This window comes from Bombina bombina, chromosome 9 (assembly GCF_027579735.1).
Source record: "Bombina bombina isolate aBomBom1 chromosome 9, aBomBom1.pri, whole genome shotgun sequence".
Classification (NCBI taxonomy): domain Eukaryota; kingdom Metazoa; phylum Chordata; class Amphibia; order Anura; family Bombinatoridae; genus Bombina; species Bombina bombina.
The window spans coordinates 83,722,504-83,794,592 of NC_069507.1; the positions used below are offsets into that span (position 1 = coordinate 83,722,504).

The 72,089-nt window shown below is 39.7% G+C and overlaps 1 protein-coding gene across 1 annotated transcript; it reads left to right on the top strand.

Moving 5' to 3' along the window:
* Positions 1-2,597: 2,597 nt before the first annotated feature.
* Positions 2,598-57,332, top strand: UBE2D1 (ubiquitin conjugating enzyme E2 D1). Its single transcript, XM_053692233.1, has 7 exons — positions 2,598-2,806; positions 41,147-41,210; positions 41,300-41,331; positions 43,139-43,216; positions 43,362-43,467; positions 44,030-44,123; positions 56,398-57,332. Exons 1-7 carry the CDS (start codon positions 2,783-2,785, stop codon positions 56,441-56,443), a joined length of 444 nt encoding a protein of 147 aa, XP_053548208.1. The 5' UTR covers positions 2,598-2,782; the 3' UTR covers positions 56,444-57,332.
* Positions 57,333-72,089: the final 14,757 nt, after the last annotated feature.

A 72,089-nucleotide genomic window follows, 5' to 3' on the forward strand; every position in this document is an offset into this window, starting at 1 on the left:
AACTTTTCTCTCAGCCCAAGATTTTGCCAGCTATTTCAACAACAAAATCGACTCCATCAGAACTGAAATTAGCTCTCAACATACTACAGGTCTCCCACCCCCTCAAAAGCTCACAATCATCCAAAACCCACATAGCCATAAATTAAGCTCTTTTGCTCCTGTTACAGAGGATGAAGTTTCTGCCCTTATACTATCCTTTCACCTCACTACCTGTCCCCTCTACCCCATCCCCTCACAACTACTCCCCTCCCTCTCTTTTACCCTTACCCCTATATTCACACACATCTTCAACCTCTCCCTCAGCACTGGTTTAGTTCCTACATCTCTTAAACATGCATTAGTCACACCTATCCTCAAAAAACCTTCTCTCGATCCAACCTCCCCATCCAACTACCGCCCTATTTCCCTACTACCTCTTGTCTCAAAGCTTCTTGAAAAGCTAGTATATGCACGTCTATCCCATTTCTTTAAATTAAACTCCCTCCTTGACCCACTGCAATCTGGATTTCGCCCCCTTCACTCAACAGAGACAGCAATTGTTAAGGTTACCAACGACCTGCTTAAAGCAAAATCAAAAGGCCACTTCTCTCTACTTATCCTCCTTGATCTGTCTGCAGCCTTCGATACTGTCGACCACTCTCTTTTTCTCTATACCCTCCAATCATTCGGCATCTGTGACACCGCTCTCTCTTGGTTCTCTTCCTATCTGTCTAACCGTACCTTTAGTGTAGCCTTCTCTGAGGTATCCTCTGCCCCATTACTTCTTTCTGTTGGGATACCGCAAGGCTCTGTCCTTGGTCCCCTTCTCTTCTCAATCTACACGTCCTCACTAGGTTCCTTAATAAAGTCCCACGGGTTTCATTATCATTTGTATGCTGACGATACCCAAATCTACCTCAATGCACCAGAATTATCTCCTTCCTTGCTAACCCATGTTCACTCCTCACATTCAGTCCTTGGCTAAAGCCTGCCGCTTCCACCTTAAAAACATCGCTAAAATTAGACATTTACTTACACAAGACACAACAAAGATTTTAATCCACTCTCTCATCCTTTCCCGCCTCGACTACTGCAACTCTATCCTCTCTGGTCTCCCTAGCTGCCACCTAGCTCCTTTACAATCCATAATGAATGCCTTTGCCAGGCTCATCTTCCTTGCACGTCGATCTTCATCTGCCGCACCTCTCTGCCAATCCCTTCACTGGCTTCCTCTTGCCTCCAGGATTAAACACAAAATTCTCACTCTGACACACAAAGCCCTCAATTGCATTGCTCCCACTTACATCTCAGACCTTGTCTCCAGATACTTTCCCTCCCGTCCCCTTCGCTCTGCTCATGATCTCCTACTCTCCTCCTCTCTTGTTACCTCCTCACATTCCCGTCTACAAGATTTCTCAAGACTGGCTCCCATCTTATGGAACTCTCTGGCTCGCTCCACAAGAATCTCCCCTAGTTTTAAAAGCTTCAAGTGCTCCCTGAAGACCCTACTATTCAGGGACGCTTACAACCTATACTAAATCTTCCTATCTCCACTGCTATCCCCTAAAACCCAATAGAATGTATTTTATTATTCTTATTATCGGTTATTTGTAGAGCGCCAACAGATTCTGCAGCGCTGTAAGCCTATGAGCCCAGCTGTTTGTAGTTCACCTTCATAAGAGCTGACTACAACAGTGCAACTCTCGGCAGGACCCTTCATCCATTTGATCCCTGTAATCGTTTTTATATACCACCCATGTTCATAGCGCCGCGGAACCTGACGGCGCTCTACAAATACCTGATAATAATAAGTTCTAGAAATAACAGTCACCTAGAAGCTATTGTATGCTAGCATCATTTTGTTGTGTTGTTGATGTCAGGATTATTGAGTCTTGTTTCTCTGCAAGTATCTAATTATTGGGTGAATTGGGTGAATGTCATAATAGATAACATTTTACAAAATGGATGTGTTCTGGTATGGTTTTTCTGTTTTGACAGAGGTAGGAACTAGCATACATTGTCAAAATTAGTTACTCCTCTATGAAATCAAAATGTTAGTTTGTTTAATATGTATGAAATGTTTTTGTAGCCAGATATTTTATTACAATTTTTTTTCTTTTTTTTTTTTTTTTTGAAACTTCAAGATAAAGTATATTGTATTATTCAGTTAGGGCCATCATAACATTGTTCACCATTTCCACAATTAATATTTTTTTTTTTATAAAAAGTGTATTTTTACCTGAAGAAGGAACATATTATATATATTTATTTAGATATATATATATGTATATATTCAAAACGTATATAGTAAAATGCATTTGGTATATTTTGGACAAATACAGTACTGCTAATTACTCATGAATTGAAAAGTATATTTTCATTCCTTAGAAGTAGACTACTAATACTTGAAACATAACATATAGCATGTAACAATATGAATTAAAGTTAAATTGTTATACTTTTCATGTTATTATTTCACAATTATCAGTAACATAAACCATGTGCACATATAATACTACATTTCCCATAGTGCTCTACTGACATTGCTCCTCCCCTCTTTTAAAAGCGGAAACAAAAGAGAATACAAGGAACTAAAGTCCCGCCCAGTGGAGGTTGGCCACGCCCAGAGTGAGTCAGGCCAGGGGCCGGCAATTAACACAAGTGATCCGCTTCCTTCTTGCTGTTAACAGCCGCAGTGACTCGGCGAGAAGCCGCACAGGAGGCCGTCTCCGTAAACCAGTGTTTGACCGCAGCCAACTACTCACCAGTGAAGATCCTGCTTGGCTCTTCGCCTCCCTAATCTATGGCGCTTAAAAGGATACAGAAAGTAAGTCTCGCGGGGAGCCGGGAGGAACAATGGAGGCCGCCTGACACTCCGTACCCCGAGGGCCGCCATCCCTTTTATTCTAGTCTCTTTCAGATCCATCCGTCTTCCCTCTGTATCGCACAGGGGGAAGCATCTGATAATCCACCGAACCTATGGCTGGCACTTTAATGCCAACATACATAGGGCACCACTTCCAGTGCCACCATTCACTCTACTGCATATTTATCCCCCACATTTGCCATCTCACATAAAGCTCGACCTGTTAATTATTATTTCAGGTTGTAAGTTCATTTAATAACATAGCATTGACTGGATTATATGTTTATATAACATAGTAGTAAGCATAATGTGGTATTATTAGTTTATGTGGTTTCCTGGTTTATACCAATATTGTGTCATGCTGAGTAATGCTGCGTCTCACTGTTACTATATGTTCTTATATACGTCATTGTGATTCCTCTTTAGTAACCTGTAAACACTGAGCTGTGCCTTTATGTTTTGTTTCTTTTCGTTTTTGTCACTCTGTAACATGAGCCTATACAAAAGGTTATTGGGATTATATATATATATATATATATTGAGCCTATACAAAAGGTTATTGGGAAAATATATATATATATATAATATATATATATATATATAATTATATATATATATATGATTATATATATATTGAGCCTATACAAAAGGTTATTGGGAATATATATATATATATATATATATATATATATATATATATATAGCCTATACAAAAGGTTATTGGGAATATATATATATATATACTATATATATTGAGCCTATACAAAAGGTTATTGGGAATATATATATATATATATTGAGCCTATACAAAAGGTTATTGGGAATATATATATAATATATATATATATATATATATATATATATATATTGACCCTATACAAAAGGTTATTGGGGTTATATATATATATATATATATATATATATATATATATATATATATATATATATATATATATTGAGCCTATACAAAAGGTTATTGGGGTTATATATATATATATTGAGCCTATACAAAAGGTTATTGGGAATATATATATATATATATATATTGAGCCTATACAAAAGGTTATTGGGGTTATATATATATATATTGAGCCTATACAAAAGGTTATTGGGAATATATATATATATATATTGAGCCTATACAAAAGGTTATTGGGAATATATATATATATATATATATATATATATTGAGCCTATACAAAAGGTTATTGGGAATATATTGAGCCTATACAAAAGGTTATTGGGAATATATTGAGCCTATACAAAAGGTTATTGGGAATATATATATATATATATATATATATTAATAAAACACATTTTGACAGGCAGATAAGAAACAGAAGGCCCTTTGAATTTGCCCATTTTTCTTAAAGGGACACTAAACCCAAATGATTTATTTCTTTCATGATTCAGATAGAGCATTACATTTTAAGCAACTTTCTATTTTACTCCTATTAACTTTAATTCATTCTCTTGCTATTTGTATTTGAAAAAGAAGGCATCTAAGCTAAGGAGCCAGCCAATTTTTGGTTTAGCACCCTGGACAACACTTGTTTATTGGTGCTGTCCAATCAGAAAGGACAACCCAAGTTGTGAACCAAAAATGGGCCAGCTTCTAAACTTACATTCTTGCTTTTCAAATAAAGATAGCAAGAGAATGAAGAAAAATTGACAATAGGAGTAAAATAGAAAGTTGCTTAAAATTGCGAGCTCTTGCTGAATCATGAAAGATAATGTGGTTTCAGTGTCCCTTTAATGTATAAGGATAAAGGGATATTCTAGTGAAAAAATTACATGCTTTCAATTGTTAGGGCCTAATATTTTTGCATTGCTCACCCTCTCTATGTGTTTAACACTTGACTAAAGAGTTAACACAGGTAAGTCCTTCTGGGGAACTGCAGGCATTGGGGAACATGGCCAGTAAGTTCATCAGTGATAATTTAAATGTGACCTGTGCAGGAGATATATTGTTCACTGTTCTCAAGCAGGACATTATTTGTGTTTAACCTCTTTTTCAGGGATTAAGTATATAGTAAGCTATGGTAAGTAATGCAAAACTTTTCATGCTGTGATAAATTAGATCTTGTAATAATTGGCTCTAGATTGTCCTGTTATTTCTGAGGTCAGCATTATACAGATCTATATTCCAGATGTTCTAGAAGTCCGTTTCAGTTTTTATTGTTGCAACCTCTATTGGAAGTCTAGTCGTTGAATCAACCACCCCATCGGTAAATAATTACTTCTGCAAATTCATTCTAAACATGTTACCTTTCAACATGAGATCATGCACTCTTGTTCTGTTTTCGTGAAAAATCAGTCATTTTTAATTAAATCCTTTTATGTACTTAAAGGTAACACAGTATACAAAGAATGGGACATATTTATATTTTTTGTTTACCATTTTTAAAGGTCTGTTAAGTTGAAAAATTGCATGCTATTTGTTACAGGGCCATTTAAGTGATAAAAAGACATGCTCTTATTCGCTAGCATATGCTACTTTAGCACTAGCAATTTTAAAGCTATGTGTTTAATCCCACAAAGACCATTGCAAGTCCCTTTTTAAAGTGTCATTTTATCAATGGTGACCCTGCAACTTCGTTTAAACCCGCCTAGTGGTTAAACACATTTTAAAGTGCAACTTGGATAGACACTGCTGTCGAGCCAATCCTCAGTAATAGCTGTACAACTTAGTTTTGTGACTAGGGTCGCTGCCTATATCCGCTTGGGACCAGCAGTTCTCTGTGTCTCCTGAGCAATATTTTAACTGTGTTTTATCCCTTCCTGAGGCTTAAATAATGAGTTGCAGGTCACTAGTGATAAAATTACATGGCCTATCAAAGGCATATTATTTTACCACTATAATGGCCCTTTAAATGTATCAATCCTTTAAATGTATGTAGTTTCATTGGCTGTTTATTAAAAATAATCATGCATTACTGTTCACTCTGAATCCACTTGGTAATGTAGAATGTTTGTCCAAAATACCATAGTCTGCATTCCAGCATAATCTTCCCTTCCACTTGAGCAAAGTGCTTGTCATTATCATATTATATATATATATATATATATATATATATATATATATATATATATATATATATATATATATATATATATATATATTTTTATTGCTTGTATCAGGTCTGAGTTCCATTTCTACTCACTGTTTCCTTATTGAGTATATTGCTGACTTAGTCTTTCCTAGTTCATCTTGCTAGAACAGCTCTTTGAATCCACTCTTCAACTGGCTCACGTGATTCACTGTTCCTGTTTTGAATCTGAATATTTTCTAGTAAAGTTAAACTGGTTGTTTCATTTCCAGAGGGAGGTGTGACTCATCTATGAGCAATTCTTTGCAGTTTTGGCTACATAGGGTTGATCCCAAAGGTATATTCCAAGAAATCTCTTTACACTTGACTTTAAGCTGACAAGTGAGCTACTCAGAAGAAACCACTTTAGCCTTTTCATTTTGGTTTTTCATTACTATAAATGTTTTATATTTGCCTTTCACTAGAGAATAGGATTATTGTAGGCAACATTTGTAACTTCATAAAATCTCTGACTAATAATCCATCAGAAATATGATGTAAATCTGTTTTATTTTTTTCATTCATCAGATAATTGTGCTGTTATAGTTAATAAGGTTGAGTATGCAGACACAATTTGGTGTTGGAGGGTTGAAAATCCAGGGATGATCTGTAAATACTGAATTACAGATTAAGGTAGTTGTCTTCTAGTGTTATAAGTGAAGTAATTCAGCTATTTTTCTTTATACATAGTTAGGTTAAAGGGATACTAAACCCATTTATTTTTTTCTATTTCATGATTCTAAAAGAGCATGCAATTTTAAGCAACTTTCTAATTTACTCCTATTTCCTTCATTTTCTTGCTATCTTTATTTGAAAAGCAGGAATGTAAACGCTTGGGATCTGGCCTATTTTGGGTTTAGCACCTGGGTAGTGCTTGCTGATTGGTGGGTAAATGTAGCCACCAATCAGCAAGTGCTACCTAGGGTGCTGAACCTAAAATGGTCCAGTTCCTAAGCTTTTACATTCCTGCTTTTCAAATAGATGGCAAGAGATCGAAGAAAAATTAAAGGGCCAGTCTAGTCAAAAATAAACTTTCATGATTCAGATAGAGAATGTGATTTTAAACAATTTTCCAATTTACTTTTATCACAAATTTTGCTTTGTTCTCTTGGTATTCTTAGTTGAAAGATAACCTAGGAGGTTCATATGCTAATTTCTAAGCCCTTGAAGGCCGCCTCTTCTCTCAGGGCGTTTTGACCACTAGAGGGGGTTAGTTCATGTGTCGTAGATAACACTGTGCTCATTCACGTGGAGTTCAGGTGAGCTAGCTCTGGTTTGCTAAAATGGATGTCTGTCAAAAGAACTGAAATAAGGGGGCAGTTTGCAGAGGCTTCGATACAAGGTAATCAGAGGTAAAAAGTGTATTTATGTAACTGTTGGTTATGCAAAACTAGGGAATGGGTAATAAAGGGATTATCTATCTTTTTAAACGATAAAAATTCTGGTGTAGACTGAGATGAGAAAGTTTCTCAATCTGAATCAAAAATTTTAGTTTAGTATCCCTATAATCTTTTTAGCGCTGTTGCAGTGTTCTATTCCGTCCTAACCGCGCCGGGCTTTAGCGCTGTTAGGACGGAATAGAATGTCCGAGCCGTTTGGCTGTCCTGAAGCTAACGGCACTTCCTGGATGGGATCACGGTCTGGAGGGTGTGCCTAGCTTTATAGGGAAGACCCCCCCCCCCCATGACCCGATCCCATCATTGAAATCTTACGATTGCGGGATTTAAATTTGTCTACATTGGAACATTGTTCCGATGTAGACAAAATGACCCTGTTGTGAAAGGGTTAAGAGTAGAGTTGATGATGATCCCATTCCATAGGCAAGTTCATAATTATCTTGGCTCTAATGTAGCCTGCTGTTTTCTAATACTATAATCCAGGGATGGCCAATTGGCAATGTGAGAGCCACACTTGGCCCTCTGCGCTAGTTTTTGCACCCCCGCCTTGAAAAAGCAGAGCTGTGAATGTTACACATTTTATCGAGCCCCATAAAAAAGTGGATCTAAAATCTGTGCTTTGTGGTAGCCACAACTCAAATGAGGCATCTAGAAGGGAGAAAATCAGAGGGGTGCCCTGCGGCCTAAACTAAATCGGGCCTATGTCACTGGTTGTTTTTAGGAGATATTTCTTTATTCAGTAGCCATACATTTTTATATATGACCCATATATACACATACATAGTATACCACATAAGTGAGTACACCCCTATTGCATAACTTCTAAGTTTTACCGTAAGGTATTTGCTCTGATGTAAAATTAAAAATGAACAGTTTAAAGTTACTAATAAAATTATGATCTCCACAGTAGGAACTCAATGCAGCAAAAGTCAGTACACGTCATTACTGAGATTCAAATTTATTTTCTTTCAATACTTTTGGATGTCCACCTTTTTTTATTTTTGATGACTGGTTCAATCCTCCTCGGCATGGAGGGATTCCAGTGTTGCACAAATTACTGGATAGATGTTCTGCAATTCTTCAGCTGCGCTTTGGGGGGTTGCATTGCTCTACCTTTCTTTTTGATACCCAAAGGTGTTCTATTGGATTCAAGTCAGGAGACATACTTGACCAGGTCATAGTTTTCACTTTTTTTTTTTTTTTTTTCCCTTTAGAAACTTTTGTGATTTTGGCAGTGTGCTTTGGATTGTTATCATGCTGCAATATTCCTCTTCTGGAGATTGGGAGTCATCTTGTCAGCCAGCATTTTGGTATATTCACAGGCATTTATGGTGGCATCTATAAATATCATCTCAACACCTTTTGCAATCATGCTGCCCCATATCATCACACTCCCACTTCTGTGCTGCACTGTCGGGACTATGCATTCACTGTAATAGTCCTGGCCAGGTTCACACCAAACATGTTGGACCCCATCAGAGCCAAACAAATTTTTATCTTGGTCTCAAATGACCAAAGAATGTGTAGTTTTGTGCCAAGAGCAAGTAAGGTTTTTTGTTTTTCTTTGACACCGTCCATAGAGGTTGACATTATGCAATGTCCTTCAAACTGTCTGTCACATAACTTCCAATTTACATTAATAACCCCTGAGCCTGGTCTGAAGCCCTTGCCCATCTGTTTTTCAGAGCTAGATTGTACAAGTAGTGCACTGTCTGTGGCGTCACTTTAGGACGGCTAGTGTGGCTCTGACTACTGGTACTATGGATTGTTCTATACCTCATGATTACTGCTGCAACTGTTTACTTTTTTGTTGATCTTCCTATATCCTTTTTCTATCTTTTGTAAAGTCTCGAAATTTGATTTTTCAATTCTTCTGGCAATACATTTCCATGTGTTTTACAGACATGCAGATACACACCCATAAGTCCAAAATTAAGAAGGTTCTGGTGTTCACAGGTCATTTTATAACTATGTTCATGCAATTAGGCTAATTGGAAATCACAGGTGTAATTAATTTTGTTTCAATGACCTATCTTGTGTGTCAGTGATCACAGGTCTGTTCACTTTTGTTGATTTGAGTTTCTACCTTGGGATCTGTATGATTGCTCATAAGAGGAAATAACCTATTTGTCAATTTAGAAATAATGCAATTAGTGAGAGTTGATAGTGTTGAGTCATTTGACATTTAAGTGATGCTACACAGGGTTGTACTTTTGTTGTATACTATGTAAAATAATGTTAATCTTACTCAAACTACTGACATAACTCCCACATTCCAAATAAAAATGTAATTGAGAGAATTTATTTGCAGAAAATGACAACTGATAAGTTTTTTTTTTTTTTTTTTTTTTTTCAGATGTTAATTTTTAAACACAATTTTAATGGTTTTAACTTGGCAAGAGCTCAGTAATCAATATTTGATGTAATAACTTTCTTTCAATCACCGTTTTCATGCATCTTGGCATGCTCTCCACCAGTCTTTCACATTGCTGGTGGGTCAATTTATGCCACTCTTGGTGCAATCATTCAAACAGCTCTGCTTTGTTTGATGGCTTGTGACCATCCATCTTCCTCTTGATCACATTCCAGAGGTTTTCAATGGGACTCAGGTCTGGAGATCATGACAAGGTCTTGATCTAGTGGATCTTGCTGTGTGGTATAGAGAATTATCCTGCTGAAATAAAACCAATCCTCAGTTTGGGAACATCTGTCAGAGCAGGAGGAAGTAAGTTTTCTTCCAAGATAAGGTTATGTGGCTTGATTTATGCGTCCTTCACAAATCTTCTTGATTCAGATAATCTTCTGAGTCCAGTTTTTAGCTTTGCCCAACACTTGGTTGTCTAATGGTTAGACAGAGACCTGGAGATGCTTACAAGCCCCACAGTGTCTCTCGCACAAGGCAGATTTATCTTTGAGCAGGGCGCATGAATCAAGCAATGTACATGGTAGAGAGAGATTGCCTTGTTACTTAAACTCTTCATAGCGAAGACGCATAATCATGCACATGTCTTGAACATATCGATTACCTAAATGTGCTTCAATTAAATGGAGCTATGTTTTTTAACAGTGGATACCATGAGAAAGAAATCAATTAGAAAAGTTCATAATTTTTAGAGATACCCCTTCCAGACTATATATCAATATATCCCATTCTCTAAAGAAACCCTCTAAACTTCTTGCATGGCAGCAGCTACTTTTTCTAAATAGACTATTCAATCAGACACAATGGTCAAGGATGCTTACAAGCTAAACTCAGTAGCGGGGGTGGTGTGTTCAGTCTAATCAGAAAAAAATAGCTGCAGATGTACAGGCATTTTTTAAGTCTTTAGATTTAAAAAAAAAAAAAAAATTGTGGTGAGGTTTAAAAATGCGGAACTTTGTTGGGTTTATATTTAATTTTGTTTAAGGCTTACTGTCCCTTTAAACAAGTTATTGCTGTAATTTTATCTACCCACACATACATTGCTTTTTATTTCAACGAGCATACAGTAACACTTATAAACCTGTGCAACTATTGTATTTTTTTTATGATGGGAAAACTGCTTTCCTTTTGTGTGAAAAGAAATGTTGAAATACCTTTTGACACATACATATTTTCTACGTAGCTCAGCTTGACACTTGATAAAACAGTATACAGTTTTACAGTATTTCATTGTTGTAACTATCCTTTAGTAAGGTACTTTTTGATTTAAAAAAAAATCAGAAGCAAGTTGTTTTGCTTTGAAATTACTTAGTACAGGATTCGACAAATGTGTTTTAACAGTGTCTAATTTATTTGCTGAGATTAATAAGAAAGTTGCAATGTCACTAAGTGCTAATATTACATGCTCTAACATATAAAATAATCTCCACACACACACACTTGCCCTTTTTAACCCCTTTTGTTGCCTGTTTTATAGGTAATCAAGGCGTTGAATTAGTAATGCTTTTTAAATATGGCTGCTATATTTTTGGATTATTCTGCACATGTTGACTCTATAAGCCAACGTAGCAGTATTTTTTTTTTTGATTTTGAAATCAATCTGGCAACTTTGTAAATAGCATATGTTGGGTTTCTAACTATTTTAAATTTAAAGAGACATTGAACCACATTTTTTTTTTCTTTTGTGATTCAGATAGAGCATGCAATGTTAAGCAACTTTCTAATTTACTCCTATTATCAATTTTTCTTCATTCTCTTGGTATGTTTATTTGAAATGCAAGAATGTAAGTTTAGATGCCGGCCCATTTTTGGTGAACACAGTGTTCTTGCTGATTGGTGGATAAATTCACCCACCAATAAACAAGTGCTTTCCATGGTCCAGAACCAAAAAAAAGCTTAGATGCCATCTTTTTCAAATAAAGAAAGCAAGAGAACGAGGAAAAATTGATAATGGGAGTAAATTAGAAAGTTGCTTAAATTTGCATTCTCTACCTGAATCATGAAATAAAAAATTTGGGTTCAGTGTCCCTTTTAAGTCCACGTTGTTGTTGTTTTTTTTTTTTTTTATGTATGGTTTGCAGAAGCTTAGATACAAGATAATCACAGAGGTTAAAAGTATATTAATATAACTGTGTTGGTCTTGCAAAACTGGGGAATGGGCAATAAAGGGATTATCTATCTTTTAAAACGATAACAATTCTGGTGTAGACTGTCCCTTTTAAACTTGCATGATTCAGATAGAGCATGTAATTTTAAGACACTTTTAAATTCACTTCTATTTTCAAATGTGCTTCGTTCTCTTAGTATCCCTTGTTAAAAAATGAATACGCACATATCATACACTAGTGGGAGGTGCTGCTAATTGGTGCCTGCACACATTTCTCTCTTGTGATTGGCTAAATTGATATTTTCTGCTTCCTGTCAGTAATGCAATGCTGTCCCTTCAGCAATGGATAACAAGAGAATGAAGAACATTTGATAATAGAATTCAGTTGGAAAGTTGTTTAAAATTGTTTGTTCTAGCTGAATCATAAAAAGAAAATGTTGGTTTACTATTCCTTTAAATCAATTTATATTAAAGTATACAGTTCATATATTTTGTTAGACAATGATTTTGATCTTCTCTTTGGCATCCTTGTAATTTTATAGTTATGTCAATAAGCCTGAAAAACTGGTTTCTTTAAGACCGCACTAAACAGGAATTCTTGCCGAATATTTACAAGTAAAGCCTGGAACTAAATTGTGTCGTTGCAACCTTTAGTATTTGTAATAGAAAATACTGGCACTTAGTTCAGTACTACGTAGGGTTACTTTACACACGTGACAGTGACAGCACGTTTCAATAAAGTCAACTAAAGAATAGGAGGGTCTTTATTTTATATATTTATACAAGGTGCACTGCGTATAAAAAGGCTCATGGTTGTGGGTTTGCTTTGTTTGTCCCCCCCCCCCCCCCGCCAATGGTGTATGTCCTCTAACTCCAGTTATATGGAGTGCAACAGGACCACTTACCGGTCTGTCTTTGAGGGAATATTAGTTTCTTACACATATTGACCATCTCATTATTGAGTTAAGTTTAGAACCCGGGAATTCTAATTTCATGTTCCCTTCTAATGCATTGTGAAGGTACATGTGTACACAAACTTCTCAAATGTACACTGCAACTAAATGAAACTGACCTGTAGAAGTATATTTTGTATTGTTGGCTCTTACAAACCCATGCACCATACCAAATAGCGCCCTGGTGTGGGACGTTTTAAAGAATACATATCACCTCTCACCTGGCAGTCAGTCAAAATATTAGTACACAATATGAGAGGATTTTTTTTTCCTCTTTAAAGGGATACTCAGAGCATGCAATTTTAAGCAACTTTCTAATTTACTCCTATTAATTTTTCTTTGTTCTCTTGCTATCTTTATTAAAATAAAGTCCAGAACCCTGAACAGCACTTGTTTATTGGTGGATGAATTTATCCACCAATCAGCAAGAACAACCAAGGTTGTTCTTCAAAAATGGGCCGGCATCTAAACTTACATTCTTGCTTTTCAAATATAATACCAAGATAATGAACATTTGATAATAGGAGTAAATTAGAAAGTTGATTAAAATTGCATGCTCTATCTGAATCGCAAAATAAAAAATTGAATTGTTTAATCAGCGCTTTCGCCCTATGGCACTTTGGCTCACAAAAAAATGTACGTTTTGAAGTGCGCGGCAGAGCATGGAATTCGAATTTCATATCTATATTATTAAAAAAAAAATTATAGCGCATCTTCATTACAACTGATAAATTAAACTCCATCTAAAATATCGCCAGCATTCCGTATCTAATTTTAAAAAGGGGAGAGTTTGCCATCATCTTTAACATTTGCTGAGGACTCAGAGGTTCCAGGTGAGGATATAGCTGGGAATTCTCACACATGCTTTTGGCTGACCAGACATATTCTCATTTGGAGCAGCACAGCAGTCTGCCAGGTGAGCAGTTTTGACTGTTAATAACTGTTTAGTATAGGTTAAGCATTTATAGTGAGAAAATATTTTTTTTTAAATAGAGAATCGAATCAAGGAATTTCTGAGCTTGTAGGATGATACATATTGCACTAAGGGTGCTTAAACCAAGAATCCTCTGTATAAGTTCCACAGCCACATTTTATAATTTTATTTATTTTTTATTATTTTTTTTTTTATGAATGAGCTCTCAATTTAATAATAGAAATGAAGAAAAAAAAAGCTTGCTGACCTCACTCGATGACCAGTCCAGCAGTTTTCCTATTCACAATGACATTGCAGTGATCAGGAATAATTGTTCACAAACAAGATTTCTATGCAAATAACCTTTTTGTAATTGAAATCTACTGGTGTTGACATAATAGTGTGTGTCTTTTTGTGTTTTTGTTTTACAGAAAATCCCCATTTACGGCTTTGGGGAATTCCATTTGATAGATTTTGTTTTTAAAGGATTTTGATTGACCCTATAGTCCAGTAGAAATGCATTCTTTGCATTCAATACTAGGTAATCCATGTGTGGAGCCTGTAGATGTATATTAAGTGCTTATCTGCAAAATTTCCAATTGCATCCATTTATTCTAGAAAGCCTAGGCCAGTAATGGCTGACCTTGGCACCCCATATGTTTTGAATCTACTTTCTCCAACATAGGTGTGTCCGGTCCACGGCGTCATCCTTACTTGTGGGATATTCTCTTCCCCAACAGGAAATGGCAAAGAGCCCAGCAAAGCTGGTCACATGATCCCTCCTAGGCTCCGCCTACCCCAGTCATTCTCTTTGCCGTTGTACAGGCAACATCTCCACGGAGATGGCTTAGAGTTTTTTAGTGTTTAACTGTAGTTTTTATTATTCAATCAAGAGTTTGTTATTTTGAAATAGTGCTGGTATGTACTATTTACTCAGAAACAGAAAAGAGATGAAGATTTCTGTTTGTATGAGGAAAATGATTTTAGCAACCGTCACTAAAATCCATGGCTGACCCACACAGGACTGTTGAGAGCAATTAACTTCAGTTGGGGGAACAGTGAGCAGTCTCTTGCTGCTTGAGGTATGACACATTCTAACAAGACGATGTAATGCTGGAAGCTGTCATTTTCCCTATGGGATCCGGTAAGCCATGTTTATTAAGATCGTAAATAAGGGCTTCACAAGGGCTTATTAAGACTGTAGACTTTTTCTGGGCTAAATCGATTCATTATTAACACATATTTAGCCTTGAGGAATCATTTATTCTGGGTATTTTGATATAATAATATCGGCAGGCACTGTTTTAGACACCTTATTCTTTAGGGGCCTTCCCAAATCATAGGCAGAGCCTCATTTTCGCGCCGGTGTTGCGCACTTGTTTTTGAGAGGCATGACATGCAGTCGCATGTGAGAGGAGCTCTGATACTTAGAAAAGACTTTCTGAAGGCGTCATTTGGTATCGTATTCCCCTTTGGGCTTGGTTGGGTCTCAGCAAAGCAGATACCAGGGACTGTAAAGGGGTTAAAGTTAAAAACGGCTCCGGTTCCGTTATTTTAAGGGTTAAAGCTTCCAAATTTGGTGTGCAATACTTTTAAGGCTTTAAGACACTGTGGTGAAAATTTGGTGAATTTTGAACAATTCCTTCATGTTTTTTCGCAATTGCAGTAATAAAGTGTGTTCAGTTTAAAATTTAAAGTGACAGTAACGGTTTTATTTTAAAACGTTTTTTGTACTTTGTTATCAAGTTTATGCCTGTTTAACATGTCTGAACTACCAGATAGACTGTGTTCTGAATGTGGGGAAGCCAGAATTCCTATTCATTTAAATAAATGTGATTTATGTGACAATGACAATGATGCCTAAGATGATTCCTCAAGTGAGGGGAGTAAGCATGGTACTGCATCATTCCCTCATTCGTCTACACGAGTCTTGCCCACTCAGGAGGCCCCTAGTACATCTAGCGCGCCAATACTCCTTACTATGCAACAATTAACGGCTGTAATGGATAATTCTGTCAAAAACATTTTAGCCAAAATGAACACTTATCAGCGTAAGCGCGACTGCTCTGTTTTAGATACTGAAGAGCATGACGACGCTGATAATAATGGTTCTGAAGGGCCCCTAACCCAGTCTGATGGGGCCAGGGAGGTTTTGTCTGAGGGAGAAATTACTGATTCAGGGAACATTTCTCAACAAGCTGAACCTGATGTGATTACGTTTAAATTTAAGTTGGAACATCTCCGCATTCTGCTTAAGGAGGTATTATCCAATCTGGATGATTGTGACAAGTTGGTCATCCCAGAGAAACTATGTAAAATGGACAAGTTCCTAGAGGTCCCGGGGCTCCCAGAAGCTTTTCCTATACCCAAGCGGGTGGCGGACATTGTTAATAAAGAATGGGAAAGGCCCGGTATTCCTTTCGTCCCTCCCCCCATATTTAAAAAATTGTTTCCTATGGTCGACCCCAGAAAGGACTTATGGCAGACAGTCCCCAAGGTCGAGGGAGCGGTTTCCACTTTAAACAAACGCACCACTATACCCATAGAGGATAGTTGTGCTTTCAAAGATCCTATGGATAAAAAATTAGAAGGTTTACTTAAAAAGATGTTTGTTCAGCAGGGTTACCTTCTACAACCAATTTCATGCATTGTCCCTGTAGCTACAGCCGCATGTTTCTGGTTCGATGAGCTGATAAAGGCGGTCGATAGTGATTCTCCTCCTTATGAGGAGATTATGGACAGAATCAATGCTCTCAAATTGGCTAATTCTTTCACCCTAGACGCCACTTTGCAATTGGCTAGGTTAGCGGCTAAGAATTCTGGGTTTGCTATTGTGGCGCGCAGAGCGCTTTGGTTGAAATCTTGGTCAGCTGATGCGTCTTCCAAGAACAAGCTACTTAACATTCCTTTCAAGGGGAAAACGCTGTTTGGCCCTGACTTGAAAGAGATTATCTCTGATATCACTGGGGGTAAGGGCCACGCCCTTCCTCAGGATCGGCCTTTCAAGGCAAAAAAATAAACCTAATTTTCGTCCCTTTCGTAGAAATGGACCAGCCCAAAGTGCTACGTCCTCTAAGCAAGAGGGTAATACTTCTCAAGCCAAGCCAGCTTGGAGACCAATGCAAGGCTGGAACAAGGGAAAGCAGGCCAAGAAACCTGCCACTGCTACCAAGACAGCATGAAATGTTGGCCCCCGATCCGGGACCGGATCTGGTGGGGGGCAGACTCTCTCTCTTCGCTCAGGCTTGGGCAAGAGATGTTCTGGATCCTTGGGCGCTAGAAATAGTCTCCCAAGGTTATCTTCTGGAATTCAAGGGGCTTCCCCCAAGGGGGAGGTTCCACAGGTCTCAGTTGTCTTCAGACCACATAAAAAGACAGGCATTCTTACATTGTGTAGAAGACCTGTTAAAAATGGGAGTGATTCATCCTGTTCCATTAAGAGAACAAGGGATGGGGTTCTACTCCAATCTGTTCATAGTTCCCAAAAAAGAGGGAACGTTCAGACCAATCTTAGATCTCAAGATCTTAAACAAGTTTCTCAAGGTTCCATCGTTCAAGATGGAAACCATTCGAACTATTCTTCCTTCCATCCAGGAAGGTCAATTCATGACCACGGTGGATTTAAAGGATGCGTATCTACATATTCCTATCCACAAGGAACATCATCGGTTCCTAAGGTTCGCATTCCTGGACAAGCATTACCAGTTCGTGGCGCTTCCTTTCGGATTAGCCACTGCTCCAAGGATTTTCACAAAGGTATATAGAATGGATAGAGAGGAGCGCCAAAAGAGGCAGGGTCTGATAAATGTAATGCTAGATCTTAGGTTCGTATAGCTTTTGCTTAGTGTTAGAATCGTCTCTATGCGTATGTATCATAGAAATAAATCTGTAGGTGGGTTGTAGTATATATCACGCAAAATATTTATTACAATTAGTACGGAAAAACCGTATACAAGTTTATACAATAAAAACAGATGTTATATAGTTAAAACAGTAAGAAATATAATTAAAATTATTAAATACAATCTCACAAATTAAAAACAACAGTTAGGTACATGGATCCATGTGGCCCCAATTCTAAGAAGATATGGCCTAAGGCAATCTAGAAGATAATTATAAATGGTTGTCTGTTTATGATATGGTAAGTTGTTTTACTGGCATCTCTTGCACAGTGATATAAGTGCAAGAATGCTATCTTAACATAGGTACAAGAATGTCACTTTTAACACTTTAAACATAACAAGTGTGGTAGAAGTGTTGTGTAAAAAGTGAGTTTGGTGATAAATAAAAAATGGAAGAAATAGAAAAACAGTTCAAAATAAGATTTACAATAGCTTGTCGGTGAACACTTTAAGATATACACCACAGATAATATACAAATGTGATCCAAAAATAATGTGTGTACAAAGGTGTAGGTGTGTAAAAAAGGGTATAAATAAAGGTGAAACCTCAAAAACCTAAAAAACTATTACTGTACAACTCAAAATTATTGTGAGCAGTAAATGTGTGCACAAATCAAACGATGTAGACTAAAAAACTTCTGAAGTATATATGTCCCTAAAGTTCAGTCCATATGATGAAATAATCCTTTGAGACTCCTGAGTTGTAGTCCTAGAGATGTGTATAAGTTGAAATCCTATAAATGCATTGAAGATCCAATTGTGAAAAATATAAAATATATATAAAAAATTTTTTAAAAATTGTATGAAAAAATGTGAAAGTGGAAATGTAATGTGAAAGTGTAATCATATAAAAAGTGATGAGTCACAGGTCAAAAATGCACAAATATAAAACTAAAAAATGGAAATAGAAATAATGTTGTTCCGGAAATTCCTCAAGACCTACAAAAAAACAAATACTAACATAGTGTGATACTGTTTAGGTATTCTTAGAAATAATAGGAATATAACTCACCATCTATATTGTCAACGCGTTTCGGCCTGCCAAGGAGGCCTTTCTCAAGACTAATAGATGGTGTTGGTGAGCTCAAGCTTATAAACCCTTAATTGACCAATCATCTCTATGTTTGTGGCGCCAAAATTTAGCGCCAAAAAACGTTCAACCGGAACCGGAAGTGATATACCGGAAGTTACCGGAACCGGAAGTGATATACTGGAAGTTATCACATGTTTCTCCGGACATTTCAATCCGTTCATTGTTAAGTTCTTTTTTATTTTTATTTTATTTTATTTTTCTCATATGTCCTGGCCATTTCCCAATGTCTGCTATCAACTCTAATACTCTCCTGTGGGAGCTCTCACTTTATTCTTACCCACTATCTTGCTGGGTACCGCAATCGCTATGGACCGGAAATGCCCAAACAAATATGACTTCCGGTGTGACCAGCTGCTACCGGAAGTGTCGGATGAGAGCGTTTCTGGTCCCATCTATATGCTTATTTTGGTTTCTGTGTCTGCCCTCTTAATACAGACCGCCCAACCGGTTTCGATAGATATAATCCTGCCACCTATACTGTCGGTGTCAGGTGTGTGCTAGTTGTTCCACAAACATCAAAAGGACGAATGCACACCGCTCTAGACATCTTCGGAACATATTGAAGATTAAATAGAACCAAAGGCTCTTCGGAACATATTGAAGATTAAATAGAACCAAAGGCTCCCCCTCAAAATGGAAAAACCAAATCTAGCACACAATAATATGCCTTGTCTTATCTCCGAACTTTGACTATCTTTATGCTTCATCTGCTACAATAATGTATAGAAATCTGACCTATTGTCACATTAAGATGCCCTCTAGCTGACAGGTCTCCTCTTGCTCCTATGCCCACGCTTCCAAGTATCATAGTAATATCCCTCAGCAAATAGAAGATGACACTCCATTGAGGGGGATTCTCCACTATCCTCTATCTCTACTCATTCTCATCTTTTAACATACTCCTCTTGGGCACCTAAAACAAAAGAGACATGATGTAACCCATCCTCTATCTCTAACCCAACCCATCCTCTATCTCTACTCGTTCTCATTTTTTAACATACTCCTCTTGGGCACCTAGAACAAAAGAGACATGATGTAAACCATCACACAGCAACTGAGACTTAACATAACTCTACTTCATCTCTCAGATTCCAACTCTATTCCACCTCTATCTCGCTCCAACATATAGAACACATACAACCTAAGGGAGGCATTCAACACACATTCAACAATGAGTATTTCACTTAAACAAATAAAATATAGCAATTTGTGGAAAGTTGCTTTCCGATTTAAAATAATCATACTTTTTATATATTTGTATACAAAATTCTTGTGTATATATTGTAAGTATCTAGAATGACATATGCGACTAATGGTATACAAAACAGATTTTCAGTTTTGGATGTGACATACTAACAACAGACCTATGGGATAAGGTCTCCGATATATAGGGAATTGTCTTTTAAATTAGAGAACATGTGGCTGTGTGTGGCCCCATATATGAGACTACACACATGCATTACAAATATTTTGATCTTGACCAATCAGATCTTGATTTGTGGCAATTTAAGATAGAGACTAAGATACGGCTCTTAGACTTCCGGTTCTGGGTAACAACACCGGAAAGAATTTGGCCAAACAATGTTCCCCATTTGTGGAACAACTAGCACACACCTGACACCGACAGTATAGGTGGCAGGATTATATCTATCGAAACCGGTTGGGCGGTCTGTATTAAGAGGGCAGACACAGAAACCAAAATAAGCATATAGATGGGACCAGAAACGCTCTCATCCGACACTTCCGGTAGCAGCTGGTCACACCGGAAGTCATATTTGTTTGGGCATTTCCGGTCCATAGCGATTGCGGTACCCAGCAAGATAGTGGGTAAGAATAAAGTGAGAGCTCCCACAGGAGAGTATTAGAGTTGATAGCAGACATTGGGAAATGGCCAGGACATATGAGAAAAATAAAATAAAATAAAAATAAAAAAGAACTTAACAATGAACGGATTGAAATGTCCGGAGAAACATGTGATAACTTCCAGTATATCACTTCCGGTTCCGGTAACTTCCGGTATATCACTTCCGGTTCCGGTTGAACGTTTTTTGGCGCTAAATTTTGGCGCCACAAACATAGAGATGATTGGTCAATTAAGGGTTTATAAGCTTGAGCTCACCAACACCATCTATTAGTCTTGAGAAAGGCCTCCTTGGCAGGCCGAAACGCGTTGACAATATAGATGGTGAGTTATATTCCTATTATTTCTAAGAATACCTAAACAGTATCACACTATGTTAGTATTTGTTTTTTTGTAGGTCTTGAGGAATTTCCGGAACAACATTATTTCTATTTCCATTTTTTAGTTTTATATTTGTGCATTTTTGACCTGTGACTCATCACTTTTTATATGATTACACTTTCACATTACATTTCCACTTTCACATTTTTTCATACAATTTTTAAAAAATTTTTTATATATATTTTATATTTTTCACAATTGGATCTTCAATGCATTTATAGGATTTCAACTTATACACATCTCTAGGACTACAACTCAGGAGTCTCAAAGGATTATTTCATCATATGGACTGAACTTTAGGGACATATATACTTCAGAAGTTTTTTAGTCTACATCGTTTGATTTGTGCACACATTTACTGCTCACAATAATTTTGAGTTGTACAGTAATAGTTTTTTAGGTTTTTGAGGTTTCACCTTTATTTATACCCTTTTTTACACACCTACACCTTTGTACACACATTATTTTTGGATCACATTTGTATATTATCTGTGGTGTATATCTTAAAGTGTTCACCGACAAGCTATTGTAAATCTTATTTTGAACTGTTTTTCTATTTCTTCCATTTTTTATTTATCACCAAACTCACTTTTTACACAACACTTCTACCACACTTGTTATGTTTAAAGTGTTAAAAGTGACATTCTTGTACCTATGTTAAGATAGCATTCTTGCACTTATATCACTGTGCAAGAGATGCCAGTAAAACAACTTACCATATCATAAACAGACAACCATTTATAATTATCTTCTAGATTGCCTTAGGCCATATCTTCTTAGAATTGGGGCCACATGGATCCATGTACCTAACTGTTGTTTTTAATTTGTGAGATTGTATTTAATAATTTTAATTATATTTCTTACTGTTTTAACTATATAACATCTGTTTTTATTGTATAAACTTGTATACGGTTTTTCCGTACTAATTGTAATAAATATTTTGCGTGATATATACTACAACCCACCTACAGATTTATTTCTATGATACATACGCATAGAGACGATTCTAACACTAAGCAAAAGCTATACGAACCTAAGATCTAGCATTACATTTATCAGACCCTGCCTCTTTTGGCGCTCCTCTCTATCCATTCTATATATCCTATTAACCTAGTGGGTGATTTTTGGGGGACCCACAACAGACAGGAGCAAGAGGTCACCAAACGCAGCGCTGTAAGATATCAATATTTCAATTTTCACAAAGGTACTAGGGTCCCTTCTAGCTGTGCTAAGACCAAGGGGCATTGCTGTAGTACCTTACTTGGACGACATTCTGATTCAAGCGTCGTCCCTTCCTCAAGCAAAGGCTCACACGGACATTGTCCTGGCCTTTCTCAGATCTCACGGATGGAAAGTGAACGTGGAAAAGAGTTCTCTATCTCCGTCAACAAGGGTTCCCTTCTTGGGAACAATAATAGACTCCTTAGAAATGAGGATTTTTCTGACAGAGGCCAGAAAAACAAAACTTCTAGACTCTTGTCGGATACTTCATTCCGTTCCTCTTCCTTCCATAGCGCAGTGCATGGAAGTGATCGGTTTGATGGTAGCGGCAATGGACATAGTTCCTTTTGCGCGCATTCATCTAAGACCATTACAACTGTGCATGCTCAGTCAGTGGAATGGGGACTATACAGACTTGTCTCCGAAGATACAAGTAAATCAGAGGACCAGAGACTCACTCCGTTGGTGGCTGTCCCTGGACAACCTGTCACAAGGGATGACATTCCGCAGACCGGAGTGGGTCATCGTCACGACCGACGCCAGTCTGATGGGCTGGGGCGTGGTCTGGGGATCCCTGAAAGCTCAGGGTCTTTGGTCTCGGGAAGAATCTCTTCTACCGATAAATATTCTGGAACTGAGAGCGATATTCAATGCTCTCAAGGCTTGGCCTCAGCTAGCGAGGGCCAAGTTCATACAGTTTCAATCAGACAACATGACAACTGTTGCGTACATCAACCATCAGGGGGGAACAAGGAGTTCCCTAGCGATGGAAGAAGTGACCAAAATCATTCTATGGGCGGAGTCTCACTCCTGCCACCTGTCTGCTATCCACATCCCAGGAGTGGAAAATTGGGAAGCGGATTTTCTGAGTCGTCAGACATTGCATCCGGGGGAGTGGGAACTCCATCCGGAAATCTTTGCCCAAGTCACTCAGCTGTGGGGCATTCCAGACATGGATCTGATGGCCTCTCGTCAGAACTTCAAAGTTCCTTGCTACGGGTCCAGATCCAGGGATCCCAAGGCGGCTCTAGTGGATGCACTAGTAGCACCTTGGACCTTCAAACTAGCTTATGTGTTCCCGCCGTTTCCTCTCATCCCCAGGCTGGTAGCCAGGATCAATCAGGAGAGGGCGTCGGTGATCTTGATAGCTCCTGCGTGGCCACGCAGGACTTGGTATGCAGATCTGGTGAATGTCATCGGCTCCACCTTGGAAGCTACCTTTGAGACGAGACCTTCTTGTTCAGGGTCCGTTCGAACATCCGAATCTGGTTTCACTCCAGCTGACTGCTTGGAGATTGAACGCTTGATTTTATCGAAGCGAGGGTTCTCAGATTCTGTTATCGATACTCTTGTTCAGGCCAGAAAGCCTGTAACTAGAAAGATTTACCACAAAATTTGGAAAAAATATATCTGTTGGTGTGAATCTAAAGGATTCCCTTGGGACAAGGTTAAGATTCCTAAGATTCTATCCTTCCTTCAAGAAGGATTGGAAAAAGGATTATCTGCTAGTTCCCTGAAGGGACAGATTTCTGCCTTGTCTGTGTTACTTCACAAAAAGCTGGCAGCTGTGCCAGATGTTCAAGCCTTTGTTCAGGCTCTGGTTAGAATTAAGCCTGTTTACAAACCTTTGACTCCTCCTTGGAGTCTCAACTTAGTTCTTTCAGTTCTTCAGGGGGTTCCGTTTGAACCCTTACATTCCGTTGATATTAAGTTATTATCTTGGAAAGTTTTGTTTTTAGTTGCAATTTCTTCTGCTAGAAGAGTTTCAGAATTATCTGCTCTGCAGTGTTCTCCTCCTTATCTGGTGTTCCATGCAGATAAGGTGGTTTTACGTACTAAACCTGGTTTTCTTCCAAAAGTTGTTTCTAACAAAAACATTAACCAGGAGATTATCGTACCTTCTCTGTGTCCGAAACCAGTTTCAAAGAAGGAACGTTTGTTGCACAATTTGGATGTTGTTCGCGCTCTAAAATTCTATTTAGATGCTACAAAGGATTTTAGACAAACATCTTCCTTGTTTGTTGTTTATTCCGGTAAAAGGAGAGGTCAAAAAGCAACTTCTACCTCTCTCTCTTTTTGGATTAAAAGCATCATCAGATTGGCTTACGAGACTGCCGGACGGCAGCCTCCCGAAAGAATCACGGCTCATTCCACTAGGGCTGTGGCTTCCACATGGGCCTTCAAGAACGAGGCTTCTGTTGATCAGATATGTAGGGCAGCGACTTGGTCTTCACTGCACACTTTTACCAAATTTTACAAGTTTGATACTTTTGCTTCTTCTGAGGCTATTTTTGGGAGAAAGGTTTTGCAAGCCGTGGTGCCTTCCATTTAGGTGACCTGATTTGCTCCCTCCCTTCATCCGTGTCCTAAAGCTTTGGTATTGGTTCCCACAAGTAAGGATGACGCCGTGGACCGGACACACCTATGTTGGAGAAAACAGAATTTATGTTTACCTGATAAATTACTTTCTCCAACGGTGTGTCCGGTCCACGGCCCGCCCTGGTTTTTTTAATCAGGTCTGATAATTTATTTTCTTTAACTACAGTCACCACGGTACCATATGGTTTCTCCTATGCAAATATTCCTCCTTAACGTCGGTCGAATGACTGGGGTAGGCGGAGCCTAGGAGGGATCATGTGACCAGCTTTGCTGGGCTCTTTGCCATTTCCTGTTGGGGAAGAGAATATCCCACAAGTAAGGATGACGCCGTGGACCGGACACACCGTTGGAGAAAGTAATTTATCAGGTAAACATAAATTCTGTTTTTCCTTTGATGCTTAGGCACTTTACAGTCTAGTTGAGAATCATTGGAAATGTAGTTCTCAAACATTAGTTTCATGCTAAGTTTGGAGTTCTTAGTGCATTTTAGGAAATATTAATCTTTTGCCTGTTTAAGCTATGCTTCAAATTGAGCTTTTGCTGTTTTAAAGGAGCAGTTACTGATTTTGGTTATATACCATTTAGAAATATACAGAATTATGAACCATCTTCTAGGTATGGACATTCATATTCTTTGTTGGCATTAGGATGCAGAAGAAGGTGCCTGCTTGTGGTGGTTGTCTTTTTTCGGAGCTGGATTCCTTATTGTGAAAGTGCAACGCACTAATATCTGTGGCCGCGGCGATCCATCTCTCTAAGTGTGGTGCACTTTCCGAAGGAGTCCTGCTCCGTAGCCGAGCACAACAAGCGTCCGCCGCCTTTTGCATACAGCAGCTAATAAAGCATTCAAATGCCTATGGCTACTATCTTCAGTTGTCCTTTATTGGAAGGAGAGAAATTATCATTAGAGATGTACTCTTGGAGGTTTCTTGAACCTCTGAATGCAGAAGAAGGTAGCCCTTTGTGCAGCTTGGCTATTTTTGTTATCAAATTCATTCTTGTGCAACACAGTAAAATCTGTATTTGCAGAGTGGCACAAAGTGCAGGCACCTTTTGCATTTTGAGGTTCACAACCTCCGAGTGCACGTCTCTAATAATAATTAGCTTAACCCCATCATGCCTTTTTTGAGACGTTCCATGCCCTCCTCTGTGCTGCGCTTTATTCTTGTATATGTTTGATTGAACATCTATGGTTAACTAATGTGGTTAAAGCATCTTTAAATGAAACTTTGGCTAAATCGGTTAGGTCCATGTTAAAAATGTAAACATCTTCTACAGCTCACTCGTCTTCATCTCCTTGGTTGTTGTTAATAGTGTTTAGATAGTCAATCTCTGCAGACACAAATTCATATTGAGAACTGCAAAACCAAGCTCTATCTTCAAGATTGAAAAATTGCCCAAATATGCCTAGAGTATAATATTGTGAAAAATTAAACATTTTAGCCATGAATATACTGTCTCATGTGCCAGGATAAAAACTAATCCTCATTTCATGTTAACTTTTGGACTATAATATGTCTGATGTAGAAAACTACCTGTTTTTTAAATAAAATTCAGATTGGCTTTCTACAGGTATCAAGCAGGCAAGTTCGTTTAGACTGTGCTATATGTAACCTCATTTGCATATACACAACTTGTTTTTAAATACCAAATTCATTTTTCAACCTTGCCTATGACATGTCAGATGTGTAAATATGCACATTTGATTCCTGCCACACCACTCTAAGATGCATCTTTCCTTGTGCTATGAGTAGTAAGCACAGCTAAGTTGTTTTTTTGTTTTTGTTTTTTCCTTTTTAATAGTGAGTTTAATTGCAAAAGTAATGAAATTTGATAATTCCTAGTTTTGTTTTTGTGGGGGGGGGGTTGTACTTAATAGATTATGTACAATTCTGCATTTAAAACTAAGGTGTTTTTAAACGGTTTAGTAATTGCTCTGTAAATGTGCCTTATTTAGTTTTACTAAAAGTGACATACACTTTTTTTTTTTTTTTGCATAAAATGTTTTGTAGGGGGGGCTGTCTGCTTTTTTGCTATAGAACCACTTTCAGTGGGTGTTACAGCTAACCTTTTCAACAGAGCTAAACTGGTAACTTCTAAGTAAGTTTTATTTTTTTTTAATGGTTTTATACTGGATTTACAGATAAGTATCTGTGCTTATTATTCTTTATAGTAGTGTCTATTACATGCAGTTAAATGAAAATTGAAGTATACTGTCCCTATAATGTGTCGGTTTCCAAAAAAAATCCTCTGCCCACAAACTAATTAACCCATTTCACAGATGGCAGCACTGATTTGGTATCTAGCAAACATGTAGACCTCATGCACAGTAGCTGATGTGATTTTACCGGCTTTGTATTTGAATCACCGAGCAGTGCTTGCTATGAGACAATTCTGCACTATTTTAGTATCTGTAGAGACTTGAAACTTACACCTACAAATAGTCAATGAAGACTTCTCAGTTTTTTTTTTTCTGAGAATGTGCACGCTCAGTTTAAAGGGACAGTCAAGTCCAAAAAAACATTTCATGATTCAAATAGGGCATGCAATTTTAAACAACTTTCCAATTTACTTTTATCACCAATTTTGCTTTGTTTTCTTGGTATTAGTTGAAAGCTAAATTTAGGAGGTTCATATGCTAATTTCTTAAACCTTGAAGGCCACCCCCAAATTTAAATGCATTTTGACAGTTTTTCACCACTAGAGGGAGTTAATTGTGTTTCATATAGATAACATTGAGCTCATGCACGTGAATTTACTGAGGAGTGAGCACTGATTGGCTAAAGTGCAAGTCTATCAAAAGAACTGAAATAAGGGGGCAGTCTGCAGAGGTTTAGAAACAAGGTAATTAGAGGTAAAACATGAATTATTATAACTTTATGCAAAACTGGGGAATAGGTAATTAAGGGATTATCTTTTTTTTTAAATAAAAATTCTGGTGTTGACTGTCCCTTTAAGATAAATTATGCTCTGTAATTGGCTATTGAAAAAAGGAAGTTATGGTGTGAACCTACTTCCCTTACTGATGGGCGGACCAGACTGCTGCAACAAGCTGCTTGTTTAAAAGGACAGTCTAGTCAAAATTATCCTTTCATGATTCAGGTAGGGCATGTCATTTTAAACTGTCTAATTTTAAGAGAAGATGGACGGTTACAGTGCACTCAAAAGATACTATAATAATAGTGAGAGGCAGGGAATTAAAACTTAACATTTATTAGGTACTGTTAAAAATAAAAAGGAACTAACTGTGTAGTTGTAAGTAAAACTTAAATTAAAATACAAACAGAGCCAGCATATCCAGGGGATGACCATCAAAAATAAATGAAGCCTGCCATATATAAGAAAATACTAGACTTGGTATACAGTAACTGCAAACAATTTATTAATGAGTCTATATATGTGCAAGCCAGAGGTGTAACCTTCCAACAGTTAGGGCAAATACTAAGGTAGTATAAATATAGTTAGGGGTAAACGATAGTACCATAGGTAAAAATGTATGTAGTAGATAGCCTCAGGGAGGTGTGCACCAGAAAGGCCTTTGAGAAAGCAGAGTACGGCGAAATGCGCCTTTAGAGCTCAGCTATCCAATATATTGGTTAATAATTATATACATTGAAATGGTTGTTGTCTTCCGTAACTTATTTTGTGTCATATTGGTACTTTGTAGTAATTACTCAGACCGGCCTGCTCCGCTCCAGTATTGCACACAGCCTAATACGTTGTGAGGTTAATCCTCCTTTTTTTTTTTTTTTTTTTTTTTTTTTTAGTTTATAGTTTTTGTGCAATCCGTGAGCCTTTTCTTTTTCTTTATATATGGCAGACTTCATTTCTTTTTGATGGTCATCCCCTGGATATGCTGGCTCTTTGTTTGTTTTTTAATTTAAGTTTTACTTACAACTACACTGTTAGTTCCTTTTTATTTTTAACAGTACCTAATGTCAAGTTTTAATAGTACTCGTTTCTCCAACATTGGTGTGTCTGGTCCACGGCTTCATCCTTACTTGTGGGATATTCTCTTCCCCTACAGGAAATGGCAAAGAGAGCACCCAGCAAGAGCTGTCCATATAGCTCCCCCTCTGGCTCCGCCCCCCAGTCATTCTCTTTGCCGCTCTGAACAAGTAGCATCTCCACGGGGGATGGTAAAGAGTATGTGGTGTTAGTTGTAGTTTTTTATTCTTCTATCAAGAGTTTATTTTAAAATAGTGCCGGTTTGTACTATTTACTCTAAAACAGAAAAGGATGAAGAGTTCTGTTTAAAGAGGTGTATGATTTTAGCAGCAGTAACTAAAATCAATTGCTGTTCCCACGCAGGACTGTTGAGCCCAGAGAACTTCAGTTGGGGGGAACAGTTTGCAGACTTTGCTGCTCAAGGTATGATCAGTCATTTCTAACAAGACATGCTAACGGTAGAAGACTGTCATTTCTCCTGTTAAGTGTAGTCAGTCCACGGGTCATCCATTACTTATGGGATTATATCTCCTCCCTAACAGGAAGTGCAAGAGGATCACCCAAGCAGAGCTGCTATATAGCTCCTCCCCTCTACGTCATGCCCAGTCATTCTCTTGCACCTAACTAATAGATAGGACGTGTGAGAGGACTGTGGTACCTGACAGAGGACAGGTTATCAAAACTTCTAAATGCTTGCCGTGTCCTTCATTCCATTAAACACCCGTCAGTGGCTCAATGCATGGAGGTAATCGGTTTAATGGTAGCGGCAATGGACATAGTACCTTTTGCACGCCTGCATCTCAGACCACTGCAATTGTGCATGCTAAGTCAGTGGAATGGGGATTACTCAGATTTGTCCCCTATGCTAAATCTGGATCAAGAGACCAGAGATTCTCTGCTATGGTGGCTTTCTCGGCCACATCTGTCCAGGGGGGTGCCCTTCAGCAGGCCAGATTGGACGATTGTAACAACAGACGCCAGCCTGCTAGGTTGGGGCGCTGTCTGGAATTCCCTGAAGACTCAGGGATCATGGACTCAGGAGGAGAGACGCCTTCCAATAAACATTCTGGAATTAAGAGCAGTTTTCAATGCTCTTCTGGCTTGGCCTCAGTTAGCAACTCTGAGGTTCATCAGGTTTCAGTCGGACAACATCACGACTGTGGCTTACATCAACCATCAGGGAGGGACAAGGAGTTCCCTAGCAATGATGGAAGTCTCAAAGATAATTCGCTGGGCAGAGTCTCACTCTTGCCACCTGTCAGCGATCCACATCCCAGGCGTGGAGAACTGGGAGGCGGATTTCCTAAGTCTCCAGACTTTTCATCCGGGGGAGTGGGAACTTCATCCGGAGGTGTTTGCCCAACTGCTTCATCATTGGGGCAAACCAGATCTGGATCTCATGGCATCTCGCCAGAACGCCAAGCTTCCTTGTTACGGGTCCAGGGACCCGGAAGCGGTACTGATAGATGCTCTGACAGCACCTTGGGTTTTCAACATGGCTTATGTGTTTCCACCCTTCCCGATGCTTCCTCGATTGATTGCCAGGATCAAACAGGAGAGAGCATCGATTATTCTAATAGCGCCTGCGTGGCCACGCAGGACCTGGTATGCAGATCTAGTGGACATGTCGTCCTGTCCACCATGGTCTCTGCCTCTGAGACAGGACCTTCTGATTCAGGGTCCTTTCAAACATCCAAATCTAATTTCTCTGAGGCTGACTGCATGGAGATTGAACGCTTGATTCTATCAAAGCGGGGATTCTCGGAGTCAGTGATTGATACCTTAATACAGGCTAGGAAACCTGTTACCAGGAAAATTTACCATAAAATATGGCGTAAATACTTATATTGGTGCGAATCCGAGAGTTACTCATGGAGTAAGGTTAGGATTCCTAGGATATTGTCTTTTCTACAAGAAGGTTTAGAAAAGGGCTTATCTGCTAGTTCGTTAAAGGGACAGATCTCAGCGCTGTCTATCCTTTTACACAAACGTTTGTCAGACGTTCCAGACGTTCAGGCTTTCTGTCAGGCTTTGGCTAGGATTAAGCCTGTGTTTAAGACTGTTGCTCCGCCGTGGAGCTTAAACTTAGTTCTTAACGTTCTGCAAGGTGTTCCGTTTGAACCCCTTCATTCCATTGATATCAAGCTGTTATCTTGGAAAGTTCTGTTTTTAATGTCTATTTCCTCGGCTCGAAGAGTCTCTGAGTTATCGGCCTTACATTGTGATTCTCCTTATCTGATTTTTCATTCAGACAAGGTAGTTCTGCGTACTAAACCTGGGTTCTTACTTAAGGTAGTCACTAACAAGAATATTAATCAAGAGATTGTTCCATCACTGTGCCCTAATCCTTCTTCAAAGAAGGAACGACTTCTGCACAATCTGGACGTCGTCCGTGCCCTGAAATTTTATTTGCAGGCAACTAAGAATTTTCGTCAAACTTCTTCCCTGTTTGTCGTTTATTCTGGACAGAGGAGAGGTCAAAAAGCTTCGGCTACCTCTCTCTTTTTGGCTTCGTAGCATAATACGTTTAGCCTATGAGACTGCTGGACAGAAGAATTACAGCTCATTCTACTAGAGCTGTGGCTTCCACTTGGGCCTTTAAGAATGAGGCCTCTGTTGAACAGATTTGCAAGGCTGCAACTTGGTCTTCACTTCACACTTTTTCAAAATTTTACAAATTTGACACTTTTTTGCTTCTTCGGAGGCTGTTTTTGGGAGAAAGGTTCTACAGGCAGTGGTTCCTTCCGTGTAAAGATCCTGCCTGTCCCTCCCGTCATCCGTGTACTTTTAGCTTTGGTATTGGTATCCCATAAGTAATGGATGACCCGTGGACTGACTACACTTAACAGGAGAAAACATAATTTATGCTTACCTGATAAATTCCTTTCTCCTGTAGTGTAGTCAGTCCACGGCCCGCCCTGTTTTTTACGGCAGGTCTAAATTTTAAATTAAACTCCAGTCACCACTGCACCCTATAGTTTTTCCTTTCTCGTTTGGTTTCGGTCGAATGACTGGGTATGACGTAGAGGGGAGGAGCTATATAGCAGCTCTGCTTGGGTGATCCTCTTGCACTTCCTGTTAGGGAGGAGATATAATCCCATAAGTAATGGATGACCCGTGGACTGACTACACTACAGGAGAAATGAATTTCAGGTAAGCATAAATTATGTTTTTTCCCTTAAGTGGTAAGTAAGCCATTTTCTCACTCATAACAGATTAAGGCTTACAAATGGCCTATACACTGGTTGACACTATTGTGGGCTAAATAGATTGTTTTATTTCATATTTTAATGGCATTTAGAGTGTTTTGTGCACTTAAAAGCACTTTGGGAACGTTTTTTATCGCCTGGCATTGAGTTAGACGGCTATTTCAGTCAGGAAGGCCCCTTCACTCTGGTATGCAGAGGAAGGAGGCCCCGTTTTCGCGCCTCAATTGCGCAGTTTACTTTCATGGCAGTGCATGCAGCTTCATGTGAGGGGTCATGTGGCATCCTAAAACGGACTCTGGAAGGTTTATTTCATTGCTGAATAACTCTCAGGGAAGGTAAAAAGCCGCAGCAAGGCTGTGGCTGTGATTGTAGTGTACTAAAATTGTCTAATTGAACAAATATCTCCGGTTTGCTCATTTTAAGGGTTAAAGTCTTGAAACTTGGTGTGCAATACTTTCAGGGCATTAGGACTCTGGGGTAAAAATTTTGTAAAAATCAGACATTGCCTTCATTGTTTTTCAATATATCAGAAATAAAGTGTGCCTGTTTATATATTTAAAGGGAAAGTAACGCTTTTCTTTAAACACTTTTTTATTGCATTATTAGCCTGCCAAATTCTGTCTAACATGTCTATACCTTCAGATGGCTTATGTTCTGTGTGTATGAAAGCCAAGGTGGTTCCCCCAATTAATGTTTGTGCAAATTTTGTCATAACGTCCAAACAAAGTATGGACAGTACTGCCATAAGATTGCCCAAGATAATTCTTCTAATCAAGGTAGTGGGGATAGTTCCTCATCCTCTCCTGTGTCAACACCAGTTTTGCCCGTGCAGGTGATACCTATTACATCTAGCGCGCCAATGCTTGTTACTATGCAACAGTTAACAGCAGTAATGGATAATTCAATAGCAAATCTGTTATCGAAACTGCCATCCTACCCTAGAAAGCGCGACAGCTCAGTTTTAAATACAGAAGATGAGCAGGTTGGCGCTGAGGACAATTTATCAGTTATACTCTCACATCAATCTGAATTGGCAGTGAGGGAGGGCCTGTCTGAGGGGGAAATTTCTGATTCAGGAAAAGTTTCTCAGCAGGCAGACACTGATGTCGTAAAATTTAAATTTAAGTTAGAACATCTCCGCGCCCTGCTTAAGGAGGTCCTAACTACAATTGATGACTGTGATTCTTTGGTAATTCCAGAGAAATTGTGCAAGATGGACAAATTCTTAGAGGTCCCAGTGCACGCTGATGCCTTTCCAATACCCAAGCGGGTGGCGGATATAGTGACTAAGGAGTGGGAAAAGCCAGGTATACCTTTTTGTTCCCCATTGTTGACCCCAGAAGGGACGCATGGCAAACGGTTCCTAAGGTTGAGGGGGCAGTGTCAACGTTAGCCAAGCGCACAACTATTCCTATTGAGGACAGTTGCGCTTTTAAAGATCCTATGGATAAAAAATTGGAAGGATTGCTAAAAAAAGATATTTGTTCAGCAAGGCTTCCTGCTTCAACCAATCTCGTGCATTATTCCTGTCACCTCGGCAGTGTATTTTTGGTTCGAGGAACTAGAAAATTCGCTCCAAAAAGAGACTCCATATGATGAAGTCATGGACAGAATTCACGCACTAAAGTTGGCTAATTCCTTTATTTTGGATGCCGCTTTCCAATTGGCTAAGTTAGCGGGGAAAAATTCAGGGTTTGCAATAGTGGCACACAGAGCGCTTTGGCTGAAATCCTGGTCGGCGGATGTGTCGTCCAAGAATAAATTGCTTAATATTCCTTTCAAGGGTAAGACCCTTTTCGGGCCGGAATTGAAAGAGATTATTTCAGACATTACTGGTGGAAAGGGACATGCCCTCCCACAGGATAGGCCTTTCAAGGCTAAGAACAAATCTAATTTTTGTTCCTTTTGCAATTTCAGGAACGGATCGAATCCTAACTCTGCGGCCTCCAGACAAGAAGGCAACTCTTCCCAGCCTAAGCCAGCATGGAAACCATTGCAAGGCTGGAACAAGGGTAAACAGGCCAAGAAGCCTACTGCTGCTACCAAGTCAGCATGAAGGGGTAGCCCCCGATCCGGGACCGGATCTAGTAGGGGGCAGACTTTCTCTCTTCGCTCAGGCTTGGGCAAGAGACGTTCAGGATCCCTGGGCACTAGAAATAGTCTCTCAGGGGTATCTTCTAGAGTTCAAGGAACTTCCTCCAAGGGGAAGGTTCCACATGTCTCGCTTATCTTCAGACCAGATAAAGAGACAGGCATTCTTACATTGCGTAGGAGACCTATTAAAAATGGGAGTGAAAAACCCAGTTCCAACAGCGGAACAAGGTCTGGGTTTTTACTCAAACCTGTTTGTAGTTCCCAATAAAGAGGGAACTTTCAGGCCAATTCTGGATCTAAAAATTCTAAACAAATTCCTCAGAGTTCCATCATTCAAAATGGAAACCATTCGGACAATTTTACCAACAATCCAGGAGGGTCAATATGACTACTGTGGACTTAAAGGATGCCTACCTGCATATTCCTATCCACAAAGATCATCGGTTCCTGAGGTTCGCCTTCATGGACAAACATTACCAGTTTGTGGCTCTTCCGTTCGGTTTAGCCACTGCTCCCAGAATCTTCACAAAGGTGCTAGGGTCCCTTCTAGCGGTTCTACGACCGAGGGGCATTGCTGTAGCACCTTACCTAGACGACATTCTAATCCAAGAGTCGTCTCTTTCCAAAGCAAAGGCTCATACAGACATTGTTCTAGCCTTTCTCAGATCTCACGGGTGGAAGGTGAACGTAGAAAAGAGTTCCCTGTCTCCGTCAACCAGAGTTCCCTTCTTGGGAACAATAATAGATTCTTTAGAAATGAAGATCTTCCTGACAGAGGTCAGAAAGTCAAAGCTTCTAAACGCTTGTCAAGTTCTTCACTCTATTCTTCAGCCTTCCATAGCTCAGTGCATGGAAGTAGTAGGATTGATGGTTGCAGCAATGGACATAGTTCCTTTTGCTCGAATTCATCTAAGACCATTACAACTGTGCATGCTCAATCAGTGGAATGGGGACTATGCAGACTTGTCTCCCCATATTCAAGTAGACCAGGTAACCAGGGATTCTCTCCGCTGGTGGTTGTCTCACGATCACCTGTCTCAAGGAATGAGTTTCCGCAGACCAGAATGGGTCATTGTCACGACCGACGCCAGTCTCTTAGGCTGCGGTGCGGTCTGGGACTCTCTGAAAGCTCAAGGTCTATGGTCTCGAGAAGAGTCTTTTCTTCGGATAAACATTTTAGAACTGAGAGCGATATTCAATGCGCTCCTGGCATGGCCTCACCTAGCAAAGGCCAGATTCATAAGGTTCCTGTCGGACAACATGACGACTGTAGCGTACATCAATCATCAGGGGGGAACAAAGAGTTCCTTAGCGATGAGAGGTATCCAAGATCATCAAATGGGCGGAGGATCACTCCTGCCACCTATCTGCAATTCACATCCCAGGAGTGGACAACTGGGAGGCGGATTATTTGAGTCGTCAGACTTTTCATCCGGGCGGAGTGGGAACTCCACCCGGAGGTTTTTGCCCAGTTAACTCAACTATGGGGCATTCCAGATATGGATCTGATGGCGTCTCGCCGGAACGCAAAGGTTCTTCGATACGGGTCCAGATCCAGGTATCCCAAGGCGACACTGGTGGATGCATTAGTGGCGCCTTGGTCGTTCAACCTAGCTTATGTATTTCCACCGTTTCCTTTCCTTCCCAGGCTTGTAGCCAGGATCAAACAGGAGCAGGCATCAGTGATTCTAATAGACCCTGCCTGGCCACGCAGGACTTGGTATGCAGACCTGGTGAATATGTCATCGGCTCCACCATGGAAGCTACCTTTGAGGCAGGATCTTCTAGTACAACGTCCGTTCGAACATCCAAATCTAGTCTCTCTCCAACTGACTGCTTGGAAATTGAACGCTTGATTCTATCTAAGCGTGGGTTTTCATATACAGTCATAGATACTCTGGTTCAAGCCAGAAAACCTGTAACTAGGAAGATTTACCATAAGATATGGCAAAAATATATCCGTTGGTGTGAATCCAAGGGATTCCCTTGGAGTAAAATTAAAATTCCTAGGATACTTTCCTTTCTCCAAGAAGGTCTGGATAAAGGTTTGTCAGCTAGTTCCTTAAAAGGACAGATATCTGCTCTGTCTTTTGTTACACAAACGTCTGGCAGCAGTGCCAGATGTACAGGCGTTTGTACAGGCGTTAGTTAGAATCAAGCCTGTTTACAGACCCATGACTCCTCCTTGGAGTCTAAATTTAGTTCTTTCAGTTCTTCAGGGGGTTCCGTTTGAACCCATGCATTCCATAGATATTAAGTTACTATCTTGGAAAGTTCTGTTTTTGGTTGCTATTTCTTCTGCTAGAAGAGTTTCTGAATTATCTGCTTTGCAGTGTACGTCTCCCTATCTGGTATTCCATACAGATAAGGTAGTTTTACGTACCAAGCCTGGTTTTCTTCCAACGGTCGTTTCCAACAGGAATATTAACCAGGAAATTGTTGTTCCTTCTCTGTGTCCGAATCCAGTTTCAAAGAAGGAACGCTTGTTACACAATCTAGATGTGGTCCGTGCTTTAAAGTTCTATTTAGAAGCAACAAAGGATTTCAGACAGACATCATCTTTGTTTGTTGTGTATTCTGGTAAGAGGAGAGGGCAGAAAGCTACTGCTACCTCTTTCTTTTTGGCTGAAAAGCATCATCCGATTGGCTTATGAGACTGCCGAACGGCAGCCTCCTGAACGAATTACAGCTCATTCTACTAGAGCTGTGGCTTCCACATGGGCTTTCAAGAACGAGGCTTCTGTTGATCAGATCTGTAAGGCAGCGACTTGGTCTTCTCTGCATACTTTTGCCAAATTTTACAAATTCGATACTTATGCTTCTTCGGAGGCTATTTTTGGGAGAAAGGTTTTGCAAGCCGTGGTGCCTTCCGTTTAGGTAACCTGGTTTGCTCACTCCCTTCATCCGTGTCCTAAAGCTTTGGTATTGGTTCCCACAAGTAAGGATGAAGCCGTGGACCGGACACACCAATGTTGGAGAAAACAGAATTTATGTTTACCTGATAAATTTCTTTCTCAACCGGTGTGTCCAGTCCACGGCCCGCCCTGGTTTTTAACCAGGTTTGAAAAATGTCTTTCTTTATACACTACAGTCACCACGGCACCCTATAGTTTTTTTCCTTTTTCTCCTAACCGTCGGTCGAATGACTGGGGGGCGGAGCCAGAGGGGGAGCTATATGGACAGCTCTTGCTGGGTGATCTCTTTGCCATTTCCTGTAGGGGAAGAGAATATCCCACAAGTAAGGATGAAGCCGTGGACCGGACACACCGTTGGAGAAAGAAATTTATCAGGTAAACATAAATTCTGTTTTTTGGCAGCCTTCCCTGCCTCTCAATATTATAGTATCTTTTAAGTGCTCTGTAACTGTCTATCTTCTCTCTCCTTGTTCCTATTATTATTACCTGGACAGTGAGCACCCCCATCATCCATCATAGCCCTTGGGTTAGTATACCCTATATTTAAAGTGTTAGCTTCGCTGACTTAAGATTGTTTAAAATAATTTTGCTTATGGGGTTATTATAGATTCCGCTTTCCCTTTTTATAAAGGATAGCTACCAATTTAATTTTATCAAATTTGCTTTGTTCATTGGTATTCTTAGTTGAAAGCTAAACCTAGATAGTTTTATATGCTAATTTCTAAGCCCTTGAAGGCTGCCTCTTTGACATTTTTCACAGCTAGAGGACTTTAGTTCATGTGTGCTATATAGGTAACATTGTGCTCATGTCTGTGGAGTTAATGAGAGGGCACTAATTGGCTAAAATGCAAGTTTGTCAAAAGAACTGAAATAAGGGGCCAGTCTGCAGAGGCTTATATACAAAGTCTTCAGAGGTTAAAAGTATATTAATATTACTGTGTTGGTTATGCAAAACTGGGGAATGGGTAATAAAGAGATTATCAGCTCCTTTCCTCCTAAACCTAGAGGAAGAAGTGCCTTCAAAGGGAGTTCAAACCGTTTGAAAATTTCCAATCTAAGTATATAAGAAGCCATATATTCAGTCATAATGTGAACTGGTATGCTTTAGATTTGTTTGTGTCTGAATCCCAAATGAAAGGAACTTGTCAGAATTAAGAGGAATCCCTGCAAAAACCATATTCCGCCCTCAGGAGAACTAGAGAGACAGAAACAAAGTGTTGCAAGCACATTCAAGGGTGTTTTTGAAGCTGGAAGGATATATATACATACATACACAGTGAAACACACTCGCAGGAACAAACTGGCTCAATACTATTGTTAGTCTGTTCTATGGTGATTTACCACCTGGGTGCAGCTTCTTTTAGCCCAGTAATGCTTTTCACAGAAAAGAACTTTCCTGTAGTATATCAGTCTGATCCCGCCTATTACGGTCAGTCCAGCGCCGAAATACCAGGCAATTTTCCTCTGAACAAGGAACACAGCAACCCCAGACGATCGTTTCGGCCTTCATTGGGCCTCGTCAGTGAGGTGTAGCAGTATTCCTCTAAGCACACTGAGCAAGGAGTCCACGTCTGGTTTCCCCTTTTTCCCATAGGGAGACTAAATACACACAGAGAGAAACACACTTACAGGAACGAACAACTGGCTCAATACTTATTGTTAGCCTGTTCTATGAAATAGATAATAATTTTTATATATTTCTATAAATAAATTTTTCCTTTCTAATCTGAAAAGGAAATAGAATGGAGTTTTTTTTTTTTTAAGGTGAAGGGCAGCAATTATCTATTAAAACATAGTTATAGTAAGCACAGAAAATATATGTGTGTAGAGAGATTTTTTTTAAATATCCTTTTAGATGCACAAATGTTTTACCCACATCTGAACACATATAAAAATTGTTCTTGGTCTTTACTCATAGTGCATGAGATATAAATCTGCTTTCTTAAGTGCGTACTGCATATATTTTCAGCTTTCCTGTGTTGAAAGGCGTGAAGCTGGTAATAGCTATTTTCTCACCTTATTGATTATAGATGTGAGGTGCTGTGCAGAGTCTGTAGTGTTTTTTTACAAGGAAGCAGCACTATTTATATGCTGAAAACAAATCAAATATGTCGAATATAAATAAAATTAAAAAATTACATTGTGAACATGAATCATTGAAAACTAGCTGCCACTCACACTATCTGCAAATTAAACTTAGTTGAGTATTAGTTAAAGCTATAAGCCAAAGTGCCACTTCACTGCCCTCTGAGTCCCTAATGCCAGTATTTTGTCTCTTTAATGGTCATTAAAAACCATTTCTGTTTTATAACCATAGTATTGAGGTTATTCCCCGCCTCCCTCTAGTCATGGGTCCTGCCATGTTGAAATATTTCATTACATTCCAGTGCTGACCAGTTTGCTGTGTGCAGCCATTCTCCTTCACATACCTGCAATGTAACTTAGGTTACAAAATAGCAGCATCAATGATAATAGAAAGGTGTATGGAATCTATTAAAGGGATATGAAAATCATTTTTTTTTTTTTCTTTTGCGATTCAGATAGAGTATGCAATTTTAAACTACTTTCTAATTTACTCCTATTATCAAATTGTCTTTGTTTGCTTGCTATCTTTACATTTAGCCACCAATTGGCAAGCGCTACCCAGGCGCTAAACCAAAAATGGGCCAACTCCTTGGCTTACATTCCTGCTTTTTCAAATAGATACCAAGAGAACAAAGAATTTTATAATAGGAGTAAATTAGAAAGCTGCTTAAAATTGCATCTATCTGAATAGTGGGGGGAGAAAGTGGGTTCCATATCCCTTTTTAAGGGCTTGATTTTATGAAGCCCTTCTTTCCCCTTGCACAAGTGAACCTGCAGTCGGGATTTATCAAGCAGCAGTCAGACTGCTGCTTCCCTGCCCTGTTCTCCACCTCTTAGGTGGAGAATTCCAATCTCCACAGTCTCTTCCGACCAGGGAGATTGAACGCTCCAGTCCACGCGTGATTGGCTGTGCATGGGAAGGGGGCGGCGTTGCACAGGAGTGCTTGTGTGCAATGGTAAATGTGGGCAGTGAATTGCTCCTGCCAGGGAGAGGCCAGGCAGATAGGGGCTAATATGTGCGCCCCTGTCCGCCTGCAGATGATAGTATTAAGTGCATCTTTTAATAAAGCATGCTTACCTGCACCTGTGAGGGCAGCTCTAGCTGACACTGGGCTCCCTGTTTTTTTGGGGTTTTTTTGCTCACTTTCTGAGGCTCCAGCCCTTAGTGAGCATATGCAAAAGCACACAGAATATACGTATATGCATTTTGTGATTGGCGGATGGCTGTCACATGATACAGGGGGAGGAAACATTGGATTAACTTTGAATTTGAAATGAGCAGCAGAATATTTTCTGACCAATTTCAAAGTAAAGTGCTATTGTGTCTTTTAAAGTACATTTGTGAAGTTTTCAATTCTACTGTATTTGGTGGGGGTTTTTAAGATTGTAAAAAGTTGTTTTGATTATATGAAAATAAGTAGGTTATGAGTGAGTTTGTTTACTTTTGAGTTGCATTTGTGATGGCTTTCTAATAAATATACCCATCTCCACTACATCAGGAATGTGTTTGTATGTATTAATAATCATTTGTAGCCATTAATCCATACTAGATCTTTTATAAAAGACTTGTAGTGTTTAAGATAAGGCATATATATATATTTTTATTTTTTTTTAGTCTCTAACGCAGACTCAGTATGCATCACAATCTGAATCGTCTTTCATCACCACAATCTGAATTGCCGGGCTACTTTTTAGATTTAGATCCTTTTATGTAAATAGCATTACCTTTTTATTGCACTAAAGGGCATGAAACTCAATTTTATCTTTTGCTTCTGTCAGAGCATAGCATTAATTCAGTTTACTTCTAGTATCAAATTTACTTTGTTCTTCTGGTTATCTTTGTTTAAGGTATATCTAGATATAGTGCACATTTCTGAAGCAGTACCTGACGGGAAACCCTGCTAATCACATAACCCTAACCCTAGTAGTTACATGCACGTTTCTTACCTGCTTTTCAACAAGCATAAGAAGAAAACAAAGAATCATTGAAGTAAATCAGATTTATTTATTTTTTATTTTACACTATCTGAATCAAGGAATGTTTGTGTTTTATGCCCTTTAACATTCTTTACATAAATACAAATATTTTAACATGTTTAAATAGTATTTATTTTTTTATACTTTGACTTTTATGTTCCCATAAAAAAAAACCATTTTTTTTATCAAGATTGTATAGCTAAGTTGTGCATTTTTCCTGACCCCACTTAAAATTAATTTTGATAGCACAGCTTTAGTTTCATACTATTAATATATAACTAAATAAATGGAATCTATTATTTGTTTTTAATCTGGTATACAGCAGCCTACATATCTTGTTGTTTTTGCTTTCTAGGAACTTAATGATTTACAACGTGATCCTCCTGCCCAGTGTTCAGCAGGACCGGTAGGAGACGATTGTAAGTCAAAAACTACTCAATTTCCCTTTTCTCTGTTTGATTTTTTTTTTTGAGTGTAAAAACCTTATGATATATACTTTTTATTTCAGTGTTCCATTGGCAAGCAACAATTATGGGACCCGTAAGTATCTAGCTTCTTAGTTCGTGTTCTAAAATTTTCAAATATGTATGTATGGATGGGACGTACGTATGTATGGTACGGCATTAGTTGATTACTGATATATTAAATTTTGCTAGTTAAAAACAGACTACCAGCCCATATCCTAAGCCTACTACCGATTGCGGATTGTCTCACTTGGCAGCAGTTTTGATGACGTGTTATTACCAGGTTTTAAAAATTAAAAAAAAAAAACAATTTTACAATTACATTAAAAATATTTAACATTTAATACCTTTTTTCGGGCATATATATCAGACTTAGCCACAAGCATAAAGGAACTGTACCAAGACAACAGATTATGAAAAACATGCTGATACTATCACAGCTTGGTTAGTGGAGAGGGGATATGATTTAAATATTCTAAACAATGCTCGAAAAGAGGTGGATAAAATCACTAGGGATGAGTTATTGAAATATAACACCAGACAAGGAAATTTGAATAAGGGAAGTGATAAACATAAACCAAAATTAGTAACTTACAGTTTAGAGTATAGAAACATTTGTAACATTATAAAACAAAATATACCTATTCTACACACTGATCCAGGTCTGAAGGAAATTGTAAGAGGGATGCGAGTATATATCTAGGAAGGGTAAAGCCATAGGGAACTATGTATCACCCTCAGATTGCTCTAAAAAGCCAACCAATACCTGCTGGTTAAAACAAAGAAAATGATTTTTTAGATGCAGGAAAAATATTTGCAAAACCTGTGAATTTGTTTTGTTTCAACCAACACTGGAAAAACACATAACATAACATTATTTTTTTCACAAATTGCAATACTACACACTTATTGACCTGTAGGGGGTGCTCTAAACAGTACGTAGGGAAGACTAAACGGTCCCTCAAGGATAGGTTCCTGGCACATGCACGGTCTATTGAGGATCCTGACTCTGACACCCCCATAGCGAGACATTTCAGGGAACATCACAACTCTAATGTAAACTTTCTTACTGTGCAAGCTGTAGATCACGTTCCTATGTGGAAAAGGGGTGGAGATAGAGAGGATAAATTAGATCTCAGAGGTTTTTTGGATATTTACCTTAAATACCTCAATACCCTTTGACTTGAATTTTAGAAGAGGGATTGATTTGTGTCTAATCTTTGGAAACATACAATACATATAGAATGTGTGATAAGTGATTTCCTAATGTTGGAATACAAATTCTGAATAGTATAGCTTTAAGAATCATAGGAATTGTAAATAGGGGATATAAATTGAATTATTCATTTATTTCACTAATTAGTACTATTAGTGATTTACTATTGTTGGAATCATAACCCTGAATATGAATATTCTAAGAGTTATAGGAATTATTGATAGGGAATATAGATTTATTCATTTTATTTATTTTCACTAATGCTTGTATAAACTTGAGTACATTGAGAACTTCATATATATGCATATGCCTTTAAGAAGGAAGAGGCTGGGCCCTGTGAGCAGTGAACAAGTGCTGGTAAAGCACGAAACATGTCTGCTGTACAGGACTCCAGCAGTTCATGTTTACTAATATGATTGTGCTAGTGTCAGCTAGTGGTGATTGGCATTTTTAAACGGCTATTTGCTATTTCACTAATCGATTAGTCTATCGGTCTCGCATTAATAGATTATTACGGCATTAGTCGATTACTGATATATTTATGCCGAAACATGTACAATATTTTGAATTGTTATCACTAATATTGATTATTGTGATCGTATTTGGGGTCCATACAATGTTTGTATTTACAACATGCATTTTTTGTGTTATTTTTTACCCTTTGCAGACTGATAGTCCATATCAAGGTGGTGTCTTCTTCCTCACAATCCATTTTCCAACAGACTATCCTTTCAAACCACCAAAGGTATGTAGAAATGGTACAGTTTGATATTAATTCACTCCATGAGCAGTGCAGGTGGTCAAAGGATGAACTTAAATGCTGGGGTTTTTTGTTGGTTTTTTTATCCCTAAGTTTTATGTGCAGATTAAAGATTAGTTTTGTTTTGCAGGTTGCATTCACAACAAAGATTTATCATCCAAACATAAACAGTAATGGAAGTATTTGTCTTGATATCTTGAGGTCACAGTGGTCTCCAGCACTGACGGTTTCCAAAGGTATGATATTTTTATCCTTTATTGCGGGTGAATTCCAGTGTGGTCAAATGTACTGTCTTGTCACCATGACATTTTCCTACATATTTTATTTTTAAGCCAATGTAGCATACCCTACTGTTATGAAGACAACAAGTAGAAATCATTCTAATGCTTATGGGCTTGTTATATACATGAAGTAAAAAGCTACCCTTTCTCTTGTAAGGTGTATCCAGTCCACGGATTCATCCATTACTTGTGGTATATTCTCCTTCCCAACAGGAAGCTGCAAGAGGATCGATCTCTCTTTCTCTTTTTCTTTTTCTCTTTCTCTTTTTTTCTCTTTTTCTCTTTTTTTTCTCTTTCTCACTCACTCTCTCTCTCGCTTAACCTTTCCTATAATCTAAGTCTTGGGGATCTGGACAAAATAAAGTTAAACATTTTTTTCATAAAATTGGCTTAGCACTCAAAGGGTTAAAATAAAGTTTAACTAAAGAAATGGATCAAATTAAAAAATGGCACGTTAGAACTGAGGAGGGTTTGGTTTCAGATTAATTGTTTGTTGTAATTTTTTTTTTTTCCCTAGTTTTGTTGTCCATATGCTCTTTACTTTGTGATCCAAATCCAGATGATCCTTTAGTACCAGATATTGCACAAATTTACAAATCAGACAAGGAAAAGTAAGTATACATTATATGTATATACTTGTTTGTTCTGATATGAACCTCTTACATGGTAAAAGTGCTCCCTCTTGCAATTTTTAATAGCACTGTAAATATAGTATTGGGTTATACAAGTTTTGTTTAAAGGGACGTTAAACTAGTTTTTTTTTCTTTTTTAATTTTCCCGCGATTTATAGAGAGCATGTCATTTTAAACAACTTTCCTATTTGCCTCTGATCAAATTTCCTTCATTTTCTTGATATCCTTTGACTGAGCAGCAATGCACTACAAAGTGCTAGTTGAAAACATTGAATGAGACAATAGTAAAACATACGTGAAGCCATCTACCAGTAGTGCATTGCTGCTCTGAGCGTACACAGAGAACCGTGTCTGCAGATACACAACAGACGCTTGTTGAAAGGATAGAACACTAAGTAAGATACTCTGTGACGAGGTGCAGGCAGTTATTACGGCCTCCAGTCTAGATATGCAAGGCAAAATTATCACCGCACTCAAAGATTAAAAGCAAAATCCTTGAAAATTTTCAATAAAGGATTTTGTTTTTAAAGGGAGAGTCTACAATTGAATTTGTATTGTTTTTAAAAGATAGATAATCCCTTTTTATTACCCATTCCCCTGTTTTGCATAACCAACAGTTATATTAATATACTTTTTCTTCTTAAATGGAGAGTCCCCAGCTGCATTCATTACTTTTGGGAAATAAGAACCTGGCCACCAGGAGGCGGCAAAGACAACCCAGCCAAAGGCTTAAATACTCCTCCCACTCCCTTCATCCCCCAGTCATTTGTTGCCTTTCGTCTCAGGAGGATGGCAGAGAAGTGTCAGAATTTTTAATTTTTGTTTTTTTATCTCTTATGGAGGGTAGTACTCTAAGGTATGGGACAGGAGTTTTAAGTAGTCCTGTCACTCTTGTGAGGGCTTGGATGAAAGTTAAAGTCCAGAGATGCAGAGAGTCTTTCTGCGAAACCATCCCGACTCATATTAACAGCTCCTCAAGCAATTGACGTTGTCTAACTTCGCTCCGCTGCCTGCTTCTATCAAGTTTATGGCAGAGGCGATGCCACTATTCGTTACACTTGAAAGGCCGTGTTCCTGTTCCACAGCGTAGATTTCAGTAAGATCGTTTCATTTTACTTTATCGTCGATGTAATATGAATATTTTCTCTTGTTAAGTGTATCCAGTCCACGGATCATCCATTACTTGTGGGATATTCTCCTTCCCAACAGGAAGTTGCAAGAGGATCACCCACAGCAGAGCTGCTATATAGCTCCTCCCCTTACTGCCATATCCAGTCATTCTCTTGCAACTCTCAACTAAGATGGAGGTCGTAAGAGGACTGTGGTGTTTTATACTTAGTTTATTTCTTCAATCAAAAGTTTGTTATTTTTAAATGGTACCGGAGTGTACTGTTTATCTCAGGCAGTATTTAGAAGAACAATCTGCCTGCGTTTTCTATGATCTTAGCAGAAGTAACTAAGATCCTTTGCTGTTCTCACATATTCTGAGGAGAGAGGGAATGGCGTGCAGGTTTTCCAGCAAAAAGGTATGTGCAGTTAAAATATTTTTCTAGGGATGGAATTTGCTAGAAAATGCTGCTGATACCGAAGTAATCTAAGTAAAGCCTTAAATGCAGTGATAGCGACTGGTATCAGGCTTATTAATAGAGATACATACTCTTATAAAAGTGTTTTTTAAAACGTTTGCTGGCATGTGTAATAGTTTTTTACATATGTTTGGTGATAAAACTTATTGGGGCCTAGTTTTTTCCACATGGCTGGCTTGAATTTTGCCTAGAAACAGTTCCCTGAGGCTTCCCACTGTTGTAATATGAGTGGGAGGGGCCTATTTTGGCGTTTTTTTTTTTGCACAGCAAAAATTACAGACAGACATCCAGCTTCTTCCTGCATGATCCAGGACTTCTCTGAAGGGCTCAAAAGGCTTCAAAAGTCGTATTGAGGGAGGTAAAAAGCCACAGTAGAGCTTTGGCAGTTGTTGTGACTGTTAAAAAAACGTTTTTGTTATTCTGTTTTTGGTATTAAGGGGTTAATCATCCATTTGCAAGTGGGTGCAATGCTCTGCTAACTTATTACATGCACTGTAAAAATTTCGTTAGTGTAACTGCATTTTTTTCACTGTTATTTCAAAATTTGGGAAAATTTGTGTTTCTTAAAGGAGCAGTAACGTTTTTTATATTGCTTGTAAACTTGTTTAAAGTGTTTTTCCAAGCTTGCTAGTCTCATTGCTAGTCTGTTTAAACATGTCTGACACAGAGGAACCTACTTGTTCATTATGTTTGAAAGCCATGGTGGAGCCCCATAGGAGAATGTGTACTAAATGTATTGATTTCACCTTAAACAGTAAAGATCAGTCTTTATCTATAAAAGAATTATCACCAGAGGGTTCTGTCAAGGGGGAAGTTATGCCGACTAACACTCCCCACGTGTCAGACCCTTGCCTCCCGCTCAGGGGACGCACGCTAATATGGCGCCAATTACATCAGGGACGCCCATAGCGATTACCTTGCAGGACATGGCTGCAATCATGAATAATACCCTGTCAGAGGTATTATCTAGATTGCCTGAATTAAGAGGCAAGCGCGATAGCTCTGGGGTTAGGAGAGATACAGAGCGCGCAAATGCTGTTAGAGCCATGTCTGATACTGCGTCACAGTATGCAGAACATGAGGATGGAGAGCTTCAGTCTGTGGGTGACATCTGATTCGGGGAAACCTGATTCAGAGATTTCTAATTTTAAATTTAAGCTTGAGAACCTCCGTGTATTGCTTGGGGAGGTATTAGCTGCTCTGAATGACTGTAACACAGTTGAAATTCCAGAGAAATTGTGTAGGCTGGATAGATACTATGCGGTGCCGGTGTGTACTGAAGTTTTTCCTATACCTAAAAGGCTTACAGAAATTATTAGCAAGGAGTGGGATAGACCCGGTGTGCCCTTTTCCCCACCTCCTATATTTAGAAAAATGTTTCCAATAGACGCCACTACACGGGACTTATGGCAGACGGTCCCTAAGGTGGAGGGAGCAGTTTCTACTTTAGCAAAGCGTACCACTATCCCGGTTGAGGACAGTTGTGCTTTTTCAGATCCAATGGATAAAAAATTGGAGGGTTACCTTAAGAAAATGTTTATTCAACAAGGTTTTATTTTACAGCCCCTTGCATGCATTGCGCCTGTCACTGCTGCAGCGGCATTCTGGTTTGAGGCCCTGGAAGAGGCCATCCAGACAGCTCTATTGAATGAAATTATTGACAAGCTTAGAACGCTTAAGCTAGCTAACTCATTTGTTTCTGATGCCATTGTTCATTTGACTAAACTAACGGCTAAGAATTCCGGATTCGCCATCCAGGCGCGTAGGGCGCTATGGCTTAAATCCTGGTCAGCTGACGTGACTTCAAAGTCTAAATTACTCAACATTCCTTTCAAGGGGCAGACCTTATTCGGGCCTGGCTTGAAGGAAATTATTGCTGACATTACTGGAGGCAAGGGTCATACCCTTCCCCAGGACAGGGCCAAATCAAAGGCCAAACAGTAATTTTCGTGCCTTTCGAAATTTCAAGGCAGGAGCAGCATCAACTTCCTCCGCTTCAAAACAAGAGCGAACTGTTGCTCATTCCAGACAGGCCTGGAAACCTAACCAGTCCTGGAACAAGGGCAAGCAGGCCAGAAAGCCTGCTGCTGCCCCCAAGACAGCATGAAGGAACGGCTCCCTATCCGGAAACGGATCTAGTGGGGGGCAGACTTTCTCTCTTCGCCCAGGCGTGGGCAAGAGATGTTCAGGATCCCTGGGCGTTGGAGATCATATCTCAGGGATATCTTCTGGACTTCAAAGCTTCTCCTCCACAAGGGAGATTTCATCTTTCAAGGTTATCAGCAAACCAGATAAAGAAAGAGGCATTCCTAAGCTGTGTGCAAGACCACCTAGTAATGGGAGTGATCAATCCAATTCCGCGGGCGGAACAAGGACAGGGATTTTATTCAAATCTGTTTGTGGTTCCCAAGAAAGAGGGAACCTTCAGACCAATCTTGGATCTAAAGATCTTAAACAAATTCCTCAGAGTTCCATCATTCAAAATGGAAACTATTCGGACCATCCTACCCATGATCCAAGCGGGTCAGTACATGACCACAGTGGACTTAAAGGATGCCTACCTTCACATACCGATTCACAAAGATCATCATCAGTTCCTAAGGTTTGCCTTTCTAGACGGGCATTACCAATTTGTAGCTCTTCCCTTCGGGTTGGCCACTGCCCCGAGAATTTTTACAAAGGTTCTGGGCTCACTTCTGGCGGTTCTAAGACCGCGAGGCATAGCGGTGGCTCCGTATCTAGACGACATCCTGATACAGGCGTCAAGCTTTCAAATTGCCAAGTCTCATACAGAGATAGTTCTGGCATTTCTGAGGTCGCATGGGTGGAAAGGGAACGTGGAAAAGAGTTCTCTATCACCACTCACAAGAGTCTCCTTCCTAGGGACTCTTATAGATTCTGTAGAGATGAAAATTTACCTGATGGAGTCCAGGTTATCAAAACTTCTAAATGCTTGCCGTGTCCTTCATTCCATTCCACGCCCGTCAGTGGCTCAGTGCATGGAAGTAATCGGCTTAATGGTAGCGGCAATGGACATAGTGCCATTTGCGCGCCTGCATCTCAGACCGCTGCAATTATGCATGCTAATTCAGTGGAATGGGGATTACTCAGATTTGTCCCCTCTACTAAATCTGGATCAAGAGATCAGAGATTCTCTTCTCTGGTGGCTTTCTCGGGTCCATCTGTCCAAGGGTATGACCTTTCGCAGGCCAGATTGGACGATTTTAACAGATGCCAGCCTTCTAGGTTGGGGTGCAGTCTGGAACTCCCTGAAGGCTCAGGGTTCATGGACTCAGGAGGAGAAACTCCTCCCAATAAATATTCTGGAGTTAAGAGCAATATTCAATGCTCTTCTAGCTTGGCCTCAGTTAGCAACACTGAGGTTCATCAGATTTCAGTCGGACAACATCACGACTGTGGCTTACATCAACCATCAAGGGGGAACCAGGAGTTCCCTAGCGATGTTAGAAGTCTCAAAGATAATTCGCTGGGCAGAGTCTCACTCTTGCCACCTGTCGGCGATCCACATCCCAGGCGTAGGGAACTGGGAGGCGGATTTTCTAAGTCGTCAGACTTTTCATCCGGGGGAGTGGGAACTCCATCCGGAGGGGTTTGCTCAACTGGTCCATCGTTGGGGCAAACCAGAACTGGATCTCATGGCGTCTCGCCAGAACGCCAAGCTTCCTTGTTACGGATCCAGGTCCAGGGACCCGGGAGCAACGCTGATAGATGCTCTAGCAGCTCCTTGGTTCTTCAACCTGGCCTATGTGTTTCCACCGTTTCCTCTGCTCCCTCAACTGATTGCTCTCTCCCTGTTTGATTTTGGCAATCTGTGATTCTGATAGCGCCTGCGTGGCCACGCAGGACCTGGTATGCAGACCTAGTGGACATGTCATCTCTTCCACCATGGACTCTGCCTCTGTGGCAGGACCTTCTAATACAAGGTCCTTTCAATCATCCAAATCTAATTTCTCTGAGACTGACTGCATGGAGATTGAACGCTTGATTCTATAAAGGCGTGGCTTCTCAGTCAGTCATTGATACCTTAATACAGGCTCGGAAGCCTGTCACCAGGAAAATCTACCATAAGATATGGCGTAAATATCTATTGGTGTGAATCCAAGAGTTACTCATGGAGTAAGGTTAGGATTCCTAGGATATTGTCCTTTCTCCAAGAGGGTTTGGACAAAGGCTTATCAGCTAGTTCTTTAAAAGGACAGATCTCTGCTCTGTCTATTCTTTTGCACAAGCGTCTGGCAGAAGTTCCAGACGTCCAGGCATTTTGTCAGGCTTTGGTTAGGATTAAGCCTGTGTTTAAAACTGTTGCTCCCCCGTGGAGCTTAAACTTGGTTCTTAAAGTTCTTCAGGGAGTTCCGTTTGAACCCCTTCATTCCATTGATATTAAACTTTTATCTTGGAAAGTTCTGTTTTTGATGGCTATTTCCTTGGCTCAAAGAGTCTGAGTTATCTGCCTTACATTGTGATTCTCCTTATCTGATTTTTCATTCAGACAAGGTAGTTCTGCGTACCAAACCTGGGTTTTTACCTAAGGTGGTTTCTAACAGGAATATCAATCAAGAGATTGTTGTTCCATCATTGTGTCCTAATCCTTCTTCAAAGAAGGAACGTCTTTTGCATAATCTGGACGTAGTCCGTGCCCTGAAGTTTTTTACTTACAGGCTACTAAAGTTTTTCGTCAAACATCTTCCCTGTTTGTCGTTTACTCTGGACAGAGGAGAGGTCAAAAAGCTTAGACAACCTCTCTCTCCTTTTGGCTTCGGAGCATAATACGCTTAGCCTATGAGACTGCTGTACAGCAGTCCCCTGAAAGGATTACAGCTCATTCTACTAGAGCTGTGGCTTCCACCTGGGCCTTTAAAAATGAGTTGAACAGATTTGCAAGGCTGCGACTTGGTCTTCGCTTCACACCTTTTCAAAATTTTACAAATTTGACACTTTTGCTTCTTCGGAGGCTGTTTTTGGGAGAGGTTCTACAGGCAGTGGTTCCTGCCTTGTCCCTCCCATCATCCGTGTACTTTAGCTTTGGTATTGGTATCCCACAAGTAATGGATGATCCGTGGACTGGATACACTTAACAAGAGAAAACATAATTTATGCTTACCTGATACATTTATTTCTCTTGTAGTGTATCCAGTCCACGGCCCGCCCTGTCCTTTTAAGGCAGGTCTAAATTTTAATAAAACTTCAGTCACCACTGCACCCTATGGTTTCTCCTTTCTCGGCTTGTTTCGGTCAAATGACTGGATATGGCAGTGAGGGGAGGAGCTATGTAGCAGCTCTGCTGTGGGTGATCCTCTTGCAACTTCCTGTTGGGAAGGAGAATATCCCACAAGTAATGGATGATCCGTTGACTGGATACACTACAAGAGAAATTTATCAGGTAAGCATAAATTATGTTTTCCCGAGAGGCTACCACCTTTGCGGGTCTAACTATGACATAAGGGTCTCAGTGAGTCTCTGTTAGTATCTTGGAATCGAGGGTTAATATCTCCTGAAGGGAGTTATTGAACAGGGGGTTTATAATCATGTTTATGGGATTCAACCTGCTTATGTGTGCTGTTTATGTGCTCGTAGTTGGAACTTTGAGGCCTTTGGAAGTGACGTGGCCTCTTGGTTGGGCATGCTTTTTTGGACTGTACGGTTCACCTTGTGTTCGGGCGTGGTTACGCTCAGTTTCCCATTTCCGCATTCCTGACCGTGTGGCAAAGGAGATATTCTAGTCCACAGGGGCTGGTCATAGGAGGTAGTGTGTTCCCCAGCCATTGTGGGTGTCAGGTGCTGTTTTTGTTTTAATATTTTAGTCCATATTGATATTTCCTCTATCCAGTTACGGAGGATTCTGATACCGAGACTATTTTCATTTCAGATTCTGTGTCCGGTGATAACTCCGGTTTGGCCTCGTTTGACCAGTTTTGTTCCGTATGCCATATGAGAGCGCTTGGTTCCTCGGGCTTGGGTAATCGGGGACTGCTGAGCCATCCGTCTCTGGGGGCCCCGTCCTCCAAGAGGCGAGTTTCCTACCAATTCATGCTTCTACACTTGCGGGTAACCCAGTTTTTGGTTTCTCCATGCTGGGTGGCGCCCCCCCTTGAGGTTGCAGCGTGTTTTTACTTCCAGATATTGTTAACGATGGTCCATCTGCAGAGTCCAGACGTTCATTTTTCATTTGAGATTGTGCTCTATTTTCCTGGGTCTTCCGCCTTGGGGTGGACCTTTACAGTTCCCAGCGAGTGTAGCTGTTCCGGAGTGTTGTGCCTTTCGTTACAGGATTGCGCGCCTTAGCGTGTTGCTTAGACATCTTTTTCAGTTATTGAATGACCCTATCGTTAACAGATATGGGGACTTTCAGTCTGATAATGCGGATGGTGCAGCTCATTAGACATGTAGGGTTATCTCCTGTTTGTCATATGTTTCAGATCTTTCCCAGTTTTGTGTACAGATAGGGCTCCGTTTGGCTGGTCCTGTGGGCAGGCCTGTGTCTTTTGGGCGTTAACCTTAGGGTTGCCTTATATTTTATTTTGTATCCGATGGGAGGTCTTATTTGTGTTTGCTTACTTCGGGAATCATCTGGGATCAATACTCCTTGTTACTTCTTCGGAAGTCGTTTGGACATGTTAGTCCTATGTTTAATGTCTGTTTTCCTTTTTTCCCTTATGTGGGAAAATTTATGCATCTTGCCGGTAAGTACCCTGAGTACTGGCTGGTCCTGTCGGGTTTGTTTGGTTTTGTGGCTGTTCAGACACATGGCGCAGTTTCTGTTGGATCGGTAGTAGCGCTGAGTGCTCAAGTTACATTGTTTATGTTCAACTAAGCATTCGAGAGGACCTGTGGGCTCACGAGGTAGGAAATGATTGTTGCAGTCCTTATAGCCTTCAGTCATGGCTGACCGGGTAGGGGAATGTTTCGCTGCGTCACTTTCTGACATCTGATTTCATCAGAGCCTAGAGTTCCTCCTCCACGTGGGGGTGGCTGGCGGGCGTAGAGTCCCGTTGCCACGGCTTGAATGGTTTGTCCTTCAGTTTTTAGGCTCCTGGATGGTCCTATAGGGCTTGATCCAACAGCTTGGATAGCTGTCCAGCTTGCGGAGGGTTTTGTATTTTGAAACCTATTGTAGTTTTTGGCACCTTTTTTAAAGGGGTGCGTGTCAGCTGTTTCTAGTGTATCTAGATATGGCTCTTACTCTAGGCCGCGTAAGGTCTGTCTGAGTTATGAGACCTTGGGTCTTCTTCCATTGTTCCGGGTGGGTTAGATCTCCCTTTTGGTGATCTGTGTTCCGGACGTTGATTGATCCCGGTGGGGACTTGTTTAGCTCGGGTTTTCCCAGAGCTGGGAAGTTTTAGCACCTTTTTCTCTCCCCTGTGTCATCTGCCTGTGTGGAGGTGATGGGGAGACTAGCCCTGCTAGTAGGGTTTTGGGAACTTTGAGGTATCCCTTCAGTTGTCCTGTGGCCTTGTGAAGTCTCTTCATTTGACTTCTAGCCTTGCTCCTTGGAGAGTTGGACTTTATCTAGGGGTGGTTCCTTCATTTTGTCGGAGCTTTCGAGTTCTCTGCGCTGTCCGGATTTTCTGGATATGCTCCATCCCTTTTTGTCTGGCTTTTTGGACAGTTGGGGCATTTAGTTCCAGGTTATGGTTGCCTGAACTATTAGGTACCCGGACCTGTTTTTTCTCCTGAAGCTTCCTCTCTTGGGGGCTTCACTCCTGTCCTAGTTTTGGGTTGTTTGGATCTCAGGGCTGGTTGGGATGTTGCACAGTGGTGGGAACTGGTGCTATGTCCTTGCTCCATCTACCTGACCGGGTCAGGGTTGGCCTGGTCTATCGGAGTATTTATTGCTCCTTGCCACGTAGTAACACATGTCATCTGGGGTTAGCTGGGTGGCTTGGGCCTCAAGTATGGTGGGTTCTTAACCAGCTGCTGGTTTCCGATCTTCTGGTGCGCCTAGGGTTGCCGGTTTGCCAGGGTACCCGTGGATTCTCTGCTCGCAAATGGGTTGGCTTTGCTTATGTTGGGTGAACTACTTGTGTGAGGGTCCTTCTAGGAATTTTGCAGGGAAATTTTTCTTTTTTAGCTGGTGACTTCGGGCCTTGAGGACAGTTATTGCCCTTCTGGCTTCTTCCCTTTTTCTTTAAGGGATATTCGCTTCTCGGGAGACGGATTCCTTACTAGATGCTTCTCCTGGTCGGGAAGTGGAAGGTGTGCTTGGTTCCACCTGGAATCTTGCTGGTTCCATGTAAGATTCTGGGGCCTTGTTTTGATAGATCCTTGGGCTTATGGCCTTGTCTGTTTTCAGAGTTGTGTACTCTTGGGGGGAGGGGGTGGCTTTGTCATCTTTATGCTTGTTTCTGTACCCGTTTTGGGATCTTTTTTCCCTTGTATTGGTGGCCTAGCTGGGTCTGCAGGTCAGGATGCCTGAGCAGTCTATGGGTCACGGTATACTTTGGGGGGTGTGAGCTTGTTGTGTCTATTCTCATAGCTCAGTCTGCTAGGAGATGGGTTTTTTTCTTTCTCCTTGCTCTTTTGACAGACGGTTTCCTCTTCCTTCGGGTTCTGAAGGCGATTCTCCTTCTCGGGGGGGCCATGATGGAGACTTTGGGTTTCACCTGGGTCTTACACGCTCTTTCATGGTCAAATACTTGGGTATTCTATGGGCACAAGTTGGGAGGATTCTGACTTCATTGCGTTCCTTGCTTGCAGGACGTTGGATATATGTTGGTTTTTTCTGTCTCTGTGCCCGGTATTCTCCCGGGTTTCACCTGGTATAGGCATGGCCTCCTTCCCTGTTTGGGTTCATTTGGGTCTCTGATTCTGGGCCCACTCTTGGATGTGCTGTTTTTTGCATTGAGGGACTTTTAGGTTTCCTCGGTCCTCCTTGGCCTTGTTCCCTTTGGGGTTTTTGGCAGGTTTACCCTTCATTTGTGAGGGGTGAGTGGTGGGGGACCGTCTGTTGGGCGACTGTGTCTCTTGGTGGACTGTTGGCTTAGTAGAGTCTGTTTTGCGGTCTCGGAATTGGCTCTGGACTGGCTGCGAGTCGGTGTCACTGGGGCTTTTATTTTAAAATTATTTTTCTCTGCTTCTGACGAAACAGAATTTTTTTAATTGGGTAGAGGTTCAGGACTGGTGCCCTCGATATAGGCCGCCTAGTGTCCTCTATAGCTTGGGTATTGTTTTCCCAAAAGTAATGAATGCAGCTGTGGACTCTTTCCATTTAAGAAGAAAAACATAAATTAAGCTTTCCTGATTTCCTTTTCTTCTGATGGAAAGAGTCCACAGCTCCCCACCCGTCATTTTATGTGGGGCGTCCTTGTTCTTCTGGCACCTTTCACCCTGATATTTCTACTGTTCCTTGTTCCTCGGCCGAATAACTGGGGGATAAGGGGAGTGGGAGTAGTATTTAAGCCTTTGGCTGGGGTGTCTTTGCCTCCTCCTGGTGGCCAGGTTCTTATTTCCCAAAAGTAATGAATGCAGCTATGGACTCTATCCATCAGAAGAAAAGAAAATTATCAGGTAAGCATAATGTGTTTTTACCTCTGTGATTACCTTTATCTAGACATCTTCTCACAGCCCCTGATCACATGACTTTATTTTTTTATTTTTTATGTGTTGACTTGCATTTAGTATTGTGTTGTGCTAACTCTTAAATAACTCCCCCTGAACAGTGTTATCTATATGGCCCACATGAACTAACAGTTTCTTGTGAAAAGCAATTAAAAAAGCATGTGATAAAAAGGCAAAGTTGTTTAAAATGTCCTGCTGAATCGTGAAATTAGTCTTTTGCTGTTCATTTGAAGATTTAAAGGGATCCTCAAGTCAAAATAAACTTATGATTTCATATAGAGCGTGCCGTTTATAAGACACTTTCCAATTTTACTTCAGTTATCAAACTTTTCAGTCTTTTTATATGCACACTTTCTGGGGAACAAGATACTGAGTGTGCGCAAGCTCACAGGGTATACGTATACTAGTCTGTGATTGGCTGATGTATGTCACATGATACAGGGCGTCGGGGAAAAATGGGAGAGTAAGTGGTCAATCGTTGTCTTTTTATTATGCACTTGTTAATTATGCCATTCTACTGCATTGAGTGATAAAATACAGCCAACCAAAAATGCATTACGTATATTCTGTGAATTCTTGCACATGCTCAGTAGGAGCTGGTGACTCAGTGTAATAAGACTGGGCATTTTGTTAATGGAAGTAAATTTGACAAGTTGTTTAAAATTGCTTGCTCCTATAAGAATCAAAGTTTTGACTTGAGTGTTCCTTTAAAATCTGTTTTTCAGAGCATAAGTTTTTTTGTTTTTTGTTTTTTAATGCAGCTTTTCAATTTCGATAATCAATTTTGCTTCATTCTCTTGGTATCCATTACTGAAGAAGCATCAAACCACTACTGGGAGCTAGCTGAGCACATTGGTAAGCCTAGACAAGGCATATGTGCTGCCACCAATTTTCAGTTAGCTCACAGCTCCTGAGCCTACCTAGGTTTTCATTTCCACAAAGGATGCCAAGAGAACTAAACAAGTTAGATAAAAAGTAAACTGGAATGAAGAAAATGTGGGTTTCTTGTCCCTTTAAGGGTCCTATTTTTTAAATGATGATCCATTTTAAATTGATCCATTCCTTGTTTAATTTTGTTTTCCTTCTTTCAGATACAACAGACTAGCAAGAGAATGGACTCAGAAATATGCAATGTAAATTTGTGAAAATATAATTTCGTATAATCCAGTGTACTGTAAATTCTAGGTTTTTCAAAATTAGAGGAAACCGAGCACAGTTTACTGTTCCAGAGTCCTTCAAAAAAAAGTTCCTTTTGATTTTTAGATACTTTAAATGCGTTTCTGAAGCAAAAGAAATTCCATAAACTTAAGATGAAAAGTATCGTTTTTGTTTCTGTGTACTTTGCAAAAGACATTTGATGTGGTTTTTAAGATACCTGAACATCTGCTTATGAAATCCATAACGCAGGTTTAAAGCAACCAAACTTCTCTGAAGACTAGATTAATTATTTTTGTCACTTGAGCAATACTGCATATTTGTAATAGAGTTTGCATTGTTTTGTTTTTTTTTGTAAATCGATGTTCAGATTTCATTCTGTTTAGTTCACTATTTAATTTGTATTTTTTTACTGTATAGACTAAATATATTTTATTTACCTTTGTAAGTAAATTCATTTTTAGATTTTTTTTTTTCCCCCGTCTCTTTATACACAGTATTGTCATAATAAAACGACTAGTCCTAAAATTATTTTTTGAATTTTAAACCCCACATTAGATTATATAGATGGATTGCAGATTTCTTAAAAACTAAAATGACCTTTGCACTGTAATTCGCAATATGCTAATTCTGTGGGGAAACCATTGTTTTGATTCTGTTGCATACTTGACACCAATTTATTGCAATGTGAACTAATTGCACTGCTAATTAGAAAAAAAAAACATTTATCTTGTTTTATTTGTTGCTGTTCACATTTTTGATTTTTCTAGGTTTTGTTTTTTTTTTTCATATGGGCAATATTAAAAACTCACAAGTTTTACAAATCTTACTGTAGCTTTTTCCATACAAATAAAAAATGCGTTTTCTACTATTTGTGTTTTGAATCCTTTTAAAATTCTAGAATGTTGGTGACAGTTTTGCAATATGGCTACACATAACAAATATTTCTGGAATAAAATCATATAAGATCTGATGATATAATTTATTTTGTAAAACGATGATGGTCCACAGTCCTCAACATATGGGTTATATTTACTGCCACTAGAAGTTTGTCAAGAACCCATAAAATCCCTCCCCCTCTCAGTTTTTTGTTCTTGGCCTCATAGGAGATGGTTGAGAATAGAGGTGGTTCCAGCTTCTTTCTTATGTTTTACACATTGGGAGCTCAGACTTATGTGAGACCCAGAGTCCCTGAGGAGTATATAATTTACAAAGTAGAAAGAAAAGACTCTTCAAATCGGCTGAATACAGGGACATGTGCACATTTCCCTAACTGGACTTCAGCCATAACTACTCTCAGGCCTCACAGGGACTTGACCGTAGCCTCCCCCTGAGGGACTCTGGTATTTCCTACTGCAATCCTCTGCAGTACTCAATACCTGCACTGGATGGGCTCTCTACTGGATTCTGCTGTAGATGCATTGACATAGATGACATGCCTTGTAAGCCAGTGGAGGGGTGCGTTTGTAGGTACTCTGACACAGGTACAGCATAGCCAGGGGACATAACCTGCTCTCTTCATAACACATTTCCTCCCCCCCCCCCCTCCATATAAGGTTCCTAACGGTTCTATCATCATTGGGAACACTTTCAGCAAAACCTCTGACCCTTTACAACCCTCTGGCAGCTTTAGGGGTATTTTTGGGGGGCTTTTTTTAAAAAAAAATATAGGTGTATGGCCCTTTAAGAGAACCAGCAATTGCTTAGATGAGGTTTAGTAGCGGAGGCTCCAGTTAAGCTGGGGACTGATGTTTTGACTATCTCAAAGGGATATTATGCTTAATGTACAAATTTTTATAAAAACATTAACTAAGTGTTTTTACTATATGTGAACACCTGCTTTTTTTTCCTAGCAGTAGCTCCACCCCTTCAGTGTTCCTGGGCTTTTTCTCTGTCAAGCTGGGGCCTTAGCAACTGGAGTGTAAATTTTTTTTTTTTTTTTTTTTTTTTTATCCTGAAGCTAAACATAATGTATACAAAATGGTGTATAACAAAGTGAAAACAATTCTGGGGATTTAATTAAATCTCCTGAGGTAAATGTGCAAAATGTCTTTATTCTGATAAACCTATAGGTTCAGATTTGATAACATCTTATACACAGGTGTTTTTTTTGCAAAGACCTTTAGGCATCTGTACACTACTGTACATTATGTGATCTACAGTGTACCCAATTTACTATATGTGCAATTTAATATTTTATTGAACATAATTACATATGGTGTAATTACCATTTATTATAACCATCTGCTCTATTATTTCCTACCAGGAGGGGCAAAGTTTCCCTAAATGCCTATAAATACACCCCTCACCACACCCACAATTCAGTTTTACAAACTTTGCCTCCTATGGAGGTGGTGAAGTTAATTTGTGCTAAGATTTCTACGTCGACATGCGCTTCTCAGCCTTTTGAAGCCCGATTCCTTTCAAAGTACAGCGAATGTCAGAGGGACGTGAAGAGTATAACCTATTGAATGCAATGATTTTCCTAACGGGGGTCTATTTCATAGGTTCTTTTCTTTCATGTAATTAACAAGAGTCCATGAGCTAGTGACGTATGGGATATACATTCCTACCAGGAGGGGCAAAGTTTCCCAAACCTTAAAATGCCTATAAATACACCCCTCACCACACCCACAAATCAGTTTTACAAACTTTGCCTCCAAGGGAGGTGGTGAAGTAAGTTTGTGCTAGATTCTACGTTGATATGCGCTCCGCAGCAAGTTGGAGCCCGGTTTTCCTCTCAGCGTGCAGTGAATGTCAGAGGGATGTGAAGAGAGTATTGCCTATTGAATGCAGTGATCTCCTTCTACGGGGTCTATTTCATAAGGTTCTCTGTTATCGGTCGTAGAGATTCATCTCTTACCTCCCTTTTCAGATCGACGATATACTCTTATATTTACCATTTCCTCTACTGATTCTCGTTTCAGTACTGGTTTGGCTTTCTACAAACATGTAGATGAGTGTCCTGGGGTAAGTAAGTCTTATTTTCTGTGACACTCTAAGCTATGGTTGGGCACTTTATTTATAAAGTTCTAAATATATGTATTCAAACATTTATTTGCCTTGACTCAGAATGTTCAACTTTCCTTATTTCCAGACAGTCAGTTTCATATTTGGGATTATGCATTGAATTATCATATTTTTCTTACCTCAAAAATTTGACTTTTTTCCCTGTGGGCTGTTAGGCTCGCGGGGGCTAAAAATGCTTCATTTTATTGCGTCATTCTTGGCGCGGACTTTTTTGGCGCAAAAATTCTTTTCCGTTTCCGGCGTCATACGTGTCGCCGGAAGTTGCGTCATTTTTTGACGTTATTTTGCGCCAAAAATGTTGGCGTTCCGGATGTGGCGTCATTTTTGGCGCCAAAAGCATTTAGGCGCCAAATAATGTGGGCGTCTTATTTGGCGCTAAAAAATATGGGCGTCGCTTTTGTCTCCACATTATTTCAGTCTCATTTTTCATTTGCTTCTGGTTGCTAGAAGCTTGATGTCTGGCATTTTTTCCCATTCCTGAAACTGTCTTATAAGGAATTTGATCTATTTTGCTTTATATGTTGTTTTTTCTCTTACATATTGCAAGATGTTTCACGTTGCATCTGAGCCAGAAGATACTACAGGAAAACCACTGCCTGCTGGATCTACCAAAGCTAAGTGTATCTGCTGTAAACTTTTGGTAGCTATTCCTCCAGCTGTTGTTTGTAATAATTGTCATGACAAACTTGTTAAAGCAGATAATATTTCCTTTAGTGATGTACCATTGCCTGTTGCAGTTCCCTCAACATCTAAGGTGCAGAATGTTCCTGATAACATAAGAGATTTTGTTTCTGAATCCATAAAGAAGGCTTTGTCTGTTATTTCTCCTTCTAGTAAACGTAAAAAGTCTTTTAAATCTTCTCTCTCTACAGATGAATTTTTAAATGAACACCATCATTCTGATTCTTTGGATTCTTCTGGTTCAGAGGATTCTATCTCAGAGATTGATGCTGATAAATCTTCATATTTATTTAAGATGGAATTTATTCGCTCTTTACTTAAAGAAGTACTAATTGCTTTAGAAATAGAGGATTCTAGTCCTCTTGATACTAATTCTATACGTTTGGATAAGGTTTTTAAAGCTCCTGCGGTTATTCCAGAAGTCTTTCCTGTTCCTAATGCTATTTCTGCAGTAATTTCCAAGGAATGGGATAAATTGGGTAATTCATTTACTCCTTCTAAACGTTTTAAGCAATTATATCCTGTTCCGCCTGAAACTCTAGCGCAACAAGTAACAAATCGTGATTCTCATGATATTATTATTCTTCTCCAGCATGCTAATAATTTCATCTGTGATGCCATTTTTGATATTATTAGAGTTGATGTTAGGTTTATGTCTCTGGCTATCTTAGCCAGAAGAGCTTTATGGCTTAAGACCTGGAATGCTGATATGGCTTCTAAATCAACTCTACTTTCCATTTCTTTCCAGGGAAACAAATTATTTGGTTCTCAGTTGGATTCTATTATTTCAACTGTTACTGGTGGGAAAGGAACTTTTTTACCACAGGATAAAAAGTCTAAAGGTAAAAACAGGGCTAACAATCGTTTTCGTTCCTTTCGTTTCAACAAAGAACAAAAGCCTGATCCTTCATCCTCAGGAGCAGTTTCAGTTTGGAAACCATCTCCAGTCTGGAATAAATCCAAGCCTGCTAGAAAGGCAAAGCCTGCTTCTAAGTTCACATGAAGGTACGGCCCTCATTCCAGTTCAGCTGGTAGGGGGCAGGTTACGTTTTTTCAAAGAAATTTGGATCAATTCTGTTCACAATCTTTGGATTCAGAACATTGTTTCAGAAGGGTACAGAATTGGTTTCAAGATGAGACCTCCTGCAAAGAGATTTTTTCTTTCCCGTGTCCCAGTAAATCCAGTGAAAGCTCAAGCATTTCTGAATTGTGTTTCAGATCTAGAGTTGGCTGGAGTAATTATGCCAGTTCCAGTTCCGGAACAGGGGATGGGGTTTTATTCAAATCTCTTCATTGTACCAAAGAAGGAGAATTCCTTCAGACCAGTTCTGGATCTAAAATTATTGAATCGTTTTGTAAGGATACCAACGTTCAAGATGGTAACTGTAAGGACTATATTGCCTTTTGTTCAGCAAGGGAATTATATGTCCACAATAGATTTACAGGATGCATATCTGCATATTCCGATTCATCCAGATCATTATCAGTTCCTGAGATTCTCTTTTCTAGACAAGCATTACCAATTTGTGGCTCTACCGTTTGGCCTTGCTACAGCTCCAAGAATTTTCACAAAGATTCTCGGTGCCCTTCTGTCTGTAATCAGAGAACAGGGTATTGTGGTATTTCCTTATTTGGACGATATCTTGGTACTTGCTCAGTCTTTACATTTAGCAGAGTCTCATACGAATCGACTTGTGTTGTTTCTTCAAGATCATGGTTGGAGGATCAATTTACCAAAAAGTTCTTTGATTCCTCAAACAAGGGTAACCTTTCTGGGTTTCCAGATAAAGACAGAGTCATGGACACTGAATCTAACAGACAAGAGACGTCTAAAATTGATTACAGCTTGTCGAAACCTTCAGTCTCAATCATTCCCTTCGGTAGCCTTATGCATGGAAATTCTAGGTCTTATGACTGCTGCATCGGACGCGATCCCCTTTGCTCGTTTTCACATGCGACCTCTTCAGCTCTGTATGCTGAACCAATGGTGCAGGGATTACACGAAGATATATCAATTAATATCTTTAAAACCGATTGTTCGACACTCTCTAACGTGGTGGACAGATCACCTTCGTTTAATTCAGGGGGCTTCTTTTGTTCTTCCGACCTGGACTGTAATTTCAACAGATGCAAGTCTCACAGGTTGGGGAGCTGTGTGGGGATCTCTGACGGCACAAGGAGTTTGGGAATCTCAGGAGGTGAGATTACCGATCAATATCTTGGAACTCCGTGCAGTTTTCAGAGCTCTTCAGTTTTGGCCTCTTCTGAAGAGAGAATCGTTCATTTGTTTTCAGACAGACAATGTCACAACTGTGGCATACATCAATCATCAAGGAGGGACTCACAGTCCTCTGGCTATGAAAGAAGTATCTCGAATTTTGGTTAGGGCGGAATCCAGCTCCTGTCTAATCTCTGCGGTTCATATCCCAGGTGTAGACAATTGGGAAGCGGATTATCTCAGTCGCCAAACGTTGCATCCGGGCGAATGGTCTCTTCACCCAGAGGTATTTCTTCAGATTGTTCAAATGTGGGGGCTCCCAGAGATAGATCTGATGGCCTCTCATCTAAACAAGAAACTTCCCAGGTATCTGTCCAGATCCCGGGATCCTCAGGCGGAGGCAGTGGATGCATTATCACTTCCTTGGAAGTATCATCCTGCCTATATCTTTCCGCCTCTAGTTCTTCTTCCAAGAGTAATCTCCAAGATTCTGAGGGAATGCTCGTTTGTTCTGCTAATAGCTCCGGCATGGCCTCACAGGTTTTGGTATGCGGATCTTGTCCGGATGGCATCTTGCCAACCATGGACTCTTCCGTTAAGACCAGACCTTCTGTCACAAGGTCCTTTTTTCCATCCGGATCTGAAATCCTTAAATTTAAAGGTATGGAGATTGAACGCTTGATTCTTGGTCAAAGAGGTTTCTCTGACTCCGTGATTAATACTATGTTACAGGCTCGTAAATTTGTATCTCGAGAGATATATTATAGAGTCTGGAAGACTTATATTTCTTGGTGTCTTTCTCATCATTTTTCTTGGCATTCTTTTAGAATACCGAGAATTTTACAGTTTCTTCAGGATGGTTTAGATAAGGGTTTGTCCGCAAGTTCTTTGAAAGGACAAATCTCCGCTCTTTCTGTTCTTTTTCACAGAAAGATTGCTATTCTTCCTGATATTCATTGTTTTGTACAAGCTTTGGTTCGTATAAAACCTGTCATTAAGTCAATTTCTCCTCCTTGGAGTTTGAATTTGGTTCTGGGAGCTCTTCAAGCTCCTCCGTTTGAACCTATGCATTCATTGGATATTAAATTACTTTCTTGGAAAGTTTTGTTCCTTTTGGCCATCTCTTCTGCTAGAAGAGTTTCTGAATTATCTGCTCTTTCTTGTGAGTCTCCTTTTCTGATTTTTCATCAGGATAAGGCGGTGTTGCGAACTTCTTTTGAATTTTTACCTAAAGTTGTGAATTCCAACAACATTAGTAGAGAAATTGTGGTTCCTTCATTATGTCCTAATCCTAAGAATTCTAAGGAGAAATCGTTGCATTCTTTGGATGTTGTTAGAGCTTTGAAATATTATGTTGAAGCTACGAAATCTTTCCGTAAGACTTCTAGTCTATTTGTTATCTTTTCCGGTTCTAGGAAAGGCCAGAAAGCTTCTGCCATTTCTTTGGCATCTTGGTTGAAATCTTTAATTCATCTTGCCTATGTTGAGTCGGGTAAAATTCCGCCTCAGAGAATTACAGCTCATTCTACTAGGTCAGTATCTACTTCCTGGGCGTTTAGGAATGAAGCTTCGGTTGACCAGATCTGCAAAGCAGCAACTTGGTCCTCTTTGCATACTTTTACTAAATTCTACCATTTTGATGTATTTTCTTCTTCTGAAGCAGTTTTTGGTAGAAAAGTTCTTCAGGCAGCGGTTTCAGTTTGAATCTTCTGCTTATGTTTTTTGTTAAACTTTATTTTGGGTGTGGATTATTTTCAGCAGGAATTGGCTGTCTTTATTTTATCCCTCCCTCTCTAGTGACTCTTGTGTGGAAAGATCCACATCTTGGGTAGTCATTATCCCATACGTCACTAGCTCATGGACTCTTGTTAATTACATGAAAGAAAACATAATTTATGTAAGAACTTACCTGATAAATTCATTTCTTTCATATTAACAAGAGTCCATGAGGCCCACCCTTTTTTTGTGGTGGTTATGATTTTTTTGTATAAAGCACAATTATTCCAATTCCTTATTTTATATGCTTCGCACTTTTTTTCTTATCACCCCACTTCTTGGCTATTCGTTAAACTGATTTGTGGGTGTGGTGAGGGGTGTATTTATAGGCATTTTAAGGTTTGGGAAACTTTGCCCCTCCTGGTAGGAATGTATATCCCATACGTCACTAGCTCATGGACTCTTGTTAATATGAAAGAAATGAATTTATCAGGTAAGTTCTTACATAAATTATGTTTTTTATTGGTCGTAGATTACCTCTACTGATAACTGTTTCAGTACTGGTTTGGCTATCTGCTATATAAGGATTGGGTGTCTTTCGGTAAGTATGTTTTTTATTACTTAACACCTCAGCTATGGTTTGGCACTTTATGCATTTATATAAAGTTCTAAATATATGTATTGTACTTATATTTGCCATGAGTCGGGTTCATGCATTAAATTTTGCAGACTGTCAGTTTCATATTTGGGGAAGATTAACATATTAAGAAATATTTTTTCTTACCTGGGGTTTAGTCTTTTTTTTTTTTTTTTTTCAAAATTGACTACATTTTTCTTAAATTGCGGGCAGGATTAGGCCCGCGGGTGCGCCAAATGCTAGACTTTATTGCGTCATTCTTGGTGCGAGAATTTTTGGCGCGAAGATACGTCCGTTGACTCAAGTTCGTCATTTCCGGCATCGTAGTTGATGCCGAGTTCCTTACACAGGGTTGTGTCGTTAGTGACGCAAGTGTCATTTCCGGATGTTGGCGCCAAACATTTTTCAGATGTTGTGCGTCATACTTGACGCCCGATTTTTTTCATTGTTTTAATACCCCATTGCTATTTGCCTCTTGCCTTTTTCTATGTCAGAGGGCTATGCTATTGCATTTTTTTTTCCCTTTCCTAAAACTGTCATATAAGGAAATTGACAAATTTTGCTTTATATGTTTTTTATTTTACATTTTGCAAGATGTCTAAATCTGATCCTGCCTCAGAAGTATCTGTTGGAACTTTGCTGTGTGATGTCGGTTCTACTAAAGCTAAGTGCATTAATATTTCCGAATGTCATTTGTATTGGTTATCATGATAAACTTTTACATGCAGATATTGTGTCCATCAGTAAATAGTACATTGCCTGTTGTTGTTCCTTCAACTTTTAATGTACATGTTATACCTATGAAATTTAACCTCTTAAGGACATATGACGGAATTTTTCCGTCATAAAACAATTGAGCAAACTGAAAGCTGTGTCCTTAAAGGGTTAAAAAAAAATTACTGATTGTGTTCAGAAGGCTTTGTCTGCTATTCTGCCTTCTAATTATTATAAGGTCTTTTAAAACTTCTCATAAGGTTGATGAAATTTCAAATGACCGACAACATAATGAATTATCCTCCTCTGAGGATCTATCTGATTCAGAAGATCCTTCCTCAGATATTGACACTAACAAATCTACTTATTTATTTTAAATGAAGTATTTTTCGTTCTTTATTAAAAGTGTTAATTATTTTTGGATATTGTGGAAACTAGTCCCCTTGATATTAGAACTAGTAAATTCTGTTTTTAAACCTCCTGTGGTTACTCCAGAGGTTTTTTTCCTATTCCTGATGCTATTTCTGATATGATTTATAAGGAATGGAATAAGCCGGGTACTTTTTTTTTCTTCCTATTTTTAATATAGAGTTTGGGAAAAGATCCTAAATTTGATAGGACTATTTCTACTATTGCTGGACGTACCTCTATTCCTATGGAAGATGGTACTTAAGTTCCTTTAGATAGGAAAGCTTTTTTTATAGTCGGGTCGTCTCAGGCCTGCAATTTCTTTGGCTGATGTTGCAGCTGCATCAACATTTTTGTTGGAGAATTAGCACAACAAGAATTGGATTCTGTATTATATAGAATTTTTTGCTTACTGCAACATACTAATCGGTTCTGATGCCATTTTTTTTTATATCATCAAGATTGATGTTAGATCTATGTCTTTAGCTATTTTTAGCTAGAAGAGTTTTGTGGCTTTATTCTTGGAATGCTGATATGAGGTTTTTAAGTCTAGATTGCTATCTCTTTCTTTCCAAGGTAATAAAAGACCTAAAGGGTAAATATAAAGCTCCTAATCGTTTTTGTTCTTTTTGTCAATTAAGGAACAAAAACCTATTCCTTCCCTATGGAATCTGTTTCCAATTGGAAACCTTCATTAAATGGAATAATTCCAAGCCATTTAAGAAACCAATAGCCAGCCCCTAAGTCCACATGAAGGTGCGACTCTCATTCCAGCTCAGCTGGTAGAGGGCAGATTAATTCTTTTTATAAATATTTTATTTTCATTTTTCAACATAAACAAAAACCATAACAGACAAAAGATTACATATTTTGCATCCCTGCATTACATTTCAATTGTCTCATATTGCTAATACCCTTCCCAGAGGAGGAGAGGCATTTTAAGATATGATTCTTACACTGACGGTCCTGGCAATATTGAATAACACATATTAGTTATTTCCTTAGGTTAAGCAAGTCTCACCCGAACCAGAAATTGCCCGAGCTAGGATCATAACCCAACCTTCTATACATAGGCCGCATATGCACAAGTCCAATGTTGGGGTTGTATTTGCCTCAGCTACACGTCCAATGAGGTTTTACATAGCAAAGCAAGGGAGCATTCATGCAACAAAATAAAATACAATACAGACAGACAAGACATACAAGAATTCAAAAAGTCTCCGAAAATTATCTTATGAGTGTGGGCGAATCACAAATGTTGTACTACGAACCATATAAAAGGACCTAACAGCTTCCAGTACATGCCCCTGGGATAGGAAACCATACTGGATGGGGTTGGCCAGGCTTATGAACTTAATACCGTGAATCTATTAGAGTTCACTTCCTGCTTCTATATTTGTATGAGTCCCAGAGGAACAATATGTCTTCGTATAGATCTAATTTTCCCTCCCGAAGGAAATAAAATCTCTCAAGGAGAAGGTCAGAATCCACCTGACTCTTCCACTCCTCTATACTGGGGATGGTGGATGATTTCCAATGTCTAGGTATATTTTGCTTTGCTACATTTATCATTATTAAAAATAATTGCCTTCTAATCTTGCATGGGATTTGTGGGGTTTGAGATAAAAGAATTAGTTCTAGACTAGGTGCTAATTGTGTGTGCAGTATCGAGTTTATTTCCTCGAAAATATTCCTCCAAAAAACATTGATTGGGTTGCAGTCCCACCAAATGTGCCTCATGTTACCAATTTGGCCCCCACATCTCCAACATGTGTTAGAGCATTTTTTGAATATATATTTAAGTTTTGCTGGTGTTAAATACCATTGCATAAATATTTTAATGTTAGTTTCTTTAGCCTTAGCGGAGTGGGCTGATTTTGACAAATTTTTAAACCTATTGCTCCATTCCTTGGGAGGTGTAGTTCCTATTAATTCCCTGTCCCAGCTCTTAGTGTATGTTGGGAGATCCGGAAATCTGTTATCCAAGACTAATTTGTACAGTGTTGAAATAGATCTTTGGGATTTCCTACCATGTATACAAGCTTGTTCAAATTGAGTTGGAGTCCTTGTTAGGTCTGATTTGCATCTATGGGAGTAAATGAAGTGTCGAGGGCAGATTAATTCTGTCCAAAATCTATGGTTTCAGAGTATTGTCTCTCAAGGGTATCGAATATGATTCTGAGTAAGTTCTCCTGTGAGAAGATTTTTTTTTCTCTCACGTATCCCAGCAAATCCAGTTAAGCTCAGGCTTTCCTGAAGTGTGTTTCAGTCCTGGAGTTTCAGGGGTAGTCATGTCTGTTCCTTTTCAGGAACAGGGTCTGGAGTTTTATTGAAATCTATTCATTTGTCCCAAAGAAGGAAATTTCATTCAGACCAATTTTTGGATCTGAAAATTTTGAATAGTTATGTAAGAGTACCATCTTTCAAATGGTGACTTTCAGGACTATTCTGCTTTTTTGTTCAGCAAGAACATTTTATGTCCTCAATGGACTTGCAGGATGTATACCTTCATATTCCGATTCATTCAGATCATTTTCAGTTCCTGAGATTCTCTTTTCTAGACAAGCATTACCAATTAATTGCTCTTCCATTTGGATTAGCAACCGCTCAAATCTTTTTAAAGGTTCTAGGTGCCCTGCTTTATGGAAACCAGAGAGCAGGGTATTGCGGTGTTTCCTTATTTGGATGATATCTTGGTACTAGCTCAGTCTTGACGTTCTGCAGAATCTCACACAAATCAATTAGTGTTTCTTCCGAAACATGGTTGGAGGATCAATTTACCAAAAGTTTCTTGATTCCTCAGACAAGGGTCACCTTTTTTAGGTTTCCAGATTCAGTGTCCATGGCTCTGTCTCTTAACAGACAAGAGACGTTTGAAATTGGTTGCAGTCTGTCGGCACCTTCAGTCTCAGTCATTCCTTTCAGTGGTTATGTGCATGGAAATTTTAAGTCTCATGACTGCAGCATCGGACGCGATTCTCTTTGTTCGTTTTCACATGAGACCTCTCCAGCTTTGTTGCTGAATCCATGGTGCAGGGATAATACAAAGATATCACAATTAATATCCTTAAATCCCAATGTTTGACTCTCTGACGTGGTGGTTAAATCTCAAGAGGCGAGATTACCAATCAATTTTTTTAGAACTCCATGCAATTCTCAGAGCTCTTCAGTTTTAGCCTCTGACGAGAGAACCGTTCATTTGTTTTCAGACAAGACAATATCAAAAACAGTGGCATTTGTCAATCACCAGCATAGGACTTAGTCCACAAGCTATGAAGAAATATCTTGGATACTTGCTTGGGCGTAATCCAGCTCCTGTCTAATTTCTGCGGTGCATTTCCCAGGTATAGACATTGGGAGGCGGATTATTTCAACAGTCAGACTTTACATCCAGGGGGGTGGTCCCTCCATCCAGATGTGTTTTCTCATCTAAATATGAGACTTCCCAGATGCCGGTTCAGGGATTTTCAGGCGGAAGCAGTGGGTGCACTGACACTACTTTGGTGTTTTGAACCTGCTTATATTATCCCGCCTCTAGTTCTTCTTCCAAGAGTGATCTCCAAAATCATCATGGAACAATCGTTTGTGTTGCTGGTGGCTCCAGCATGGCCTCACAGGTTTTGGTATACAGGTCTTGTTCGGATGTCCAGTTGTCTACTTGGACAATCTTACCAATGATCCAGGAGGGTCAATATATGACCACCTTGGATTTAAAGGATGCGTATCTGCACATTCCTATCCACAAAGATCATCACCAGTTTCTCAGGTTCGCCTTTCTGGACAAGCATTACCAGTTTGTGGCTCTTCCTTTTGGGTTGGCCACTGCTCCCAGAATTTTCATTAAGGTGCTAGGGTCCCTCCTGGCGGTTCTAAGACGGCGGGGCATAGCAGTGGCGCCTTATCTAGACGACATCTTAATTCAGGCGTCGACTTTCCAAAGAGCCAAGTCTCACACGGAAATCGTATTGGCCTTTCTGAGGTCTCACGGGTGGAAGGTGAACATCAAAGAGTTCTCTCTCAACCCCCTCACAAGAGTTCCCTTCCTAGGAACTCTGATAGACTCGGTAGATATGAAAATATTTCTGACGGAGGTCAGAAAGTTAAAACTCTTGACCACTTGCTGAGTCTTCCATTCCTCGGCCATCTGTAGCTCAGTGCATGGGGACTATCGGACTAATGGTAGCGGCAATGGACATAGTCCCTTTTGCACGGATACACCTCAGACCACTGCAACTATGCATGCTCAAACAGTGGAATGGGGATTATGCAGATTTGTCTCCTCAAATACAGTTGGACCAGAGATTCTCTTCTCTTTGGTGGTTGTCTCAGGATCACCTGTCTCAGGGAATGTGTTTCCGCAGACCAGAGTGGATCATCGTAACGACCGACGCCAGTCTGTTGGGCTGGGGTGCAGTCTGGGACTCCCTAAAAGCTCAGGGCTTATGGTTTCGGGAAGAAGCTCTTCTCCCGATAAACATTCTGGAACTGAGGACGATATTCAACGCCCTTCAGGCATGGCCTCAGCTAGCTGCGGCCAAATTCATCAGATTTCAGTCGGACATCACGACTGTAGCTTACATTGATCATCAAGGGGGTACAAGGAGCTCCCTAGCAATGACGGAGGTAACCAAAATAATCAGGTGGGCGGAGGATCACTCTTGCCAACTCAGCAATTCACATCCCAGGAGTAGACAACTGGGAGGCGGATTTTCTAAGACTTTTCACCCGGGGGAGTGGGAATTCCACCCGGAGGTATTTGCCCAGCTGACTCAGCTATGGGGCACTCCAGAATTGGATCTGATGGCGTCCCGTCAGAACACCAAACTTCCTCTTTACGGGTCCAGGTCCCGGGATCCTCAGGCGGTGCTGATGCTCTAGCAGCGCCTTGGTCCTTCAATCTGGCCTATGTTTCTTTCATGTAATTAGCAAGAGTCCATGAGCTAGTGACATATGGGATATACATTCCTACCAGGAGGGGCAAAGTTTCCCAAACCTCAAAATGCCTACAAATACACCCCTCACCACACCCACAATTCAGTTTTACAAACTTTGCCTCCGATGGAGGTGGTGAAGTAAGTTTGTGCTAGATTCTACGTTGATATGCGCTCCGCAGCAAGTTGGAGCCCGGTTTTCCTCTCAGCGTGCAGTGAATGTCAGAGGGATGTGAGGAGAGTATTGCCTATTTGAATGCAGTGATCTCCTTCTACGGGGTCTATTTCATAGGTTCTCTGTTATCGGTCGTAGAGATTCATCTCTTACCTCCCTTTTCAGATCGACGATATACTCATATATACCATTACCTCTGCTGATTCTCGTTTCAGTACTGGTTTGGCTTTCTACAAACATGTAGATGAGTGTCCTGGGGCAAGTAAATCTTATTTTCTGTGACACTCTAAGCTATGGTTGGGCACTTTGTTTATAAAGTTCTAAATATATGTATTCAAACATTTATTTGCCTTGACTCAGAATGTTCAACTTTCCTTATTTTTCAGACAGTCGGTTTCATATTTGGGATAATGCATTTGATTTATTCATTTTTTCTTACCTTCAAAAATTTGACTCTTTTTCCCTGTGGGCTGTTAGGCTCGCGGGGGCTGAAAATGCTTCATTTTATTGCGTCATTCTTGGCGCGGACTTTTTTGGCGCAAAAATTCTTTTCTGTTTCCGGCGTCATACGTGTCGCCGGAAGTTGCGTCATTTTTTGACATTATTTTGCGCCAGAAATGTCGGCGTTCCGGATGTAGCGTCATTTTTGGCGCCAAAAGCATTTAGGCGCCAAATAATGTGGGCGTCTTATTTGGCGCTAAAAAATATGGGCGTCGCTTTTGTCTCCACATTATTTAAGTCTCATTTTTCATTGCTTCTGGTTGCTAGAAGCTTGTTCTTTGGCATTTTTTCCCATTCCTGAAACTGTCATTTAAGGAATTTGATCAATTTTGCTTTATATGTTGTTTTTTCTCTTACATATTGCAAGATGTCTCACGTTGCATCTTTGTCAGAAGATACTACAGGAAAATCGCTGTCTAGTGCTGGATCTACCAAAGCTAAGTGTATCTGCTGTAAACTTTTGGTAGCTATTCCTCCAGCTGTTGTTTGTATTGATTGTCATGACAAACTTGTTAATGCAGATATTTCCTTTAGTAAAGTACCATTGCCTGTTGCCGTTCCTTCAACATCTAAGGTGCAGAATGTTCCTGATAACATAAGAGATTTTGTTTCTGAAT

Excerpts from the sequence above, each read along its gene's own strand:
- UBE2D1 (XM_053692233.1), top strand. The coding sequence starts at position 2,783 with ATGGCGCTTAAAAGGATACAGAAA. Across the intron at positions 2,807-41,146 it reads CGCTTAAAAGGATACAGAAA|GAACTTAATGATTTACAACG; the intron begins GTAAGTCTCGCG and ends TTTGCTTTCTAG. Across the intron at positions 43,217-43,361 it reads ATCCTTTCAAACCACCAAAG|GTTGCATTCACAACAAAGAT; the intron begins GTATGTAGAAAT and ends TTTGTTTTGCAG.